We start from the raw sequence: 61800 nt of genomic DNA on the forward strand, positions 1-61800 counted from the left end.
ATGTATGGTGATCCAAAAGACTGTCTTGGCTCCGGAATAATTTTTTTACGGGGAAAAATTTGAGAGAGAGAATGCTATTCTCGGAAATCATCAATCTTTTGCAGATTTTAATGCTTACCTGATTAAGGAAATAATGTCAGACATCATTGCAGGAACAGTGATAAAAGAAGTCACATGGAGGTGCTCTATGGCTGCAATTGCTGATTTAGCTTCAAATTTGGGTATCAAAATATGGCAACCTCCTGCCATTAATATGGCCATAGCTGAAGATATTCCACCTATGTGGCATAATGGAGCAGTATGCAAATAAACCTGCAAGAAACCCACACAACGGATTACTCTTCATAGAGCTATGCACTACCAACGCCCTGGAAGTGATTTTTCATTTTAAGTGCATTCCCAATGTAGTTGTTCCAGGAAAAAAAGACATACATCGTCCTCACCATAACCAACTATGGCAATTTTCGCTAGGGATTGCACGACCAAAGATGAATGGCTTATAGTAGCTCCCTTTGGCCTTCCTGTGGTTCCTGTCACAAAAACATAACCAAATTGAAATACTTATGGACCAGAAAGATACGTGAGTGAACTAAACTATCTTCAGTGGCAAAGTGAATGACAAACAATTAGGAATTTTGTCTCACAAAAACATATTCCCATTTATTATCTTGTTACAGATTTCCTGAATGGTAACTTCATGCTTGTCTTCTCTGAAAGTGATTTCTAGAAGGCACTAATAACTGTTGCAGTTTGCAGAACTTAGACGTGGCAATTCGAACAAAATGAAGGGGAAATATCCAAAGCATCGAAGCTGGAATACCATTTGAATGCTAATCAAATTCAACTATTCCTGTTTCTCAAGCTTCTAGCAAGCAGCACCTACTTTTAGCGCAACACAAAACAGTTTCTGATCAGCAACCATCTGTAGAATACGAGTTTTGGTGACCAGGTTTATGGGCTATCATTACACTCATCTCAGATATGAATGTTGGTGCCTTCATCTATTTATAATCAGCTTCTGTGAGCAACCTCTGCTGTTATTACTTGCAAGTCCTCCTAAACAACATTTGGACAGCAGCAACTGGCTTCAAAACTAATTATGAATAAAACAAGGTAAAAGAAAAGCTTTCCATTTTTGAAACAGGTGCTTCATTTTCATCTTAACACGTGTGGCCTAAATGAAAACATGCAAAATGGTAGAAGTGTTCTGATACACTAGTTTGCAAAATCTCAAAATAGGGAGTGGGATTTCCACACAGTCCTTGATACATTCTTTCAACTATGTTCCATATCCTCTCAAAATCATTGCACTTACCATTAGAACCAACCATCCATTGGATCTTACAAAGTTCAAAACATGCCGAATTTATACCTGAGGTGAAGCATATTATAGCAGCACCGTCAGTCGCCGTGAAGTAGTTCAATGGTTGAGATCTTAAAGCAGGCTTTTTAAGTGTTTCAACATTCAATTCTGCAAGACAAAGAGGAAACAGCCATATCATGACATTTAACCAAGGAACAAGAACGTAGTAATATCCTTTATGTTCGATGCTATATTAATAATATCCAGATGTCAAAGCATTCAGGTACCAAATTGTTTGCTGCTGCAATCTGAAGGGTAGTTCATGTAAACAAGCCATCTCAGATAAGGCATGCCATCTATCTGAAATTTTGAATACCAGTACGTAGAGCACTCGTCCGTTACCAGCATTACAGGCCTAACATCATCCATTGCACACCTTGCATCCTCCAAGCTCTGCAAAGTCGATAAATGTTATCATACAATGTCATGCACTTTTATTTAACACAATACGCCATCTACATGTAAGAAAGTTGCAATTTGGATATGATGGAGTCGAACGGGGTTGTTTAAGAGAGGAAATTGAGACAATGAATTAATTTGCAGAGTAGCTACTCGCTAGGTACTTTTGGCTGGATTTCTTTACTGGCTGTTTTCATGGCATGCAGGAACCAAGTTGGTCAGAATTGGAATTTGAGTAAAATTACCCCCACATCGACAAATTATATTAAGGCAAATTAATAAGCATGTCTAGGTAATAAAATCAGAAATGCCCAAAGAAAAAACACCCATACAGTAAAAAGGCCTGCGGATGTTTTGAAATGACAAACATACCCATCTGTAGTTGAGAGGAGCGGCTATACCTCCAACAAATGCAACAGCCAGCAACCACTCCAGGTACAAATCACTGACCACAAAACCCAACCAACATAAGCACACTCCCAAAACCACTAATAACCCTAAATTCCGCACAATCACTTATATATATGAGTATATACACAATTACGCATGATCCCATAGTTTCCTATATTGATCATCATTATTAGCAGGTCAATTACTAATCAAAATGCCCTCTTTTTTCCTCATTAAGTTCAAAATGCTTTCTAAAGTTTCCAGTGTCAGAGCGGGACATGTTTCATCCCCATTTCAGAAAAATTACAATCCGTGTTCAATGATAACTGACCCAAACAAAAGGATCCAAAAGAGGCTACACACGACAGACCTCAAATGCAGCTGTGTAAAGATGTTAAGGAATCTAATCTCCCATTTCTTGGGTTTGAAATAAAGGATTATGTTGGGACATCTCCATCTTATAACGTTAACATATATGGGTGAAAGTTTCATCAATAGATGAGCAGAGAGGAACCTGTTGAGTGCACAGAGGGCGACAACGTCGCCCTTCTGGAGGCCCAGTTCGAGCAGCCCACCAGCAAGGCCCAAGACTCCCTCAACAAATTGCTCGCCGGTTTTCCGTCGGTCCCCGGCGATCGTGACCGGAGAATTGAGACGGACGGTAGCGAGGCGGCTCAGGCACTGGCAAATGTGGGCGCCTGAGAAGTTGCTCATATCTGCGTATGGCTAACTGGAAAATCGTGTACTCTCTCTCTCTCTCTCTGATTTTGAAACAGAGGGAGGCTCCTCGAAAGGGAGGTCTCGATATCTTATCTTATCTTTATGGATAATAGAGATATTTTTTAGACAGAAGCCGATTGGAAAGTCGTTAATTCCGTTACAGTACATGCGCCCCTGGATTATACAAACTCACAACCAAGGGCGGCTCTACTCTCTTGGTACTTGTTTGTAATTTTTAAATTTAAAAATAATAAGTTTATTGAAATAAAAAATATGTAATATCGATCTAATTTTATAAATTTCGATGAGATCTATCAAATTCTGTTAAAAAATTGAAAAATTATTTTTTAAACCCATTATTTTTTAGCTTGAAAATATGTCCTTATTTTTTAAGTACTTATTTTAAAATGCGGAATGGGGAGCCGGCTCTACTCTCCCCTTTTATATTCTCTCACAACCAAGGTGCCCAAACAGTGGCACCTCCAAGCCAAATCCTGACTCTGCCCGGGATTAATCATTAACAGTCTTGATTCATGAGTACTTTTTACATCTTTACACTCCACACATTTCAAATATCAATTTTATTGTAATGCCCCAAAAATTCGGCTTGTTAAGAAATTGATTTATAATTATAATAAGAAAAAAGCTAATTTCATTAAATATAATAGGTCTCAAACTTTTGCAACAATAACTGAAAGGATAACAAGTTTACTTCAAATTAAAAAGTCAACCATAACATAGTCTGCAAACACAACGACTTAAACATTTCATTTAGAAGAGTCATCTAAAAATAGAAACTACTGGTAACATCACAGCTCTCGCGGCTCATTTCCATTTGCCTGCTCCGTCGCTTTGTAACCCATGGGTGGCTCTTTGTTCTCTTCAGTACCTGGTGTGAAATGTCAAGGACCACGAAAATAGTACCATGATTATGATTTACATTCAGTAGGGCACCCAAAACTAATCTTTTAATTGCAAGGGCATGCTCATACAAGAGATAATAATAGTTGAAATATTAAAGTGCGAGAAACTTTTAAATCGATATATCTCATCATGATGGAACCATTCTGATACAACTCAACATGGTGGATTCAGATTCAAATTTCCAAGGGGTTCACAACCCTCAAAAGACTCAATGGATTCAATAATTTTCACCAATTAACATCTCATCGATCAAATCCAAATCCCCGCCCCGTTCAATATATCAAACTATCATGCGTTAGTTCTCATCCACAAAAATCCTAATTGGCTTTCGTCCACAATGCCTAACTCCTAGGACCATGTCAAGGCTAGTAGCAACCTCTGGGGACATTGCGATTGACTCACGACCCAAGTTGGATAGCAGTGTACCAAAACTCACAATTCACAATTAGATTCCTTGCCCTTATACATTTATTAGGGGTGTTACAAAAACGGACGGACCGAAAAAACCAACCGATCGATTCGGTTTTCGGTCAGGGTGACAGTGGGATTTTTCCGATTCAAGGTGGACCGGACTGAACTGAACCAATTTCGGTTCGGTCTCGATTTTTTGGAATTGTTGACCGGCCGAACCAAACCGGAAATAACCGAATTGAACTGACTATATATTTTATATATATATTTATATAATTCGCATTATTCTTGACCGTTAATTTATTTTGTGTTTAATCTCTACCGTTAATTTATTAGTTGGCTGTTTGCTTTGGAATTTAAAAAAAAAAAAAAACAAGTGGAAAAAACATTCATAGTTGTAGGAAGAAAACAGGTTTGGCCGTTTGGGCCATTTGGCCCACTGTCACGTTGGGAGAGAATGGCATGGGTTTGGGCCATTTCGATGGTATGGATTTTATTTAAATGGTATGGGTTTAGGCGCATTGGCCCACTGTCATGTTTTACAAATGGGCCCAACTAAGGCGCATTTTGGGTGGACCGAAATCCTCGATTGGACCGACCCCACCATGAACCGAACTGAACTCCAACACCGGTCGGGATCGGTCCAGAAAATATTTACCCCGAATTGAATCGGTCTTCGAAAATTCCATCCCGAACCAAACATCCGTACAAAAACGTGACTGGTTGTTTTACCCTGTGTAATCCGATTTTCACCAACTTATACACATTAGCGGGTCGAGTCACAATAAAACAAACAGATTAATAATGTGACTATATTCCACATTCCATTAATTACATCTCTCATTGCTATCTATGGTTACACATACTATTCATGAAGAACAACATGACCAATGTAAAACTAAAATTTTGAAAACCCCTACCTCTCCTCCGATGATTTTAGCACAGTAACAAAAGTCATGAACTCTGGGGGATCGTTGAACAATTAAATCGCTGAGAAAAAAGATAAAGAATCTGTGAGAGAAGCAAAGATATAAACCGTAAGAGAGAGATACAAATTACTGTAATAGAGAGAGAGAGAGAGAGAGAGAGAGGAGGGAGAAAAAGGGTTTGTTTTCTATTTTTACTAGACTAGACTAGATGATCATCTACTAGCAAACACATAAAAGAAAACAATTATATAATTGCACAGTTAAACAAATTTAATTAACCAAGGAAAAATGGGGGTTTTTAGATTTACCCTTTTCATGAGTCCTTTCTTCAATCCATGACAAAATAGTCCCAAACACCATCTCAACACTCTCATTTGGCTCCCCAATAAACTGATGCCACATTTCGGGAAATATCCTCAAGCTCTTGTCCTTACTTGCAGCAGTTTCATAAACCAACTTAGCTGAATTTGGGTCACAAACCCTATCTTCCCCACCGTGCACCACCAGCAGAGGAGTTTCTAGCCCCTGGCAATTCCTCTTTATGTGCTCACAAACCCTAAGAAACTCCAATGCTGTCGCCGCCGTCGGCTTCCCGCATTTCGGCCTGTTTGGACTTTTCCCCGCCAGTTTTCTCTTCCACTCCTCCTTGTACGACTTGCTCGCCGGCGGCTTCGTGATGACTATTTTCCAAGTCGGGGCGAAGAACGCCGCCACCGGAAGTAGCTCCTCCAGTGGCCATACCGGCTTCACCTGTTGGGAATTGATAAAATCCAGTCAATTAATGATATATAGTTCGAGCAATAAAACTTAAAAATATCATTAACATCGTGATTACCGACTAAAATGCAAGGGTCATGTACCAAGAATTTTTCCTACTTATTAGTCAAAAATGATCACTTATCTTTTTTTTTTTAATACCTAAATTGTCCTGACCAAGTTTCGCACATCTACGGATAAGTTTTGAAAAGATTAATCTCACAATCCATTAGCAGGGTTTCTAATTGATGTTAGGACAAAGTCCCGAAGGAATTGATCTCACAATAGCTAAAAACACCTAGAATATTTTGAACTTGAGACTTAAGAGAGAGCAAACCTGTGAATCAATATTGACCACCATGCCACCTTTTTGGAGTTGATTAATGATCGTTTATTTGAGACTAATTTCTTAGGGAGGCTTAAAGGTGAAAATAGAGTCCAAAATACCTAGCTAATGAAGGTGGGTATGAAAATCGATTGTCCATATTATTTAAACGATATGAAGGAAAATAGAGAGAAGATATGTTAAAGATCTAATTAACATACGATGGGTACCAAATTTCATAATTAAAAAGATATCTCATTTAAAACACAACTCTAGTGTTTAGTCTGTTCATAAAGGAAAATGGTGTACAAACTAAAAGGTTTGTTAGGATCGTCACACACACGCACACGATTTACGTGTATAAAATAGTAAAGAATTAACGCAGAGATATACGTGGTTTCCCAAAACCGAGTACGTCCACGGGAGTGAGAGCGGCTGATGTTCTTTATTATCACAGTATGAATTAGGGTTTACAACATAGAGTATTTATAACTACTCTATTCTAACCCTAATTGGATTTGGCATGTATCCCAAAAATACCCTTGTACGATACCGTACCATACCGCGGGGGCCGTAGCCCCCCGCACCTCCCAATTACAGAACACCTGGGCCATCGGCTCAATCTACTTTCACTGGATCATCGGCGATGGGCCAGATGCCATCGCTCCGCTCCACTCGTTCCACTTCGCTACGATTCAGCATCTGACTTCTTTCTAAAACTCTTTAATATCTCTTCATATTTAATAAATGAGCCACAGTTCTAACAAGGTTTTACAAATATATATTTTAAATCTTGGAGCTATAAAAATCATCGAGGTGTCATGCAGAAGTCATACTTTGATTAAGAGTGAGTTCACGCTATTAACTAAATGGTATATTTGGTATTTAGTCTAAAAAAAATGCAATATCCAAGATCACTCATTTCCCTTAACTAAATGAACCAAATGGTACTTTTAGTAGAGATAAGTGGTATTTTGACATTAGTCTAAAGACAAAAAGATATAACGTGAACTCATCCTAATTTTTGAAATGGATACAACAATAAAAATAAAAATAATAGGGCTAACGCCTAACATAAATACATACATATACACACATATATAGTTGAATATTTAATAATTTTTGAAACAGAATTCCAACATTAATTACCTTTGTGGAAACACCACACATGGCTCCACTTACTATCAACCCACTCCATTCCCTCCTCTGTTTCAGACACACAAGTATAGCTATTGCCCCACCCAAAGACTCCCCGAAAAGAAAAGCCGGCAGCTTGGGATGTTCGGCTCGGGCCGAGTCAAAGACCCGGATACAATCCTCAACCACGGGTCGAATACTGGGGACATGACCTGGTAACCCATCGGAGTATCCATGGCCTTGAAGGTCAAGTGCACAAACAACGAACCCGGCTTTGGCTATGGCGACCGCTGTCAGCTCAAAGAGCCAGCTGCTCTCGCAGTTGAAGCCGTGGACAATGGCCACGAGCCCCCTAAGCAGAGAGGCAGCGGTGCCGGCTGGGCACCAGGACTGAGTGAATATTTTAAGGTCTTGTTTGTTTAAAATGAAATTCTCTTGGTGGAGGATTTGGTGCTTTTTGTAGAATTCTTCCCTTGTGAGGTCCCCATAAGGGCTGTTTTCATTGGCCTCTTGAATTGGGTGAACCATTTTGTGTTGAAAGAACAAAAAGGGGGTTGGATCAGGTAATGAGTCTGATAGCTAGCCCTTAATTGGCATATTGCATTGTATAAATAGAGGGAGTGATCAGACAGAGAGATATCCCTGATATGGTAGTATGTTTTTTTATTTATTTGGTAAAGACCTGATATATCTATGCTGTTGCTCATGAGTTGGCAGTTTTTTTCTGCCAAACAATGTTGGAGCTGGACCATAAATGGCACATAGGACTGTTATTTCTACGTGTCCGGATTCTCTTCAATGGAAAATTCTAACTCCACACCCATTTACACATCCACTTACATATTCATACTCATAATAGGGGTGGATCCCACACACACTGGGTGTGTAGTGTGTACGGGCTCCACTCCTATTGTGAAAATGGGTGTGTAAGTGGGTGTAGAGGTAGAATGATTGGAAACCCAATTTTTTGAGATAACTCCTTTAATTAACTATATCCAAAATAGTTACCGGAGATCGAGGCTATATATGTTGGATGAAAGTTGTAGATTAAGCTAATTATATTGGTTGGATATATGTATCAGCTGGGACAACCCCTCTCCTCCATAATGTGGAGGTCGAGGGTCCCAAGACAAATTAATGTATTTAATTAGGGTATAAACTCTTGGTAATTTTCACAAACTTATACTTAACCTTAGCTTTACTTACATATATTATTACAGTGAAGACCGGGAACAATTCTGATGTATTAATTTGAGAATTCTTCTTTATCATAGAAAAATAGTTACATCCATTGAAGGGTTTGTAAACTTGTAGAAGATGTACATGTGCAAGATGACGTGAACATCCGGTAATAAAGAAAAAACTTCGTAACAGTAGAGTTTTTGTCATTAGGTCTAATTAGCCATATATAGTAGTATTCATCGTGACATGCATGTACAGAGGGCTATCCGTCTTAAAATTGGCTCCTTACCTAGAGTGTAGAGTCTTCTTATAAACATAAATAAAAAACATCTCTAACCCTTACGTATACTAATTACTAGCCTCTTAACTGCCAACCACCAAATACTCGTGCATGTTATACAACTGATGACAATGGGTGTTGTGCAGCGGATGCATAGTACCTTGTTGTACACTATCCGATATGCACTCTTTGCACATTATTCGAGCCCATCTGTTCGGCAATCTAATGATCCAAATTTCATCTCGGCAATGAACGACTCGGATCCTACATGGTGGAAATGAGATTTGAGCTGTTAAATTGTCGAACGGACGGCTCGAATTGATGATGTTGTGCACCCCTGCACAACATCATGTCTTGTGGGATGACTAATATTTCTCGAGTGAATATTCATATACTTGTACTTATATTATGTCATGTGGGATGAAATTAAGGTTACAACTGGGTACACAAGAATTGAATTAATATTCCATGCATAACATGAGGGTTTTTTTTTTTTTTTTTTTAACTAGTGGTATATTGTATATAGAAAATTTGAACAAGTAAAATGTAGGGCAAATTCAATCCCTTTTTAATATAAGGATAGCATCTTTTTATTACTAGTTCAATTGATTCTGAAAATTGTCATTAATGGTTTGAAAACAGCATGGAGCTGGTTGAATGCTTTTCGACCACCAATGCATTATGCATGTGTTGTACTCCGGGTTAGAGCATGTACACCAAGGTTAGTTAAAATACCTACTAAAATTTGGATTTTTATCAATTTTACATGTTAACTTTTTGTTTGAGCTTGCACCAACACTCTCTATCACCTTCTCTATCCTATAAAATATTAAATTCAAGGGGGGCGGGGGGAGGCGTGTAAATCAATGGAGAAGCACTGGAGTTCCTTTCTGCGTGTGCACCAAACAATATTACCCAACAGTACATTTTTTTAAAATTGTTTATATATTAAAAAATATAATTAAAAATTAATTACTCCAATTTTTAATATGTTTGAACCGGTCCAAAAATCTTGTTATTGTAATTATATTATTCTAAAGGTTCATAATTTAATTTTGTATTTAAGACTTTTATAATCAAGTATATGCTCTACAAGGTCCCCAATGAGAGCCTTATGGACAAAAATTAATTATGACCCTTTAGGATAAGATGATCAGAAAAATAAAATCTTCCCATTAGTTCAAACGGATTAAAAATTGAAACACTTAATTTTTTTCACCATATTTTTTAATATATAAACAATCTAAAAAATTAAGTACTCTAATTTTCAATTCATTTGAACAAGTACGGAGATTTTATTATTTTAATCATATTATTCTAAAGAGTAATAATTTAATTTTGTCTATAGGACTTTCATAATCAAGTATCTGCTCTACAGGGTTCCCAGTGAAAGCCCAAGAGACAAAAATTAGTTATGACCCTTTAGAATAAAATGATAAAAAAAAATCTTTACAATGGTTCAAAAGGATTAAAAATTGGAGCATTTAATTTTGTAAATATATTTTTAATATATAAACCATCTAAAAAAATATTTATGATAATGAGAGAGAGAAGGAACAATTTAAGAACGAGAGAAAATGAGACGGGTGGGGAGGAGAGAGAAAAAGAAATAATATTTTAATAAATCCCTTGTGAACAGTTGCTCGGTAATTGAAGCAAGCGAGCTACAGTGCACAAACAAAGGGATAATACCTCACTGTATACAGAGGCTGCTACACCCTTGTTTTGTGTCTTAGTTCGGTAAAATATATAGCTACAAAAGTAAGTTGTTTTTAATTAGTACTCTGATGTACATGCTCTTACTACACATTGTATATTTTTATACCATCATCTTATATATTGTGCCGAAATTAAAACAACAGAAATTCCGTTTTTCTGTCAACATGAATGCGTGTTCTTCAATTACAGTAGTATATGACAACTTTTGCGAATGCGTGCGTACGTGTACTTCATGCAATTCTTAGTATTTTCGTTCTAGTAGTAGTAGTAGTAGTAGTAGTAGGCCCTCACCTCATTATAAATTGTAGCCATCCAAATCCAATTGGACGATGGCCCCTTGTATTTCATTTCATTTCATTTCATTAATAATAAATAATAGTAGAGTATTAATTGCGTATCTTTTCGATCTAATGGGGACTCCATGCCAGCAATTCAGCAATGGACTAGTACGTTGATTGACTGACTCGTGTTATGTGGATGGGTCGGGACCGGTGGAGAACAAGCAGATATGTTCTGTTTACAAAAAGTACTCGAGTTTGGCCGCGTAGCGCTCTTTCAGAGTATAAAGGGCTAGAGTTCGATCCTATAAAAATGAAATTAATTATCGTAATAATCTAACATATACTAGTATAACATAATACTAATATTTTATCGTTTGACAAAAAACAAAAATTGAACATGTACAGATGCCTGAAATATTGTTGATATATATATTCCAATTCAAGATCTCCTTCCTACGAGGGTGTCCTCATTTTAAATAAAATTTGGACCTTTTCATTTTCTCTTCTTTTCTGATCAAATTTTGATGATCCGAGCAGCTTAATGTGTTCAGAATGTGATTTTAAGGATACCCGCTAGAAATCAGCAAAAAAAAAGAGACCGAAAATGGCTTTGATTTGAGCAGTTTTTATTTGAACCATTCGATAAAGTACATACAAAACTGCTCGGATCAAGCCCTTTCCGATCTTTTTTTTTTGCTGATTTCTAGTGGGTGCCCTTAAAATCACGTTCTGAACATATTGAGTGGCTCGGATTATCGCAAATTGGTCTGAAAAATGATGTCCTTAACTTATTAAGTTAGGAACGCCCTTATTGGATATTTTGTGTCCAATTCAAATATACATGTATTCCGAATTATAAGGACGTAACCCCACACACACACACAGTGCATAAAAGTTGGAAACCACAGTCCATTAAATGATACATTTTAGTCCAGCCATCTGTCTCCTAAATATTTAATTCCCTTTTACAAATCTTGCTCAATCCATTAAGCCCGTTACTGAACACATTCTTGAAAAATAAGTAATTATTTGATATTTTCAAACTCAAAAATAATGTAAATAAAAAATAATTTTTTAATTTTTTTTGCATCGTATAAAAGATCTCATCAAGGTCTTTCAAACAAAATTCATATTGCATATTTTTAGATTTCATTAGGCCCAGTATTTTTGAACTTGAAATTGTCTTATTAAAAAATAAATACTTAAAACCTGTTCTAGAATGGAGCCTACTACTCGAATTATATTCATTATTTCTGTTTCATTCTTTATTTTTTTAAATGACTTCCAGCTACGGGAGTAATTATTAAAAACTGCGATACTAGTACATTTAATCGCTATAATTAAATACTCATGATTGATTCATTACAGTCAATACTCCGTAAATTAAGCATAATTTACCGAAGAATAGCATCCATGTAAAATACTCCGTAAATTAAGCAGAATAATATACTTCCTTCATTCCTAAATAAGTGTTCGGTATGCAAACTTAGTCCTTTAAAAATATATATATATATATTTTCGTTGAAAAAAAAAATTTTGTTACAAATTAATAGATATCAATGAGTTCTTTTAAGTTGTGAATTTTTTTTTGATTTTTTAAACGAAAATGTATCTTTTCAAAGGTCTAGATTTACAGGCGGGACACTTATTTAAAGACGGAGACAGTAAAGCATTGCTCAATAATAATAATAATAATAATTTTTATTTTTATTTTTTGTGGTTTACAGTTAGCCACTTAGCCTTATCATATATAGGAGTACTACATTTATGATTCGGTGACTTAAAGAAATATATTCACATTGTCGGCCGGTGCTGTGCTGTGCTGTGCTTAATTAATTACTACTCTAGTACAGTATAATCCAAGATCCATTTTTAGACGTCAGATTATATACTAATATCCCTAAATATTGAAACACGTTTCAGAGGGAGAGGAGAGGGCTGTCGTAAATGAGAAATGGACTGGAAAGAAACGGCTTATTCGCATTTTTGGTCCCAATGTATTTGTCAAGTGACATTTTTGTCCTCAAATATTCAATTGGGCGAATTTGGTCCCCAACATTTAAAATGTGCATCAAAGTCCTCTCCGACCCAAGCGCCATTTTTTTTTTTTTTGCTGTCAACATCAGGGGCTTTTTAGTCATTTTACTTACATTTTTAGTTACCTTTTTGGTCCCCAATGTATGGACTGAGTATCATTTTGGTCCTTAATATAGACATTTAAATAAGCCAATAGCGAGAAAAAAAATACTAGACTATCGCATATGGTGACCCCACTCCTCTCTCCACAAGACCGCTAGCAAAACCACAATCATCATTATTCACATGGCCATCCACCATTAAAATACATAACCTGCAGCCACCCCTCTATCCCCCCCCCCCCCCCCCCCCCCCCCCCCCCCCCCCCCTTTTTTTTTTTCCTCTCATCTTCTTTGCCACCCCCCCCCCCCCCCCCCCCCCCCGCGCCCAATTATCCCCCAACCCTCCACAATCGCTATAGTTTTATGGTTGCTATGCGACATTTAAATATCAGTAAAAATCTTAGGGTATCTATAACGCATCCTTCATTTTCTATGCTTAATAAGAATCTTTTTCCTCCAACCCATCCTCTATACCTCTCCTTCATTTTAGAGGAGGTATACTAATCCAAAAAAATATCGAGGAGAGAAAGAGAGATAGATGATCATATACCAGATAGGGCAGATAGAATTTTATTCTTTCCATGATTAAAACTTTTAGTTTGTGCACTTAGGAATTAGTTGGGATCTATTTCTTTTGGGGTATAAATTGCAGTGAAAGTATTTTAGGTAAAATTATTCAGCTAAGAATTTTTTTAATTTTTGATTTAATTCGAGTGGTCAAAATATTTGTCATAAAATTAGTACTATAAGAGTCAAATGGATTTAGGATCACTACGAGTAAAATAGAGTACAATGAGTGTAAATTTCATGATAGTTAAAGTGCTATTGTTGAGAGAGAGACCCTCCAAATTTAAGAATTATCATGAAGTGGGTGTTTTTAGTATTTAGTAATTTTCATCTATGGGCTTATTTCTAATGTCTACAGTGGGGACCAAAATGACAATTGGTCCAATGTACCAAAATGGTAATTAACTTAAATATATAGGTATACTGACAGACGGCAAAACAAACGGCGTCCGACTCGGGGACGACTTTGATGCACATTTGAAATATTGGGGACCAAAGTCGTGCAATTGAAAGTTTGGGGACGAAAATGGCACTTGACAAGTACATTGGAACCAAAAAAAAGTTGATAAGCCTCAAAGCAATATATATACATACCAGACAAGGTATTGTTTGGGGTCACTTAAAAGCTCATACTATTATGTTTTCACCATATCTTACAATTATCGAACATTTTTTCAGATTTTAGCCATAAATTTACTTTCAGCCCTTTGTTTCGATGAGAGAAACCCAAAAACGACCAAATTTAAAATATAAATCATTAAAAGCTTTTTTTCTTTTTGTCTAAACTTTTCTGTGAAAGGTTCATCCTTAATTTTTCTAGTTGGGGAGTACGAAGTGTTTCTATGTGCATAGCTTGACTGTAAATTTCAGCATCTAGCTCCCTCCTTCTAGGCTATTACAGTGATCTCCATGGGCAAGACTGCTTCATGCCCATGCGTTAAGACATATGGGTTTGTGGCTTTGTGCTAGTACTTGTCCTTTTCGAGGTTTGATAAGTCCATAACGCCAAGGATGGAGCAGGGAACTGGTGGCGGTAGCCGTCACGATAATAATTTTAGAAAATATAATTATTATATTATAAAAAAATTATTCCCAACATATATAAACCTGCCATCGCTAGATTTTTTTTCATTATTTTTTGCTATATATGTTTTTTTTGCTCAGCATTGTTTTTTGCTATATACTACTCCTAAATCCTCTAGGGTTTTTTTTCAAGGAAGGGGACCCAAAAAAAGTATTCCAAAACTAAATTCAATGGGCCAAAGTGAAATAATATAAAGGATGAGGTCTAATTAAGGGGAAAAAAAAAACTCCACACTTTGATTTGTTTTCAAAGTCCTCTATAAGATAAGATAAAAAAGAAAGAATACAAAACCTAAAACAACTTAACCCAAACGTGTGCACCGTGCACGACTCCAATGTCAGCAGTAGTTTGTGTGAATTTCTCTAACTTCATTGGAAAAATGTTAGTCTTCTTCAATTTTTCAATAGTTGTTATTATGTTATTTTAATTTTTCCTAGAACCGGTGACTATTCATATTGTAATACATCTTTTATTTGTTTAGTATACATTGCGCCACAATTAAGATACAATCTTGGCTCTATCCTTGCATAACGCGTCACGTAAAAGGTTATGCCAAAACTCAAGATTTCTATGCACAATACTCTGAATCCCCTTTTTGATGATCTTGTTGGTGGATTAAGCATGTCCACTACATCGGACTGAGCATAATTTAGCTTGTGCTTAATTTATGTTACGTTGTGGTATAAAGAGAGTTTTACTTTCACCACGTACTCTGTTGCAGGGGTTGTAATAAGTTAAAACAAATTCCACGTTTCCTTTTTCGGGTTGATTTAATTGTTTTACTAACATTATAAATAAGAAGAGTTTTAATTAAGTGGTGTTGGATCATCTTCCGTCCATCAAATGACCCAACAGTCCAGTTTAATAGTACTAGTAGTACATTTCTAGGAGACCCTATTCTAGACCTACTTTGATGGTATGAATGGTTCACTTTTTATAGTTTTTCGATAACATTAATCTTGAAAACACATTAAAAACATTCGGATAATTTCAGAACACATTAACCTTGGAAAATAAATAGCGTAAACGAGATCAAATCCAATGTTGCAAACTTTTGTCAAGATAAATGGATCAAACTATGTTAAACGATATCCGATCAACAAAATCTTTTACATAATTGATGTTTTCCAAGTAAATAATTTGGATCATCGAAATAAAGTGACCCCAAATGGAATGTACAGAAGCCACTACTTTTCGGTGCTGCCAGTGACGTGTACCACTGCCTTAATGGAGGGAGTCAACGTAAGATTGCTCTTCGGGGTTGCAAATTAGATCACGTGGTCATTTTCAAACTACAACTATAAATAATACTCCCTCAATCCTTTTTTAAGTGTCCAATATTACATTCTGAGTTGTCCCTCAACAAATGTCTATTTCGTAAAATTAGTAGATAAAAATTGATATATTTTTCATTTTGCACATAGAAGTAAATTTTATTTTGAAAAGTTAGTGAACCATAGTGTAATCTCTATAGAGAATAGGCTTAATTTCAAAAACACCCCCTCAACTATCATATTTTTGCAACATCACCCCCTTAACTAACAAACCCAACAACATGACCCCCTCAACTATCAAAATCAAGCAACATCACCCCCACCCTCCAGTCTGTTAATTTTTAGGACGGAAAAGGGGGAAAGGACTAAGATACCCTTATACCCTAGAGAGAGACACACTCCAAACCCGTGTAAAACCCACCACTCCCTCCAAGATGGATGTGTCGGCGGCGGAGTCCGGAGTGTTTTCCCATTGACGACCTTCTGGACTTCTCCAACAACCAAACTTTTTCACCACCACCGACTTGGCCAGCATCCAGTACTACCCTGCGTCCCAACTGATGATGTAACCGAAATGGAGTGGCTCTCGAATTTCGTCGACGACTCCTTCACTGATTTCCCGTCAAACTCCTTCGCCATAAATGTCGATATCCGACCAGACATGTCATCTCACGGCAGATCATGCAGCGCAAACGGTCCAGAGCAGCAACACCTACAATATTCAACGAAACCTGGAGTTCCTCGGAGCAAGCCGGAGACCGCAACTCGCCGTCGCCGTCGGATAACTCGGGGCGTCGGTGAATGCACTGCGCGTTGGAGAAGACGCAGTCCGAAGTCATTCATTGTCGATCTGCTCAGGGATATGTCGTGCGATACTGGTCCGAAATCCTCCCCCGATGCCGGCCGGATATGGTTCAATGATCCTTAGTAAAGCTTCTTGGCTTGGGTATTTTATTGGCCGGAAATTTTTTTTTGATCGGGCTGATTTTTTCCTCGTTTGATACTTGAAACCTTGATTGAAAAACCGATGTATGAAATTGAAAGAATCCCGATCTAATGGTTCTTGAGATTTCTTTTACAATAGTTCTGATTGGGTGGGAATGAGTTGCCCAAAAAAAGAAAAAGAGTTGACTGTGAATCAAGATACCAATTCATCCAAGTTTTCTGTTTTTAATTTTAATTTTAATTTTCCTTGTGCAATTGTGGACAAAATTAGAGTAGTGGTGAGGTTGGTAAATCTTAAAATGGGTTCTCTACTTTGTGTTACAAAATGAATTTCTCGTGATGTGGAGAGGGAGAGAGAAGAAGAAGAAGAAGTCATGGAGGGGTTGGGTAGAGGAGAGAGAAGAAGAATAAAAGTTCTACCAAAAAATAAAACCAAAAAAAAAAGAGAAGAAGAAGAAAAGTCAGCTACCAATTGGAAGGGCATTTTAGGGTTAGACTTTATTTTCCGTTGAAGTTATACTTTTTTCCTTTAAAATGTTAACAGATTTGGACGGAGGGTGTGATGTTGCTCGATTTTGATAGTTGAAGGGGTCATGTTGTTGAGTTTTTTAGTTAAGGGGGTGATGTTGCAAAAACATGATAGTTGAGGGGATGTTTTTGAAATTAAGCCTAGAGAATAAGTAGGAAAAGTTATAACATTTAAAGTGCAATGATGATATCTCCATAAAAAAATGAATTTACGAAGTAACACACTTAAAAAGGGGTAGATGGAGCATACAAAAACTACCTGATGGCCATGAGAGTCTCCAGTGTCTAAAATGTTTTTTTCCCATCTTCAAATTATTTCACATGGGTGAGATTCGATACATATTGCCACTAAAAAAAAGAAGAAAATGAAAGACTCGATACAGATGATAAGGCAAAATTGGTAGCTTCGTGCAAAAGTGGCAAGTTCAACTCACGACCTCAAACCTGAAGAAACCAACCCTGGAAGTGATCTAATTTGTCACAGTTCGACGAGTTCCAACCCCCGTTGAGCATTTACATCCCAGATTTGGTTATCCCAAACTCATGGTCGATAGTACAGAGGATGTAATTGTAAAAATATTGTTGAAGGTACAGGGGGGGTATGTGAAATTCCCCTGAATTCTATCTTCAAAATAGCTGTGATGATATTCCAGCCTGTGCGAATTTACCAGTACGGTCCCCCAGGCCTCCAAGAAAACAGTGAGTCAAAATTTCATTTCACTGCCCTCAGTAACTGTGGAATAAGTGAAAGTGAATGTCAAATCTCCTCTAGATATGCATCCACCCGCCACACCTCACTGCAGTGAAACTACTTTCCTGGTTGTTTCAGGGGGTGTTTGGAAACTTAATTTTTGCATTTTCGGATTCTCATTTTCCCATTTTGGGTGTTTGGCATCCCATTTTGAGAATGGATTGTGGGAGAATGGATTTTCGGTTTTTGGGTTTAGAGGCAAAAACCCAAAAGTAGGTCTAGAGGTGTTTTTCACATTTTTGCATTTTTGGATTCTGTGGTCAATTACCAAAATACCCACTTTCCTCCCTTCATTTTCAACAAAGTAATAAAGACAAAGGGCAATATGGTAAAAATTCAACCCATAATTCATTTTCGACAATCATCTACCAAACACTACTACATTTCAAAATACATTTTGCACAAATCTCCCAAACACTCCTACCATACTAAAAATACATTCTGGCCATAATCTAAAAAGCCAAAAAATCAAAAAGCTGAAAATGAAAAGTCAAAAAGTAGGTTCCCAAACACCCCTAGCCCGGGACCCAATTACTCCACGACAACAGTTCTCTTCTCTAGCAGAGATTCCAAAAATGAGGAACATAATTTGGTAAGAGGAGGAAGGCTATGAGATGGTCCACTGAATATGGTCTCCCAGGGCCTCTCAGATGGTACCAATGGGCCTGGTTGAGTCTGATTTCTCTTCAATTCAAACTCTGATAGCTCACCATAAATTGAAGAATACCCAATTTGTCCTGTATAAAAGATGGAGGCAAAAATTCACCTATCACTTCAGACATTGATAGATCAGGAAAAATTACGAACTCCCTGAAAGATTGCAATCATATTCTTCCATTTCTTTTCTCCCGCGGAAATAGTGTGAAAAAACTGCTCAGTTAAATATGAAGTCCTGAAAGTAATCAATTCTCGATTGCTTGCTAATATGCCCAGCAAAATAGAACTACTTTTTCATATATCTGACATGCAAATCAGATTAGCAAAAGGATACCTTTTCCAATTGTAACAGCCCTATAGCATGTTCAAAAGAAACAAAAACATAAAATGTGCAATCATACAGAATCAGATTTTCCAGGTTAATGATGCATGAATTCAGGGACAATGAAAAATGTCAGTCTTACCAGTCTCTTCCAATCCAACTATACTGCGCCTGTGAGCAACGCCTCCCTCCTGTTCGCCATAGGGGTTGAAGACAACGTATTCATGATCACCATTTAGGTATGCAAGCAAGACAGAGGCTGAATTTTCATCGGAAATCTTATCATCTGAGGAAGCTTGATTTGTGTGAAGAAAAGAAAGGCCCCCTCCCCTAGACTGCAATATGAGAATGTTGGACTATGATACACAGAGTGACTCATATCACTACAATAGATAACAGAATAACTTACAGCAAAAGTAGCATATATAATTTGCAATTCATCAATTACTATTTTAGGTTCAGTCATCCACATCTAGCCTCAGCTTTATTAATAAACAATTGAATCTCTATATTAGCGGTTCACTTTGCACATAACTGGAGATGTTCAACAAATAACTCTAGCACATATAACTGAAATTAATGAATACAATATAACATTATCCTGGAAAGACATATTTGCATCGCAACAACTTATGGTTTTTATGCCTTTGCACATATTATGAAGAAATATAACAGCATATGATGGAAGAATATGCTCAATGAAAATCAAACCCTAACATTCACTTACAACTCAAAATAAGGGGCATGATTAAATCACATTCGCACCCATTGTGTTGATGGGACTGGGTAAAGCCAGTCCAGATTACTAAATGAATATAAGCAGGCTCCTTACCTTCTCTACAAACCAGGTAGCCACAGGAACTGGGTCTCCAACATTGAATAACAATATTGCCCCATCTTTACTTTGTAACGTGGTTTCATTAGACTCTGTAAGTTTAGATGACTCTGGGAGACGTGCAAGAACAGCAAAGGAAGAATCATCCAATGAGCACGTTACAGCTGCATGAAGACGAATGTTATTACTCAAGGTGTCAAAATCAAAGAATGCCAGTGTTGAGAGAATTGCACAAGGAAACTGGGACAGAAATGCTTAGGTGAGATATGGAAAGGAGTAATACTCTATGAGTACTCTCTCCCTCCGATGGTCCGGTGGCTTTTTGTGGCTGTGAATGAGGAGGACATTAAACAACCCAATTTTTCCTCAAATTGTGAAGATTGTCAATCTCAAACACATTGCACGTTGTAGTGTCATAAGATAATTGATTTTAAAAGCCTTGATATTTCTTGTAAAGCTCTCCAAGGAACATAGAGAATAAGCGGGGCAGATAACTTATTAATTATTCCAATACCAAATAAAGGTTTAACCGGTAACATGACTCCAATTCTATAAAAGGTGCCTGGTTGATGTCAAGGAAGCACGAATATGGTCACAATAAGCCGACAAATACTTTAAGCTTATCTTTTTCTCGATTTTCTCATGTATCGAGGCTTGTCGTTTTTGGTTGGGATGTGTGTGGAAAGTTGTTTTGCATGTTCATCAGCTTTCAAATGATATGGTTTTTCTCATAATATGATTACAAAGAGCAGAATTTATCCAAAGATCCAAACCTTCTGCTTGGAGCTTATATGACCAAGAAACAGAAAGCTTTGACATACTCCAAACAGAGACTTGTGGGTTTGAACCTCGACTTGTAGACACAAGATGTTCTGACTTCCCGAGAAATGACAGGCTCTCGATTGGCTGTAAATAGAGAGCAAATTAGATGCGAGCCACATACTTACTCAGTCAGGCACACACACACATACATGGAGAGAGAGAGAGAGAGAGAGAGAGAGAGAGAGAGAGCACTCCATTTTTAACGAGTATCCATGGATGTTCTGAAAACTATGAATACACTGGTGCCAAGCCAGCGAAACAAAGTATGACTGAAGGAGTTCCAATTTACCTCTTTCAGACATATCAAACTTGAAACATGGAGGCTAGCAGTAAAAATTATGAATAATACCAACCTTATTTTCTGATAGGCAAGAATGATTCCAACATTAAGAAACAGAAACAATACTAAGTGATGCAACAAATAAACGAAACACTAAAGCATGTAAAAAGCATTGACCGTGAGCTCTTTCAGAGAATCACCTCTAGGCTATCTCCAATAACAGCCACGAGAACGTTCTTTTCGGGATCCCACAATGTAATAACAGTTTCTGCAGCAACAGCTAGAACAGACCCATCAGCAGAAAACGCAGCCGCTGTCAAGGGCTTTTTCCTGGAAGGAACACAGTTTATTGAATAACAGGATTAATAGTAAGCAAAACATGAACACGAGTTTTAAACAAAATCCATCATAGCCACCATATTTACATCCATATTCGAGAAGTGTTAAAACGAACAAACCAGCGAAATATTTCAAAATTTCGTTGAAGTTATGACAGTAGCCTCAAGATATCAATTAAGTGATGTTTTAGTGCTCTGAAAAGTAATTCTCCTGATTACAGAGATCATCTTGTTAAGCCTATTATGAAATGAATACAACTTCTGGCATCTTCACCACATACACCTTAGCTTCTCACAAAACGTTTCAATTCTCTGTTTACTCTTATTTAGATCAAAGGTTTGTGTGAACAAGTGGCCCTTGACAGAGCTCAATGGACGAAAATGATTCATGTAGCCGACCCCAAGTGATTGGGACATAAGGCTCGGTTTGGTTTGGCAATCTTTGTAAAGATTACAAGTTTTTTGATCCTCTTTGGCAAGGAAAATGAAATCATAGCCTTTGAATAGGACCAAAGCAAGACATACTTGTATGAACCAACAGCATGGCATGTCCACCCAGTTTTCTGCAGCATTTGATCTTTCTGCCTAATCTCATGATTGCGAATCCAAACCTGAAAAACTGGAAGTATCAGCAATAAAAATAGCTTAATGAAAAAGTTCCGATACAATCAACCAAATTACCTTGAAGTCACCACCATAGGAGCTGCTAACAGCCATACGACTGGTAGGATGAAAAGCAATAGCTGAAATGTCAGACTCCCTGCATAGTAAAAAGCGCGTAGCAAATCTTCTGTTCAGCATTGTTACAGTGGCAAGCAAGCTGAACTCATACTTAAGAGTTAAGCTTATTATTGTAACAGTATATTCTGAGAGCATCATAATTTATTAAGACATTCTAAATACTTCTCATCACAATTTCTGAATGCATAAAGCTAATGCCATACCGGTGTGGCTCATATACGACGGTGGACAAGCTGAAGTCTTTGTTCTGCTGTCCACGTGTCCAAAACTTAAGACTGACAAGACCTCCTATGCCTTCTTCTGGTAACCTAGTTTCCACGGTACCCATTACACAGCCATCTAGTGAGAGGGCTACTAAAGTCACCATCACCTGCATCACAAATTGTAAAAAGGATTTTTGTTTTCAGAGTGTAATTGAGGTGGAATGCGTAGTAATATGACTCGTGAAAAAATGTTATTATTGTGTTGTAAGGATCAAAATCCTGGTACTGACCATGTTCTTCCTGGATATATCAAACTAAAGCTATATATGATGAACTCATTGAAACTTTTAAAATATCTTGTACTCCTCGATAAGTTTAACCAGACTAAAACACGAGCCTTGAACAAATTCAAAACCAAATAGGAAAACTAGTTTCCAAAGGGAAAACGATGTGAATGAAAGATGAAGTCAACTTTCAACACAGATAAATTATTGATGCAAAAGCATCCAGATAAATTAGAACGTCCCCAAAGAAACGTCAATATGGATAGCAATATTGACTATGTAAGAATCATGGAACCGAGGATAGCTTTTATACAAAAATAGAAAACAAAGAGAGAGAGGGGCTTAATCCATTTGGATATGATCAAGGGCTTTTTGTTTAGTAGCTTGTATACTTGGGACAAGGAGGAATGTAATCCTTCCCTTGACCAATTCATAAAATTGGTTTGATATTTTTTGTACTTTTGGTCAGTATAGGGCCTTTCTTGTAATCCCCTTTTTTTGCATACGGTCGGCATTCTCTTAATGCCTGGTTTCTAATTCTTGCCTATCAAAAAAAAAAAAGTAATGCACTTGGCTATGAATACAAGAGACACGTTACAAATATAGTGGTTCTTGATTTACATTGAATTGTAGGAAAGTGACTTGAAGAAGAAGAAGAAGAAGATGACGAAGAAGAAGAAGGGGTACGGCTGGTTCTAAGAGGTAAGAATCTCCCTAAGACTCTCCTCTCTCCTAGGTTTTATAATATAGAGTTAGGGTTTCTTTCTTTGACATGATTCAAAGTTGAGGAAGCTATAGGTTGCCCTAATTCTCTCAATTTGTTGATGATATACTGTTTGGTGATTAGTTTTGTTCATGCATTCTTGAAGTTTGATACAAAATAGTATTTTGAGTTCATAATTTCTAGGCAACATGAAAAGCTGCATTTTTAGTCCATTTTCAGTGTTCTCAAATTGGTTATATGGTTATGGCCTATGGGTCCTTATGTGTTTCAAACTACAAGATGTTAGGGTCATTTGGGCTTTGGAATCACTCAAAAATATTGAGAATTCAATTTTTGGCGAATTTCCAATGACCTGAAACTTTTAGGGTTTGTACTTCAAGGTGTTAACTTCATGTGTGTTAAATCTCAGGTTATTTGTATTGTTGATTTGCTTGTGGTGAATTTTTAAAGATATCGGGTACCTTCCGAGATTTTTTGTGCATTGTCTCGACTGGGTTTTCGCCTTGATTAAATTCTGGGAAACATAGAGATGTAAGTTTGAAGTGTCTTGGTATCAGTATAAAATGGAGATCATTTGGACAATGCTTGAACTTTTGGTCAGTGTTTCAAATTCGTGGCATTGCTGAAACTTGAAAGTTACAGCAGATTCAATGAATTGACAAAATCATTTGGAGGTCTTATTTACGTTTAAAAAGCACAAAATTTCGTGAGAATGTTCCTTGGTATGTCTAGTTTAATTGTGATAAGCTTTACTCTAGACTTATTTGGGATTGATTCTAGATAAATTTGACTTCATTAAAGAGTCAAGAGTCAGAATCCATACTATGTTTTAGAACATAAGTACTTCAATAGAGACTCTTGATGCATTGCCCAACTCACTATGATGCTACTCTATATATTTTCACTTGTTCAAAGGGTTAAAGAGTTCGACCATACATATGTGGTGTTCTATATGAGAATTTGATAGAAACATGTATATTTTCATGTATTACGAATAATGGAGATTAACACCTCTTCTAAATAGAAATCGTGTTTTAGGTGTTAACGAGGCCGGAGATTCATCTAGCGTGTTTAAAAGGTGAGGGTGGGAGTTGGCTCACACGGTCGTGTGAAGAGGTGGGTACCCTTGACACAACTTATATCTCAACAAATTTCAATATTTTTATGCACTATAGAATGTACAATGCTTTTGCTAGCGATGGTAGCATGCTTTTGAGGTTGATTCCTATATGAGTGACCACATGTTGCCATGGAAAGTCTTGAAGTTGAAAGTATAGCATGGAGTGTTGCTATAGATTCTTGAAAGCACATGACATGGAAGTATTGTCATGGAAGTTACTTGAAAGCATGAGACGAGAGTGTTGTCTTTGCTAAACAGTACTTGAACTGGTTATGTTTTTCTTTAACAGGCTGGGTTTAAATTGTTTCATTGTTTTTTTCTATTTGCCAACTTAGTAGTTTAAATTGATATATAACGCTAGTGCTTGTGAGCATGTGACAATAGCTCACCCCCAAAAAGTTTGTTGATATTGGTAGGACTTCTGAGATAGTGGTTGATAGAGTCAGTCCACTATGTACATAGCTTGGTGTGGGTTGTTTGGGTTTTGTAGATAGTGTTAGTTTGCAACACTTTTGATTGTAAATAAACTAATAAAGTATGACTTACACGTCTTTGTAATACTTGGCACTTGTAAACATTTTGTATAATTTGAAACTTTTGGTTGGTGTTTATGAAAGATAAAGATGGTATGGTTTGGACTTGATAAATAGAAATGTGTCTTAAGTTTAATTAAGTACTTGGCAAGAATTATCATATTAAGTCATGTATTATCTCGAGGGTGGCCGGGATGGGTTGTGACAAACCACGGACAAGAGCTAGCAAGACCTATTATGCCCTAATCTTGCTGAATGTTGGACCACCATTCCAAATGCAAGGAGGATGCCTTATAGAATGTAAAAAGGGCTAAAAAAATGGTTAGCCTTTTGTTAAATTCTGAATGAAAATAGATTTCCCAGTTGTTGGATCCATTCAATTGAGGATGTAGGGGGGGCGGACTGAAGACACATCAGTTTATGCAGCAGATTCAACTTATAAATGAAATAATCTGCCAAAACAAAACAAAAGGGATGGGGCCCACCTGCTCATCCAAGAAGAGCAAATATTGGAATGGCCAAAAAGTAAAGGAACTTGTCATACCGTTAGTTCATCACCCGGTTGATGGTTTCTTTCACAGATTTGAACCTGCATAAAATAAGTTCAGTAAGACAATACAAATCATGTTGGCACAGGATTTGACCACCATTTCATGTGTTAGCCAGTACATCCACCAAGCCCACTCCACAACATTAATCACGCAGGAGATCCAGTATTCATAAAACGCGCAACATAAAAATCAACTTCCTTTTTCAATTTGTTGTGACATTCATGAGCTTTAGATGGTGTGGTTTGACCACCATTTCGTGTGTTGGATAACCAGGAGAAGCAATAAGCCCAATAACAAAATCAACAAGCAGCTTCTCCTCATAGTTTTTAAGGGCGAGAGCAGTTGGGGTCTAGGAGCCAGTCGCACTTAGGTGAGAAAAATTAGTTAAGTAGCAAACTCCAGTTTTTCAAATAATGAACACTAAGACAATGGAAGTTTAGAATTTGTACCAATCCATAAAATCAACAACCACGTGCCAAATAGTCAACAACTCTTGCATACAGAAGAACTAAAATGTCAAATTCAATAAAAAGACAATCATCCAATAATTGGAAAAGAGACCAAAAGAGATCATTTGGTTTGAGTTGTTAGATTGAGAGATGAGAGATCGACGTGGTGTACTGGTGTGTGAGGGTCATTTAGCCCCTAGGTTAAGACCTTAACTACATTTTTTCCCTTTAGAATCAAATTTGGTGCTAATTGAAAGAGGCTGACCAGGCGCACACCTTGCGCCTTCGTCGCCTGGGCCTCAACTATGTCAAATCGCCTCACCTAGACACCCTCCAATCCCCAAGAGTGAGCCTTATGCGTCTTACAGCTATGCCCGGGGCTAGGCGCACCTTTTACGACTATGTGTTTGTTTGTTATAAGTTTTTCTCAGTTAAAGACAGCTGATAATTTTCACACACACTGACATAATGCAACCCAAAAGAAAAATTAACCCTAGCATTGTAAGTTCTATGCACATAACAAGTAAACCACCGTAAAAAAATGTGGTCATGCTTACAGCAGACATGAGAAATTGAGAACTGTTTCCTCAGAACAACTGTTCTTTGACTGACAAGAAAACAAAACTACAAAAACGGAATTTTCCTCCAATGATCGGAGTTCCCTGTCATTAAACAAAGCATCAACTCGACAAAATAACATGCTCACCTGAGAAATTTCGCGGTCATCAAACAAGCTGTACAATTGAATGCAGTAGTTCTCTGCACATACAGCAACTAATCCAGAAGTGTAATCAAAGGCAAATCCACTGCATGAGCCTTTTATCTCTGGGACTGAACAAGGAAGCTGAAAATAGGGTGTAAGAAACTTCTGAAGAATATAAATATTTATCCTCCAAAAACACAAGAAGCATGAAGCTAAACGCAGTAAGTACAAAACGTCTACAGAATGAAGATGTTGACATACATATCCAGTAATGCATATCAATTTGAATAGAGCCTTACTAATACGTGCAATAAGTTGGGGTAGATGAAAATATGATCAGAATGCACGTAATTGGATACAGTTGGGCACCTCAAGCTGGAAAATAGATCCAAATTCAGATATAGATATGGGGCTATGGCACCTAATTTTCGAGATATTTTTAATATTTACAAATCTAAAAGAAAAACTTGATTTTGATGTGCCAAAAAAACATAATAGTACAACGAATGGTCAGGATTTGAAGACTTCAAGGTGTTTGGGTTATTTGCGAGTTTCTTTGTTGTTCCTCTCCAATCCAAGCACTGCAACTAAAATGGCTCCCAAATTTATTTGAAACTTCAACACTACCATCAACGGATTGCAGATTTTTCCATGAAAATTTTAAGACCGATCAACTCAGCGAGTTATGAAAAAAAAAAACCTCAGTCATGTCATTCCGACACGAAACAGCTGTGTTGGACACGAGGATTCCTTACCCGTACTCGTGTCGTGTTGACACGTGTACTCCACAAGATCTCGGATTCATGTACCTTAGGTTAGTAGGCTATGTATTGAATTCCTATATACATCAGATAGGTTGTTCTGATATGATGTTTTTCCATTTCTTTAACCTCATCAGCATAGCAGGTCATTAAATTCAACCAGATCCATACTTATGTCCATGGGTTTTAGTCACTAAGTCAGGCTAACACAAAAATACAAAGCAACATAACTTCTCTGATTCTCTTTAAAAAATAAAAATCTGAGGCCACGGTAGAAGAGAAACAAAATGATTGGCACCAACCTTGATCCCAGCAATGGACTTCAAAATTTCCATTGAAGGCATCTTCAGGAGATGAATTTGGTTATCTGCACAAGATACCTGTTGAAAAGCAAACAGATAAGGACTAGAATATCTACACAGATATCTATAGAATTGTTTGTTATGTTGAAGTAGAATGAAAAGATCTTACAGAAGAAAGTGAAGGATCAAAAGAAATGGTAAAAAACTGGAGTGCGGATCCAATCCGTGGAAGAAATTTCTTCTTCCCTGTGTCTAATTGCCAGACCACAAGAACTCCTTCCTTTCCACCTATATATGGACAAAGAAGTATTGCTAAATAACACTTGTGGATTAACTTAAAACCACAAAAAAACAAACAATGAGAGAAATGGCGAATGAAATATGTACTCAACCGATGTTCTACATTTCACATATAATACTACACAGTGACCACATAGATACCATCTACAAAATGAAATGAATCAGGTCTGTGCAGTAAAGAGGAACTTCTGCATACCTGAATAAAGATAAGCTCCATCAGAAGAGAAAAGGAGAAGCTTCACTTCGGCAGAATGCCAATGCCATGTGGTGCAGGAATCGGCATCATCATCCCCCCTTACCCCAGGCCTTTCATCATCATTGCTCGTCAATGCCTCCTTTATTAGTTTGTCACTTAACAAGAATGCTCTATTACCAAAACCCCTCCAAATTAAGATCCTACCAGTTACATCACCAGCCGCTACAATTCTCTTCGTTGGATGAAAAGCAAGAGTAGTCAACTTTTTAGTATGATGCAACCTTATCTTCTTAATGTCATGACGTTCAGAATCTTTTGCTGGGACCTTCCATATATGAATCTTGCACTTGTCTTGGATGCCAAAGTAATTTCCAGAGGAACAGATGGATATAAATTCAGGTTTTGGAGTCTGCAAAATAATAAAAACATTTTTTCAGATTTCCTCTACCATGTAGACTAGTCGTTAGGCTTGCAGCATCAGAATAATGCTTCATTAATAAATACCACCATGACGAAATGCCCAACTTAAGTATATGCAAAATTTGTGAAGAGAGTGCACTGTCTAGCCCCATTGACGAGGTTAAAGTTGTTATAATACAGCAAGTAGAAAAATTACAAACAATTGCTAACTGATAAAATCATTCTGTATAGCCATGCTTGTGCATCTATTCAACTCAATGAATTTTATTTAAGTCCTTTTGTTGGATAATTTAAATTTCATTAGGTCACTTATCAATGACCTCAATGATAGGTGTCAGAAAGAGTACAAATTTTTTATTTTCAGGTCAATACGAAGCAGTATCATGCATAATTTAAATGCCTTGACATCCTTACAAAAATTAATTCGGCATCCGAACTCAACGATCACTCTTATCATGATACCAACACTAATACATAGATTTATTTATTTATTTTTGGATCTGGAAATCCATGGATTTAATTACCATTTACCATCAGGTTGTACGAATCCATAGGCAATACCAATTTACACAATCATCTTCACACAACAATATCGGTTCCGTATAACCCTTACTTCTTCCACACCTATATAACTCTACTAGTTTATATTTAGTTGCATTCGAAAAAACGTAGGCATTTAGGACAATATAAAGCAGTAGACAACATATGATTGCATATTCAGAAAGTTGAGATGCAAAGTACGTGTTCATCATAGAAATACCAAGATGTACCTCTGCCAAAGTAACTCCACCAGCTAAACGAGACTTGGTTAAGTTACACTTCCGAATTTTTCCATGTAAAGCATTAGGCTGCTTATCTTGTTGATTTGCCTCTGCGGTAGACACATATGCAAAAAGGTCATGTGTTTTTTCCTGAGTCTCCATTGATTGTATGAATAAACTTGGAATTACCTGAAAAATACCCAATAAAAACTGCACATTTAAGTAGATGAATGATAGAAATTACGCAGCACAAAAAAACAATTAGAAACTAAAAGCATCGTTGGACCCGTGGCAGTTTGAAATTTATATCCAAAAGTTCTTGTTCTTCCTGAAAATACATCAAAAATGGCATGGAAGACAACAAATCACCGCAATTTGCAGCTCTCCCTTGTCCTTCCATGTTCTAGTCAAAGAAAGAGGGAAAACAACCATATTTAAATGATGCAGTACATAAAGGGAGCAAGAAAGAACAAGATTAAGGAAGCATTCGCATATGGAAATTGCGTATTTTCAAGCAAAACGTATACGAGATTAAGGGGATTAATGTATAGGGATGTCTCCTGTTAGAGTCTTGTTTAAGCTTATTATAGATTAAGTATGCTGCTAGTCATGTTTATAGTTGAGGTGCATTTTCTTAATTTCAGGATCTTTGGACATGGACTGTACGGGTCGCCCATGGCTGGTATTTTCGATATGTCTGTAGTCACCGATGGCTGGTATTTTTGATGTCTTATTTGGATTTAAATTGATTTTAGAAGTCAAATATTTAGGAGATTCCTTATTTAAATTAGGACGTCGAGTCTATATATAAGGATGTTATGCCTCACTAATAATAGAGTTGGTTTTATGAGAAATTGCAAGGCTTTTGAAGCTTCTTTTAGGTTGTGTGAGGCAATCTAACCCTGAGTGGGATACCTAAACGCTTTCCTCCCTTTTTCTTCTTACTTTTTCCTTAGTTTTCGGCATATAATCACTGGTACTATACACCGGTAATATTCACAGCCCCAAGAACAGCCTACATTGGTTGTGTTTATCCTATTTTGTTAAGCCCTAATCCTAATCCTTTCATTCAATACAAAAAAAACACTAAACATCCTTTACTGTCCTACATCCATTTGGTATCAGAGCAAAATATCCTATTGTTGAGATCACCTTTTGAAACGTGTCTGTGGGTTTTGGGAGATCTGTTGGTAGAGGCGTACTTCTGAGAACCAACAAGATGAGATTATCTTCAAAACTATAGAGAAGCTTGGTTGGTTTAGTATAAAGCCCAATGCTTTAGAAAGTCAACCAACATAACGCAACATGATGAATCCCCAAATGATTCTTGTAGAAAAGACTCCAATTCATCATCTGGTAAGACCATAAAATAAAAGTACCACAAGTAGCTTCCATATTGTTCTCGAAGAGGATGAAGTTGAAACTAAATTGCCACAAAAGGAGGTTGAAAAGCCTGAACGTAATGTTAATCAGCAAGAGAAACATGTAGAGCATCAACAAGTTCAGCAGTCACAAGTTCAGGAGTCAAAACAATCAGACCAAAAAAAATAACCTTATCAGCAAATCGAAACATCCAAAAGCCTTGTAGATGAGTCAAAAACACTCAAAGAAGTACCAAAGTTGAAGAAAGTAACGATCAACATCCTGTGTGTTCCGAGATAGAACTTATTTATGAAAGGCGGTGTTCCAAGATAGAGCTAGCGCAACGAGATCCAAATCAGACCAACATGAAAGATGGGCAGATATTCAAGAATGAGAGGGCTCTAATTGAGGATTCAAAATAACCCTACAATCAGGTGCTACAGTTACGGAAGAGGCTCAAGTTAAAAACCAAGAAAAAATGATCCAAGTGTAGTGGTGGCCGGAGATAACGCAAACATTGCTGGTCTAGAGGTGTTATCTAAAATTTCCTATATGGCGCCAACAGGATTTCCTAGCAGAACTGCTCCACGTGACATTAGAGAAGGAACCAAAATAGAATCAAAAGGTGATCACACAATGGGAATGGAAGTTGGAACGCAGAATACTGAGATTATTTTTCAACATCAATTCAAGGATATGCTTTCTTTTCACTTTGCTCCTATGATTGATTTCATCATCCCGGAGAAGTTAAAATTTGAAACTGAAAACATCTCATTGTTCTCCTTGTTATCTCCAATGAAGACGAAAGAGCAACATCATCTCGAAGCGTTTCACACGAAGCCATGGATGCAATTCATAACCTCATGCTTTCTCATTCTTCAACACTTTGAAACTTGAGGTCAAGTTTTCTCCAACCACGGGAGACTGATGCAGCCCATAAAGGGGGCAAAAAAGGACAATATTAAGGAAGCATTCGCATATGGAAATTACTTAGGTTTCAAGCCAAACTCATATGGGATTACATGTATCAGTAACCAGGGCTGTCTCTCGTTCTAATAGAAGTCTTGTTTGTTTATCATTATTATACGCTATGTATGTTGCTGGCCATATGCATAGTTCAAGGGTGTTTTTGTAATTTCAAGATCTTTGGGCGTGGGCCATAGGGGTTGTCTTGTGGGTCAAATTATGTATTCGGTCTTTTCATTATGTCTTCTTTGGGTTTAGATTGATTATAGAAGTCAAATGTCTATGAGTTTCCTTACTTAATTTAGGAAGTAGATATATAAGGATGTTAAACTTATGCCTCAATAATGATGGAGGTGATTTTATAAGAAATTACAGGGCTATCATGTTTTAACTCAATAACGATGAGTAGATTTTATAGGTCTCTAGTCTAGATTGATTTTACAATTTATGGGCCCTATTTCAGTCGTGTTTCTTCGATTTTGTTAAGCCCTAACCCTGGTTTCATTCAATACAAAAAACTCTAAACTTCCTTTACTTCCTACATTAAAAGTTTCTAAACATTTTACTTCACTAATTAGTGGAATTACATGTCAATATCCATTCAGATCTAAGTAGTTTACAAACCTATCATTAGTGCTCGTCCAGTAATAATTAGTGCAAGTAGGAACAAAATCAACAAAATTGTGGACCACATAAATTGTCCATATTTAACACAGTACAAAAAAAAAAAAAAACTAAAAGCCTAACCTACCATGGAGTAAATTGGAAAGCGAATGTCAATCTTCTTCATCAATTCTGGAACTGAAAAGTCCCAATGCCTAATGGTGCCATCGAGCGAGCCTGTCCAACAATAGCACAAGATTTTACTAGCAGGGGTGGAAGCTGGAGCGATTACGATCGATGATACGAGCTCTGTGTGACCTTCCAACTCCGTGATCTGAAAAAAAAGAAACACACGGAAAGATGAGAGGATTGGGTAAAAAGACTGTTAGTGAGTTTTACATAATTAAACACAAATAGTAAGAGCACCTGTAAGCCGGTTGACGTGCTGAAGACAGATACGGTATTTCCGGTGCAAATAAGCAACTTCTTTGCGTCATTTGAAAATGCCGGCGGGGAAGAAATAAAGCTCCTTCCACCCTTGAGCATTAATCTCTCCTCTTCCGAGGCCGGTCCTGGGCAGCTTGGCCGGAGCCCGGATTTCATTTCGGAAGCGTCAAACCTTGTGAAAGGGAAAAAATCAGACCCATAATAAACTGTAAAATTCAATAATTGATAATCTAGGTTAAACATAACGGATTTGGTCCATTTGAAATCCTATGAAAGAAGACTCCGTAAGTGTACCGGGCACGGCCGAATCAAGGTTCTGTTGATATGTGTACCTGAATCGATGGTCGTACATTCAAGATGGGTCTGCGAAAACGGTGATTAGACTGGCAGTGATAGATGGAGGTGCTGCTGAATGGAGTCTTGAAAATTCGATCGAGAGACGAATCACCTGTCCTCTTCGAAGATGTTCGTTTCTCTCTCTATCTCTCCCCTACGAATCACCGTTTCCTCTTCTTCTTTCCTTTTGCTTTTGTTTTTGTTTTTGTTTTTGTTTTTGTTTTTGTCAAACGGAAATTCAATCACCGTTCCTCTTCGTGTGTGCGTATCGACGATTCAGACCTGCGGCTAGGGTTTAACTGTTTTTTTTTTTGGTATCATGCACAGAGCCGCTAGGGTTTTAGGGTATTTTGGCCAAAATAATCCATTTGTTTTTTTTTAATTTTATTTTTGGAATATTTATGCTCTCTTAGTCTTACAACTAAAACTTTTATTTTGAACATAAATAAGATAATAAACATATATAACAATAATAATAATATATTAAAATATGAGTTTATAATATACCCTTCAAAAGTGTACAAGTTAGCATTAGCAGTAGAATAAGCAAATGTGAATAATCACAAAAGATGCTACATCAGATTTTGATTATCCATTTAAAGGTTGCTAAAGTTAGTAATGTTAAATCCTACATTGGTTATTTTTTGCCCATAATCAAAACCAATGGGCCTTCCAAACTTTTTCCCTTCATTTCACCCATATTTTTTGAAAAAGCGATTTTTGAAGGGGAAAAAAAACAGTTTATGTTAGAAACAATTAAAAAAAAAGTTTTTCGTAACAAAAAACAGTTTTTCAAAAAACACACTTTTTTCACTTAAAAACTGTAATTACAATTTGGAGAAATTTTGAAAGAATTATATTTACACAAATAGTTTTGAAATTTTAAAAACTATAAATACAACTTTTTAAAAACAAATTTTGTGTAAAAAACAGTTTTCTATAAAAGAGTTCTGAAATTTCAAAAAAAGATCTTTGAAAAATACACTTTATTTACTTATAGTTAATTGTAAAAAAAAAGTTTCTGAAAAAAATAGAAAAAAAAAACCTGAAAGTTACAATTTTTTAAAATTATTTTTTGATAAAAATGTTGAGAGAGAGAGTTTTTGTGTAATGTTGGTGTACTTGATTGAGAGATAAAATTTGGTTATTGATAAAATATTGCTAGCTTTGATTATTGAAGAGCCAAAATTTGATGAGTTGTTAAGAGGTTGCTAGGTTTGGTTATTCCAATGTGAGCACTTTTTTGATCCAACATTGCTAACTTTAACAATTTTTTGTTTTGCTTAGTCCACTGTGGATGCTCCGAATCGTTGGTTAAAAAATTATTCTTGAATATCCCTCTAACCTCTTTAATGCAAAGACAAAAAACAAACAAACAAAGCATCTTCGTTCATTGATCATCAATATTATTTAACAAAAACTCAAAATAGTTCCCGAAGAAACACGAAGAAGAATTGTGTGTATTCTTATAAAAAGGGTTGTTTCCTTTTTGCGTATGAATCCAAAAATGATTGTTTCCATTTTTACTATAGGAAAATCAACCTGAAATGAATCAAATTAAAAGCAAATATGGAATTGAATGCAAGGAAATCAACTTTGGAGAAATCAATTGAAAAAGGAAAGAGTGTATATTTCTCTATCAGGGAAATGTGTAACTTTTTTTTTTTTTTTTTACATTAGTGCAGGTGTATATAATATGAAATATTCGTTCAATTCGACGGCTATAACCCTATCAAAAAATACGATCAAATGGCTATAAATGCTGCTTTATTTGTATGCATAGACATTTTGGTGTAGCTACCTAAAATAAAAGGAATCTAACTTCCTGTCACTTTCTCAAGTTTGGCTCCTCTCCAATCCTCTAATAATTGGACGATTCTCCAATTCAAATCCAAAGGCTGAAAATCAATTCTTACAACATCCTCCTTATCTCGCTAACACCCAATAATCTCTCTCTCTCCTCACAACTCACGACCACCCAACTCACCTCTTCTCCCGCGACCCATCTTCAGCGGTCCTCTCTCTCTTTTCCAATATTCTCTATGTCCCCTCCCCAAAAATATTCTCCACAAAATTGTACATACTCATTTCGAACACTGGCGAAGATCGTATTCGTATTTAGTTAAAATTGGACTTTCAGCAACAGTTTTTTAGATTAAGTTTAACCCACTTGAATTTGAATGGAATACCATGCAATCAGATTGCAAATTACATTATTATTATGAAAAACTTAAGGATCAGATGATAATGGCCATTGCTCCCAACATTCAATGGTGGATTCAAAAATCAATTGTTGTGAACCCACTTTTTTTTAATTAATTCACCTTATACCAGTTATTTTGCTGAACAGTGGTTTCGTTGCACAGTTTTTGCAAAAAAAAAAAAAAAAGAATCAGAGAAAAATAAGAAGGTAAGGATTTTGGTATGGTCATGGAGAGAGATTCGGGATGTGATGAAGAGAGATTGATTTCCAATTATTATTATCAATCTTATTTTGTGACTCTTATGATTCTCTATTTCTCTTTTTGGTATTAATAGAATGACGATGGAGCGGAGAAGCAAGAAGAATCCAACAAATCTTCTTATGAGGTCCACGATGATGTTGAGCAGAAAACAAGCTGTACAACAATTAGGTTTACATTTGTTTAATTTTAAAAAAAGTGAATTTAATTGTTTCTGGTTTTGTAGTATCTATTTTATGGTGATTATCTTGTGTTTCTATGTATGTTGAAGTAACTTTACTCGTATATTTGTGTTTAGTTCTTTGAAGTAAATTCAGTCATAATTGGATTGCTCACAATATGTTTGATGAAATGTGTGAAGTTTTTTTGGTTAAGTTGAACGATGAACTGCCACCATTTTATTTTGGGTTCCTCGAAATTATTTGTGCTTAGTTATTTCTATTTTGAGTTAATAAGTTTATTTATCAATAAAAGTCCGTGGGAGGTTTTTGGGTTCTTTAATTGTTTGCCTAGCACCAGAAAATTACGGGAAAAGACTGAGAAATCCGTCTTGAGATGCAAAAAAAACTGAACTCCATATCTTCCCAATAGGTGGGGTTTAACTGGTGTCCCTTTTGACATCTTTGTTTTTAGTTTCAGCTTCTTACAGTGATTTTTTTTCTTGTAGGGAATGAAGAGAAAAGAAGGAAGTGCGGGTGGTTTCCAATAGCACTGCTAATAGGCTGTTGCAGTTGTCTATTCCTCACAAACATACAAAGAGACATGCTTTCATTTAGCCAATCTTTTTGACTTATTTGCTTAGAAAAATGCAAGCATTGGTAAAATAAAGTTTGATGTTTAAGTATCCTATGGTAGTGTGCTTCAGTTATGGGTTATCTAGCCTTTGATAGATCGGGAACAAGGGATTGGAAAAGAGACTAGATGAATATACTAGAAAGTTCCACTTACCTGTCCATGGAACTAGCTCGAATATACTAGATAGCAAACCACGTTGTTGATTGAAATTTGATAAAATTGTGATGGACAGGAATTTTGTTTGTTTATAATTTGTATATTTGATCATTTTGTATTATAGCTTTAAAGTGTTGTTAATATCAGATCCTTACGATTTGCACGTCATGCAATCCTACTATATTTGATTGGGAAGACCATAGGAGACTCAATGGAAATATTTTAAAGCTATGGTGTTATCCGTCATTCCATCTCAACATCTCCAACTCAACTTTCTTTGTTAGTCTAGAATGGTTAGATGAACATTACGTACTTGGTTTTTGTTTTGATAGGGGACTTATGTGAGTAAGTTCCCTTCAAGTTTACTTTAGGGCGTCCCTTTTAAGCTTCAGTTTATATGCTTGAACACTTCTACTGTTATTTCATTGAGTATTCAAGCTCTAGGTTTTAACAAGCATTTCCATTTCGATTTGATTTTGGTGTTAGGAGTTGATTTGCCGATTGCAATATTAGATGTATCCGTCTAATATCCAAGTACCTGTGTCGGACACTCCGTTCAGGGGTATTTGATCTGTATTCAACATATATAGTTGGACATTCACATAGCACACATACTTGGTAATGCAAATTTATCAAGAAATATGCATTTTCAAGTGTGGGTTTAATGTTGGCCCTTTAATGTTTTGGGGATTAAAAGTAAGTGATCTAAATTCATTACCACAAAGTTTCAAGTGTGTTTAATATTCGGTATAGATTGTTCTATGGTCATTTGGCTAATATACTATGCAGGAATGAACCGAAATTATGGAAAACTAAGAACTGAATGCCTAATGTATTTTCTATCTTCTCTGTGTAATGCTGTATGGACATACTTCGGAAGAAAAGTTTCTTGATTTTGTATATGCAAGCTACCTAGTTGGGAATGATAAGTTTGATTCTTTTTTTTTGGATGCTGTCTTTACTTTTCAAGAGCAAAATCATCAACCCCAGTATACTGACCAAGAAGAAAAGGAGTAAGATGATTACAGTTATGAACAAACATGATTACGTCTTTAGATGTTTAGTCTTATGGGTAGATCTATTTTAACTATTAGTAGGCCATGGCTTCGTATGGCCATGGACAATTCCTTGCTTCATTCATCTCTCTCTTTGCCTTCTGGATACACGAGAGGGCACGACTATTAGTAGGCCATGGTTTCTGAAATCTATGAATTTTAGGTTGGCAAAGTAGGCAGAGAGAACTGGAAGCCTATGTCTAAATCTGTAAGATTTTCTACCTATTCATATCTTCACCTTCAATTAAACGCCAATTCGAACATGTTATACTTGCTTCTCCCGAAGCTAATTAGTGCATTTTCAGTGAAATTATTTGCTAATTTTAGTAAGAGAAAGCAAATGTAGAGTTCGACGGGAACCTCGTAGTAGTTTTATTGTAGTACTATTGTTTTATCAATCTTATTTTGTGGTTCTTATGATTCTCTATTTCTCTTTTTGGTATTAATAATATGACGATGGAGCGGAGAAGCAAGAGGAATCCGACAAATCTTCTTCTGAGGTCCACAATGATGCTAGCAGAAAGCGAGTTGTACAACAATTAGGTCTGCTACCAGTTTTGTTTTGATTCATGTTCATCTCACTCTCTGTGTGTGTGTAGACTTCCAAAAGAGCAAGAATTCCCCATAAGTGATGAACGATATTGGCTTTGCTCAGGTTGATTTTAGACAAAATCCAAGCTAAGATGATGAATTCGACGATAGGCCATAACCCATTGTTTATACGTATATTAGCTTGTCTCTTTTTCCGTCGTTTTGGAATTATCCTTTGTAGTTCATGTTTTCTTAGGGTTCTTTTGTGGGATGAAATCAACTTTTTCCCTCTTTCAACTTTATTAATAGTATCAAACTGAAAGGACGTGATTACCTTTGAAGAAATGATGTGATGACCTCAAACTTAATTGATTGGTTTGTTAGCATAAGAATTAGTAGCTCATTTTGCTAGAATTTGTACCATCGAGTGACAAAAAAATTTCTAGCTTAGGAAATAGTACACCCTGAAACTGCAGACATTCAATTTGAATACTCTGTAGGAAGTATTATAATCTTCAAATGCAAAGATTGAAAACTCAGCATACATTGAAGCACGTGAGGGCACTTTAGCGAAGAGTAGTCAATGACGAACGGAAAAGGTAAAACGAGAGACAAAATTGGTCTATCTTATCTTTCATACTGGATCTTCATTGTGGGGTCTCTAAACCCTGTACACACTTCGGTCTACCTGATCTTTGCAAAGCAAAGTCCACAGGGCGAAACACCACCATATGGCATCAGGTATGGTTGTTGAGCTTCTCCGTCAAAACCATTCATTTCTGAACTGATGTTTTGTGTAGATTTGGTACTTGGCGGGCCTGGAATTATGTTCTGTTGGTAGAGGGAAGCTTGAACATAGTAGAAGCTCTACCTTCTATCATGTTAAATTGTCATAAATACTCTCTAAGGGTTGGTGGGATTATTTTAAATTAAGCGAGGCGCCTTTTTGCTCGTCTTTCTTGAATGTTGTTAAAATCAAGTCAATTTTTTTGAATTAATTATTCATCTTAGATATAAAATTGTGACCAAAAGCTAAAAAAAGTTTCATTAAAGCTGAAAATATTCAAAGAATAATCGACTTTATTTGTCTTATTTGATAATGTGTCTTCAATGAACTGATGTGAGGGTGCTTGCTATTTCTATGTCTGTTGTTTTCCTTTTTTTAGAGTTTCTTGGGGTTTTTCTGTTCCTGGGGTCCCTCTTTGGGGTGGGGTTTGAGTCTTCTTTTGGCTTGAGAGTGTCTGGTGGTGGGATGGCTTGAAAGTGTGATGGTGGGATTGGTTTGCCTTTCAGTAGTTTTGTAGAATGTTGGGTTTGTGTCTGTCTTGGTATTTTTCTGTATAGTCATGCCTATGCTTATGTGGTGATCGTGTCTATGCATTATAATTTGGGATAGGGTATCTGTTGCTGCTGGTTTTTTGTTGCAAATGTGATGCTGCATTTAATGGGGTGATCTTCTGCTCTTGTTACCTTTTGTCTCAATTTCATATCCAAGTTCTGTGCATTTCCAGTTTGCCAAGTTCCATGGGATTTATTTCTGTTGTCCCAAGTTTGTTCCAAAACTTTTAAGTCCTTGCAGCACATGATGGGGAGTTTTTCTTCTTTGATGTTGCAGATGATGGGTTCTAGAGGATGCTTATAGTGATGTAAGGGGATTATTGCTGCTCTTGCAAGAACGATTTTTCCTGTTTGCTCCTGTTAATGCTGATTGTTGCTATCTATTAGTGCTGTACTACTTTATCTATTTTGGTATTGTAATATAACTAGGTAGGAAGGTTAGAAACAAAAGCAAGCCAGCAACGTTAGCATGGCAAACTTTTGGCCATGTCTAATCAGTTTGTAAATACTTTAAAACTATGTTACTTTTGGCTGAATGACCAATGTATGAATACAACAAAAGGATCATGGTTCAGTAGACTTTAAAAAGTGCATTTTGTCTCTTTTTATGAAATACTACGGGCATGTCATTTATATCTTTCTATGCACAAATGGTGTTTTATCTCTTTTATGCACAAATGGGATTATGATGGATTCAATTGCTTCTTCCTTTTTAAACATATACAAGTATGCTATATAAACTTAATGGATCATCTCTTATCATTTTTTGGAACTGTATTTTTTTTAAGGATGCGAACGAGAATGAGGACAACCCTATAAATAAAGCATATATTACAAGCAACAAAATTACCGAAAATGAAATCAACAGGCACGACTTTTTCGTGCAGAGTACGTTGCCTTATCCCTAGTAATCTTAATAAGAACTTGACTGAAGCTTTGCATGTCATCAAATTGTTACTAAGATGAACGTCTTACCATGAAAAAGACTCTAAATTGATAGTAGATTGATGTCGGAATATTTTTTACGCTAATTCAAGTAAATTTTAGACTTAACTTAAAATCCCTTTTTACAAGATTGTAAGGAAAAAGGATATGAAGAGAGCATTGAAAATTTTACTAAGACTAATTCTTTCCCTTACTATTTTAAATTCATAATCAAAATCTGAGTAAAATCTAGTTTAAGGATATGATACTGCCAAATGTTTGTTTCCTTTAGTCTATGCAACAATTTCAAAGATTAATAAAATTTTCTATTGTCGTTAAAAAAAGAGAGAGTAAAATCTCGTAAATCTCACTCCAGCCCTTGAATAATAAGTCATATTCATATCAAATAAGTTTTACTCAAATTTTTAACCCAATCAAAAGAGACTCAAATAATTGCTCAAATTTTGAAGGCCATCCTCTTAAGTTTACAACTATGCCATCAAGCATCAATAAATCTTTTACTTAGTTTATACTTAGATTTAAACTTGCTCATTGGAGTGCTTCATATCAAACAAAAGGCCAGAGCATTTATTCGATGAAGAATCGAACATGCATTCACAACCACCATGGAGTTCCTGAATTGTAATATTTGGAACTACTTATTATTCGGTGGAATGATTATGGGAAACTTTGGTGGGAGTTATGTAGGATATTGCATGGATTTTATTTATGAAATTTATTATTTATGTTAAAAAAATATAGGGCGTGACATGAACCATGGACGCATGGCAAGGACAGGACATTCTCGTACCAATCATCTGACAAAGCACGTGCCAAACGTCCTTCTGCCGAACTGTCGTACAGTCACAAGGCAACAAATGGCGCCTAGAACTGGGGCTATTCTTCTGGGGTTTACCAAGGGATACGAGGCTTGACACATCTCTCCGGGGCTTGGTTTCCATTAAAATATTCGGCCATACTTGTTGTCAACTCCTTCCAAACCAATAAGACGTCAGGAAAAATTGAGAGACTATTGTAGTGACCTGAATAAATGGGTTCGATCACCAACCGAGCCACTATGTCGAGGGGGTCTGGATAACTCAACCAAGACACTCAGCTAAAGGATGGATATTAACAGTAACATGATCATTCAGTGACAGATCTGCTCAGACACAACAAAGTGGATCATTCGCCAGTGCAACAGGGCTGCCTTGCTAGAAATCGTTTGGTTCAAGCATGCCCAACTTGTTGCCGATCGTTCGGTGATAAATCTGCTCGAACACATAACTAAATGAAAGAACCGCATGCAAGACTGACCGCTCGGTCACAAATTTGCTCAAACATGACATTCAGGTCATTCGGCGGTGCAACCGGGTTGCCTTGCTCGAAACCGTTCGGAGACAGATCCACTTAGACATGACGTTCAAGTTATTTGTCGGTTCAACCGGATCGCCTTGCTCTAAACCGTTAGTTTCGAGACTCCTTTCACAGCTCGAGATTCATACGAAGTCGCTCGGGAATACCTGACTTCAATCCAACAGTTGCAACTCGTGTGATGGAAAGTTTGTTCTCGTGCATCTAACCGTTTGACCATGTAGGTCCTCATGACGTAAGCTGATGCAGTTACAGTCATTGTGACCAGCTCAAGCTATATGCTCTGTAACAACCTTATTCGGTGCGTCATATATGACATCACCCGAGGCAGTTACCCAAGTATACCCTCCACGTGCTACTTGGTGAACAAGTCAAGCGAGGCCTATATAAGGAAAGGAAAGCAATCCTATTGAGGTACACCGCACCTAGTGAACAATACTTTCCTATCCTTCTTCCTAGACTGACTAGATCGTTGGAGGGTCGTAGGGCTGGACTCAACCCTAACGACTTCTTGCAAGTCGCTTGGAGGAAGGCGAACGAAGCATCTGAGAGCGAACTAGAGGATCACCCTAGTCCCTACTAATCAAATCCAAACACCACAATGCCTTTTGGGCTCGCTCCACCCGTATGCCGCTTAGCGATACCCATTCCTTAGTAGTAGACTAGACATCTATTGAGTGAAACCCACCCCCCCCCCCCTCTCTAAGGGCTTGATCAGTTCATTCAATTTTATCTTATAAAATTTGTCAAGAACCAACTGAATAAACCGATTAAGTACTTACCAATATCTAAATGAGTTAATTGTTTACAAGAACCCTTAAAAAAATACATTTTAAACAAATTGAACGGCTCCGATCATTTGGATGGAACTCCAAAAATGGGTCTCACAAAAAACTTGTGTCAAAATTTGTGTGAGGGGAACCGGCCCCCATATATATACTCCCTTTGTCTCAATTTGTTTTTCCAATTTTGACATATGTGCCATTTAAAAAAATGTCTATATCTCACAATCTATAATATTTTATATAATCTCAAAAAATTCATATTTTAGAACTAACTGAGATATTAAACAAGATTCATATTGCATATAAAAAACATTCAATATTGAGGCACTAGCGCATACCCGTGCCCGAAGTCACAACTCAAACACTAGATATTCAATTTTATTTGGGTTTAGTAGAATGTGGGAGCACAAAACAAAATGGAAACTTATTTTAACATTTAATAGGATACTACAACTGTTTTATAGTAGTTCCTTCATAGCAATGAAAGCTAGTAATGAAAGTACTAATAAACAAAGCTCGAGACTTTTTTCCAACCACTTTGGCAAGCATATTGGGTTTTCTAAATAACCAATGGACATGCCAATCAATCTCGCATCACCCAATGAATCAAGCAACATTACCTTTTTTCCCAAAACAATATAAATAGGAAAAAAACCCACCACCTAATCGACTGGTTCTGCAAAAGTCATTGTTATTTTTGGCACACAAAGATAAGCATCACCAGAAGTATGTACCACTGCACTAAAAGTCAAGGTGCAATAGCAATAGTAGAATTGATGCCCCCATTAGATGTATACATGACATTAATGATTAAACCAACCAAACCAAAATACTATTTTGAACTTATTCCCAACATATCCCTACCAAGATAAAAAGCAAACACAGATTGAGTTTATTAACAGTAAGAGGGACTTCACGATAAATTAAAGAATTAGCAAGGTGAAACTTTAAAGCCACCTCTCCAGCTTTAGGCTTCAAAACTGTGCATAGAGAAACTACAACAATGTTTCAATTTGTATCCATAGCAGCATCATTACTGTTGATGAATATAGATGATTTCACGGTTGATCCCAAGCTACCAAACCCAACTAAGTTGCATCCTAAGACTGTAAATTCGAAAATACCCATGTTCGAGGCAATATGAGCCATGAACCTTCCACGCCGATCTAGAAGACCTCAGCAATATAGATAACAATTGCAGAGTAAGTTTTCTAAAAAAAAAAAATTGCAGAGAAAAGTCGCCAAGGCAATACTCAAAATCTCATTTTGAAGGTAGAAACCACTGGGTCTCTCTTGCACTGTCTTCATGTTTAACTCCTCTCCCATGAATTGTTCACATTGGAGTAGTTTGTGGGTTATCAAACCAAGAACCCAACTCACACGAAGACATGAATGAGGAGAAGAAGATTATGATCAAAGAATTCAAATGAGAAGAAATTTCTATAAAGATAACATGTGAATGGAAGCATAAGGCTTATTGAGGGTCATAGAACTTACTGAGGACACGTAACTTATGCAATAAAGAACCCAAGTCAATTTTTGAAATGTTTTTAGCACCCAAAAACAAAATATATTCTATGTCAGGTTCTGTGTCCGCGTCGATTCAAAGTTAAGTCATGAAACTACTTACTATGTTTTTTTTTTGGTAAGTTAAACTACTTACCTAAAGTTGCTCATAGAACTAATTAAATAGAAAAACCAAAACAGAACATTGCATTCCCAACTTGCCAATAATCACCCAAAGATCCTAATACAAATATGTTGTTTAGGTCACCCTTGTAATCAAAATTGAAGTTTGAGTCTTGTTTTGAAAAAAAACCCACCTAGTTGAGGCATTTTATCAAAAAATTTGAAGGCAGCCGACCAACGATGCAAGTGGAAGATGATGGTGAACACTCGACAGGGCAGTGAAGTCAAGATTACCTGTAGCGTTTTTTGATTTTTGTCCCGCAATAAACTTCAGCACTTGTTAGATGATGGAATTCAATGGTCGTAAACTTTAGCGCCTATTGGAAGATGAAATTCAATGGTTGTTATGGTTTTTATGTGGTTCCACGAGGCGGTGGTTGTCCTAGCAAATTTGAGACTGAGAGAGGGAGGAGTGAAGAAGGAGCAATAGGATTACCAATGGGTTACCGAGGGGGAAAACTTGGCTGATATAGAACAATCTTGGCCATTCATTTAAGTTCATCTCAATCTGAGCCCTTGATAGAAAAATTAGAGCTAATCCTAAACATCAATTAAGCACCAAATAGATGTAGGCCGTTGGATTTATGTTAGGATTCAAATACTTCCCTTCCATATTATATAGATATAGATAACTTTGTAGGAGGTCTAAAATAGTGAAAAGGGACAAACAATACGGGACAAAGGGAGTAGTATATATATAGCCATATAGGTGTTAAATCCAAGAACGGAGGAAGTAGTATATGTACGAGGTCCAAAATAGGTGAAAAGGGACAACAATTCATAAACTTGAATTCTCATTTGACGTTCAGAAGGGTAAATAAGCCATTTGAAGCCATTATTTGTGGCTCTAACAAATTGACTCGCGTGTGGGTGTCCACACACACACACACACAGATCCCATAAGGTATTCCGCATTTTAATAAAATGTGGACCTCCATTTTCTGATCAAATTTCGAGGATCCGAACCGTTCAATATGTTCAAATTATGATTTAAAGGTTCTTGCGATAAATCAGCAAAAAAAAAGACCAAAAAATGCTTCATCAGAGCAATTTTCATTGAACGATTCAATGAAAAACTGGTCGAATGATGCACTTCCCAGTCTTTCTTTCTTTTTTTTGTTGATTTTTCGTGAGGATCCTTAAAATTACGTTCTGAGCACATTGAACTGTTCGGATACTAGGTGGTTGCCCTTGTGCTAGCACGAGCATCGTGCCCATTGTTTTTGCGATAATACAAGCATACGTATGCACAAACACAATTCCTATTTACAATAGACTATAGATTGGTAGAATATAATTTATAATAACAGTAAATCATACAAATCATTCACCCCAAAAAATTTGCAAAGCTATCTACTTTGTTAAGGTCTTTCATATCACATATGTATTCTTTCTTATGTTTCTGTTTCAGAGGTTGGGTGTCTATGAACATGAAGAGATGATCAGAGGGAATTCAGTCTATTCAAGGATACAAAAAGTGCACACTGCTGAGCACAATTTCACTTGCCCACATCAGAGATCAAATTTAGACAAAGAAAAATTATGATTGGAATGCCTAAAAAAAAAAAACACATTTAAATTGCAAAGTCCTTTCATATTCCACCATAGAATTTGTATGCTATTGTCTCATATAGAACGTTACTACACATTCCCAATGATCAATGCCATTATAGCAAACCCCTAGGAAAAAACATGCCATGATGTGAGAAAGTTATTCTACATTCGAGTTAGCTTCAGACAAAGTGAGATAAAAAGTCTATTATATCTTTCAAAGTCGCTCCATTCAATGGTGTTTTACTTTGTTAAAATTCCTGGGGCTAGCCCAGTGGGTAAAACTTGGGCCTCCATTAGAGTGGTTTCGACTCTCGCCAACAGTGGGAGATTTGTGGAGGCTCCATTTTAGGGTTGCCCCACTATTGGGGTGGCTTCCCCCATCCCTACCGACAACCTACCTATTAACTCCACTCATGTATATCCTCTAGAAAAAAAAAAAAAAAACTTTCTTTTTTCTTAATGGGTTGGCGCCTATTTAAGTTCCAAAAAAATCCAACAATATTGCAGTTTCACTCTTACATTAACTAAGCTTTTCTTAGAATAAACTCCTACAACATTTTCAATGGCAATAAACACCTACTAACAACCAAAAAGTTGAATCAAGATAGATATGTAACATCTCGTCCAATACTGGGTACAGTTCTCTGAAACTTGAAAGGGGATTTTAGGCGCACTACCAAAAAATTTTCTTTCGAAGGGGAGAAAAGTAGACACACTTACATGTACTTGTTCTACAAGTGTGAACTCTATAGCAAAACTCTTTCTGTTGCACTAACTTGTGCAAGTTGCGGGTGACCAAGCGTGCCTTGGTTCAAATTCATTGCATTACTTGGTTGCTGAAAAATAGAAAAGAAAGATAGGGGTATGAAATGCGAAATTTATACCAATGCAAAGCTTAATAGACAATAAACAACCAAACAATAGTGATATTGGGTCCTCCACCTTTAAAATCCAATAGAGTAAACGGAGCATAAGTCGCATAAGTACATGTAGAAAGGACAATAAGCTTAATCACCGCTTAAAAAAAATGAATCAACTAAAAAATTGAAGGTTAGCAAAAAGGGAACTCAGGAAACTAACCTCACGTTGCAAATATTGTTTCAACCAATGAAAATTACACCAAAATTCCACACACATCCAGATAATAACTGGGGTGAGAGCTAGAGCTGCAATGTTGAATAAATAAATAAATATGAAAGCCAAATAGAAGGACCACGAATGGTAAAAGCAAAGAGGGGAAAAGAATTAACAAAATACCCTTTCTTTTAAAAGTAAATTCTAGATTAACCATTATCTCCAAAAGAATATAGAACCAGTCATTGGATACGAAACAACCCAACAATTAGTATTTGTCCAATTGCCAATTGTTTCAGATCAATTTAGGTTTATTGTAATACTAGTTAGTAAATGAAAAATATCAGAATATGTGTCCCAATTTGAACAAAAAAAAGGCTCAAAATGAAGCAGAATAACATAAATTAGTGAAATCATACCATGCTGCCAATCATATCGATCGATGTGACACATTGCTCTCAAACCTACAGCTGTGATAGAAGAGGACAGAGCCGTGGTTAGCTCCATCGGAGGAGAGGAAAACATGGTAAAGAAACTTGCAAAATTACCCCACTGATTCTATAGTTGGAAGTCTCATATAGAAGCAAACAAAAAAAATAGCATAGATACATGATCCCTCATTAGATATCAGTCGAAGTTTCATTGTAGTACAAATAGCAATGACAATCCATGTAGTCAGCTACCTATTAAAGAATCCAACATATTTCATATTTATGAGGTTTCAACCCCACCAACTCACCCATTTCTCCCTTCAAACTGATGTTTGTACTTCATACCATGTCCCAATTTATTTCTTTGAGATAATTTTCATATCCACTCAGGTGTTTAAGAAATTTAGAACAACTCCAAATACTTATTTAGAAGTTAATCTAACAAAGCAAATGTCCATTACAACATATCAACAAAGCCAAATGCACTCGAACATTCCAAAGTTCAACAAACTCAAAAAATTCTCAGTGGAAAGCAATACAATTATTACCATCTTTAAGGAGCAAAGGGAGAGAAGACAATGACACTCTTCATCATCTTATTCCACAAGTCAACCGAAAAGCAAATTATCAAGGAAAAGGAATAAGATGATGAGGAATTTGTAGCTAAGACCAAGGGAAATAATCACACATATTATGACCTATTTTACCACAATTATATGGCCCCATTTTTGGTTAGTATTCAGACATGATAAAAAAGAGTGTCAAAAGATCGGAAAATCTAAGCTATTGGAGAAGCTTGTGATCCAGAGAATCAAAAGACAGAGCACAAAATATGTAACATAGAGAAGCAAAAATTACATAGCTGCACTCATAAAAGAAAGAAACTGTTCACAAATGCAACAAGGAAAGCATAAATCCCAGGATAAAAAAAACTCACAAAACTTAATCACAGGCTTTTCTCTCTTTTTCCCTTTTGCTTTCGTATTATCAAATCACCAGTAAAATAAATAGAACAACGTGCCCTCAGAAACACAAAGACCACCAGACCCAAAAACCTGTTAGTACTTGTGGCCAGGGCTGTTACGAACCCGACCAGACCGAAAAAAATTAAAAAAATCGACCGATCGGTTCGGTCTTCGGTCGGTTCAGGGGCATTTTTTGGAGGTTTGGGGTGGACCAAACCGACCGAACCTAGGTTCGGTTCGGTCTCGGTTTTCTGGAAATCTATTCGTCCCGAACCGACCGAATCGAATTAGGACCGAACTGACCGAACCGATATAGGACCGAACCGACCGAACCATATATATTATATACATTTATATAAATCATTTTAATCTTGACCGTCAATCCAGTTGGTGTTTTAATCTTGAGCGTTCACTCCCAAACCCTACCCTATCTATCCTTTACTCTCCCCAATCCCCACTCCAGAGTTCAGACGCGCAGCCATTCCCTCAGACTTCAGCTCTCTTCCTTCTCTCTAACCTCCGGTCTTCCACGATCTATAGTCTGCACCGACTTTCTCCACCAGCAGTCCAGCGCCACCCTCGCCTCCATCTTCATCTTTTGTTAAGGAAAAAAGAAGCTCCGGCCTCCATCTTCTCTTCATCAAGATCTGGGAGTTGTTGGCCGAAATTGAGAGAGCCAATTTGGTAATTGCAAGCCGAATGTTATTGCGAGTGAGGTCCTCTTTTCTCTAATCAGGTTCGTTTCTTTCGTTCTCCTGTGTTTTCAGCTCAATTCGTGATGGTAGTCCTTTACTCCTTTTTACTTTTTTGGGTTCATTTGTGCTTCTATGGCTTCTGTGTGTTGAAACCCCTTGGATTTGTTGATATGAAAGTTGTAGCTTTGTATTTGTATTATTTGCTTGTATTGTTTTTATGAAAACCATTGCTATTTTTTTTTTTGGCATTTCTTCCATTAGTTGAATTGATTGAACAAATTGTCAAACCAAATAAGAAAAGAAAACATACCAGTTTAGAAAATTTCATACAGGCATTTTTATCGCCTTTTGAGGTCCTCCGTGATTAAATAAATGGTTGTAAAAATTGGTTGACTATATGGTAAAAAGTGGCTATTTTGTGTGAAGAAAGGAAGTTGAAAACAAAGATGACTGTTCTACCATTAGGCAAATTGGAGGTTTGAATTTTGAATTTTTTTCGAGAGGAATGGAATGGGAACTAGTGGGTGTGCGTCGTGCGAGATTCGAGGGTGAAAATTTGAATGGAAATTTTTGGGCATGTGTGCGCTCCTGATTTATTTTACCACATTTACAGTGTTTCGCATTTTTTTTTGGAATGTGAGGATTGAGAATTAGATCGAACTGGTTGAGTAGTTGACTGGTGACTCGGTTTGAGTGTACTACATTTTCGTGGTTGGAGCTATGTTTATGTGTGTGCTCCTCCATTCCTTGTGTTCTGCATTGTTTGTTTTGAATTTAAAGGATAATATGATCAAATTAGGCATGTAAGAGATTGGTGCTGTCGCATTGTGCATAATATGTCTTTGTTATTGATTTCCAGTATAGGCGTTGTGTGTGCACACGTAATCTGTTTTCTATAATTCATGTAGATTGGTTCACACCAGTTTAAGGTCAGCAATGGGAATTCCATTTTCACCGAGAGATTGAAGTTTTGTGAAGTGAACGAGAAGGTAAGCTCTTCCTATTTGCTTTTAATGATGTTAAGTGTATGTATTTGAATTTGTTTACAATATTACTTTCTATGGCTTACTGACTAATGGGCAAATGGGGAGGATGGCATAGGGAACATGAGCTGTTCTCATGTAATGCTATAAGGAAGGATTTGTATCATAGACTCATAATAGAACCTATTTCAAGTTATTAGCAATCTACACCAGCAACAATTACATAATCAAACAAAATTTTGAATTGTTAACTTCTGGTTCTTGCTGTTATTTTTTTATTTTAGAATTTCATTGCTTAATTAGAGTGTGTAAGTGAATGTGGTTTATCTCTGTCTCGTTTATGTGTATGTAGAGAGGCTAGCGTGAGGAAGGGGAGAAATCGCTATCAAAATCGTGTCACAGATATTTCGAGATATTTTGACAACGCCGGCGAAATGTCTGACCATGAGCATGAGGTATTCAATCTCAAAATCCTAATTGGCTTGAAAATTAGGTTTTTGTTGAATATAGTTCACGAGTTTAATGGGTTTAGTGTTTACAATTTACATACTGCTTAATTTTCGCATGAATATGAGGTGATGAACTGAAAATCAGATTAGTGCACGAACAATATGAAAATCAGATTGTGATTATGTTGGTTTTAATTTTCTGCTGTGTTAGATGGATGATATGGATGATGACATTATGGATGAAGGTGCTGAGTTTGATATCCCTCAAAATGCTGAAGTAAAAGATGATCTCATGCCTGAAATTAATAACGAGCCAGAAAAAAAGAAGGTTGTTGGTATGAAAAAAATGGCTCCATGTTGGAAGCATTTTACACTTATTACACCGGAAGGTCATCCAAAACCTAGGGCTGCATGCAATTGGTGTGGGACAGATTATGCTTGTCACTTGAAGTTAAATGGTACTAAATCACTAACTCATCATCTAGCGTATCAGTGTACCAAATATCCACCAAGTAAGAAATTTACAGGATCTAGGCAAAAACTCCTTAGTTTTCAAAGGAAAGAAAACAATGGTGAAACAAGTGCTAACCTTGTGCCTGTGGCTTTTAGTGTTGACGCTTGTAAAAGGGCACTAGCGAGGATGATAATAATTGATGAGTTGCCTTTTTCATTTGTTGAGGGTGAAGGATTTAGAGATTTTACAAGTGTTGTTCAACCAATGTGGAATCCTCCTCGTAGGCTTGCGATGGCAAAACAAATTATGGTCATGTATGAGGACGAGAAAAAAACATTAAAACACACACTCTAGAATCAAAGGGTTTGTCTTACAACGGACACTTGGACTTCAGTCCAAAATCTGAATTATATGTGTCTTACGGGTCATTTTATTGATGAGAATTGGAGGTACCAAAAGAAAATTCTGAATTTTTGTGTTATTCCTAATCACAAAGGTGATACTCTTGGTAGAATGGTTGAAGAATGCTTATTGGATTAGGGAATTGACAAGTTTCTAACCGTTACGGTTGATAATGCATCCTCAAACAATCTTTTGATTAGATACTTGGAGAGAAAGACTAAAGATAGAAAGACCACCATTTTAAATCACGAGTTCTTGCATGTGAGATGTTCGGCACACATCTTAAATCTAATCGTACGTGAGGGATTGCAAGAGATTGATGTCCCGATTGCAAGGGTGCGCAATATGGTGAGATATGTGAGGTCTTCCCCATGTAGAATGGCGGAGTTTTGGTCATGTGTTGAGAAGGAGAAAATTGTGTGTAGGCTTAAACTTTGTTTGGATGTGTCTACTCAGTGGAACTATACATATTTCATGTTGGAGAGAGCTTTAATTTATCAAAAGGCCTTTGATCGATTGTGTGATGATCCAAACTTTAAATTAAATGTAAGAGAGGAGGAGATGGACGAGGATTTTGATGATGTTGATAGTTTTGAGAGTATAAATAGGGTAATTGAAATTGAAAAGAGAAAGAGGGGGGGGGGGGAAGGGGGGAAAGAGTACGTTGGGCCTCCAAGTTCAAGTGATTGGGAAAAGATTAAGTAGTACGTAAAGTTTCTTCGAGTGTTTTACGTTGCATCTTTGAAATTTTCGGGTTCTTTGTACGTCACTTGCAATGTTTTTTTTGATGAAATTGTGTTGATTCAACAAGACATTATGAAGTTGTGTGAAAACGAGGATAGTGATTTGTATGATTTGGCAATGAGTATGCGTATCAAGTTGACAAGTATTGGGGTGATTTTGATAATAATCAAATGATGATGTTTGCGGTTGTTCTTGATCCTCGATGCAAAGTTGCATTTTTTGAGTATTGCTTGCAAAATACCTTGGGCTATGATAAGGCAATAGTTGGTCAGTTTATGGATAAGTTAAAAAGTGAAATTACTCGTTTATTTGGATGGTATGTGAAGCATAATGGGTATACAAATGTGCGCAACAAAGAGATTGGGAGATCATTGGACACCGTAGATTTGGATGGACTTGAAACAGACAATTGGTAATCATAAATCTTTGAAATCTCAATTTAAGATGCACAAACAAAAGGAGGGCAACATGGCAAGCAAAACGGAATTGGAAAAGTATCTTGCGGAAATTAGTGAGGATGATTGTGACAACTTTGATGTACTTCGTTGGTGGAAGTTAAACTCTTCGAAGTATCCAATTGTCTCTCAAATGGCACAAGATGTGCTAGCAATTCCCGTGTCCACGGTTGCCTCCGAATTCGCTTTTAGCACGGGCGGACGTGTCATTGATCCTTATCGAAGTTCTCTCTCTCCAAAGACCGTGGAAGCACTAATTTGCACACAACAATGGATTAGAAAACCAACCAAGATCAATATAAGAGAACAACTTGATGAATTGGAGGCATTAGATTCGGGTACTACTTTTACTTTTAGTTTTTATTGACAAGTATTTTATGGTCCTTAAATATGTTTTATGTTGAATGTCTTACTTGTATGTTTTCTTTGTTTTTTTTTTTTTATGTTTTTAGTTGTCTTGGAATCAAGTGATAAGGACTAAGGGGTTAGTGCTTGGATTGAGGAGTTCTATCATGGGTACACAAATGTGTAATGTAACTAATGTTAACATTTTTTTGGAATTTGTATGTCATTGACTAGTTTTTAATGGCTTAATTTTGTTGCTTTGTGACAATGTAGGGCTGTGGATAACTTTTTGGAAGGGTTGAAGGCTTTAAGTTGCTGTATGGAAGGGTGACTCTATCTCAGCTTTTTGGGAACTCTCTGCAGTCTGAACTTTGTTTTTTTTTTTCCCTGAACTGTTAGTATTTGGGCATTTGGATGAATGTATTATCTGTTTTACTGAGGGGCTGCTAAGTGTAAAAGGGGCATTTGGTATTAACTGTTTTATTGAGGATTATTGTTGTTGTAGGTTTAACTGGTAGTTTGGTACTAAGTTGTTGGTTCTGGACCTCTGGTTGAAGGCTTTAAGCTCCTGTGAGTGTAAGGGTGACTGGAACTCTCTGAACTTTGTTTTTTTTGTCTTTCCTGGACTGTTAGAAGGTGGACCACTGGACTATTTGATTTGGAAAGGTTCCGTATTTTTTTTTTCTTTCACAAAGAGATTGGTTTTTCTCTCATGTATGTCAATAGATGGACAGTTTGGTTTTGAAAAAATGGCCCATATACAAATGGCCCAAAATTAGGTGGAACAAAAGGCCCAAAAAAGGCCCATATAAAAATAGGTGGAAATGGCTGGAAATGGCCCAAATAAGAGTGGGAAAAGGCCCAACAGTCGTTGGAAATGGGCCCAAACGGCCCATTAATCGGGTGGACCGAATGCCCCAAACCGAACCGAACCGACATTAATACCGGTCAGGATCGGTCCCGGCCTTACATACCCCGAACTCGATCGGTCTCCGGCAAATCCACCCCAAACCGAACCGAACCGACCGACTAACACCCCTACTTGTGGCTCATATGTTAATATGAAGAGTTACTAAGAAGTTCTAGAAAGAAGCCAGATGTCAGAGCAGAGCGGAACAAAGCGCAACAAGTGGAGCAAAGCGTAAAGAGGGGAGCGGATTAGGGTTAGAATAGAGTAGGTATAAATACTCTCCGTTGTAAACCCTGTTTCGATTGATTGAATAAGAAATGACTGCCGCTCTCGCTCCCATGGACGTACTCGGTATTGGGGAACCACGTTATTCTGTATGTTGATTTCTTTACTGTTTTCTATTCACATATCGTTTGTGTGTGATTCGGTCCTACAAAACCAAACAAAAACAAATGACTACAGCAAAAACCACCAATCCATAAAGGCCACACACCAAAGCCACCCCAATCACAACTTATTCCAGACAAAATCATGGCAAAATAACTAAAAAATTACCTTCGGTGTTCTTGAATCACGGCAAGTAAATTAAGCATCGTGAAAGGAAATTGAGGTTTCAACTCAGCAGAATTTTAATATTTGGACCACAAATCGGAGATAATTGCATACCCGGTTTAGATCGATAACGTCAACATTGACAAGAAACTTTTTCCTACAACCAAAAGAAACCACCATCATATCCACAAACTGGCTGTATGTATCTATAAAATAATATAAATATAGACGAGAAGTGAAACTTGCGCTTAAACCTCACCATTTTCGGCGATCAGTTCTCCGGATAGGAAGAATGCATGTGAATGAAGCAGTAATAAATTAGGGTTGGCAAAACGGCAGCAAATAGAGAGTGTGAGAGGAGTGAGATACATATTTTGACGTTGCTGGAGCTTATAACCCTTCTTCGATTTTGGTGGTGGTGGCCATCGCATGGTGGAGATGAGTACTTGTTTTTGTTTTTTAGGAACAAAGCTGAAGATTTCTGGTTTTGTTCTTCCTCCCTTGGGAGAGAGAAATCTGGAGAGTAAAATTAAAGTAAGGGTATGTGGATTGTGGGCTGTATTGCAGGTTGTCATACAAATTCAAGAGGACACCCATGGAACACGTAGCCTTCTCCAAACGGCAAGATCTCCGGCGGACCACTCTTAAACATCTCATCAGAAACTGCGGTAAAAATATCAGTGAGAAAATATACATGGTGATCTGAAAAATATAAATTGCTTCTGCGGTGAGACAACCCTAAAAACTGAGCCCAACCTTTTGTAGGAAGAGCAACGGTTACCGATTTAAGCGCCGGACAGAGAACCAATATTAGGCAACCCGAAACCCTAAACGCTCTCTCATCTGCTCGAAAACAACTGCACTCCAACTCTTGTTCGCTTCTGTGGTGAGGAGAGGTGCTCGGTCTTAAGGCCATGGGGAACAGCACCAAGCATCACAATTACACCATTAGAGCCCTTAACATAGAAAGACAAAATTGCCCATCCTTTATAAGTTTGTTACAACATTGGGGTAAGCGTTGTCTGGGTTGGAGATGATCTAATGATAGCAGGGATGTGGGGAAATAGTATCTATGATCAGCCCAAAACTATCAAACCTTGGACGTTGGCAGTGCATAAATAACATCAGTGTTATAGAAGCTAAGAAATATAGAAAGTCTTAGCGCGAGGCAGCATTTGGTGACTTTGGCCCTTTATTGGTTAGGATGTTTCCTTTACTAAGTTGGCTAATGTGTGAAATATTTTTTCTCTAAGTAATTTAAATCTATATCAAAGCCAAAATTTACAGAAAGACAACGCAGGGGCATACCCCTTGGCAACTACAAGAAACAACCACAATCAAAACATCAATCCAAGTAGAACCAAAAACAAAAATCAAGACCGATCACCAAACAATATCCCTACTACATCTTAAAACATTAGGCAAAATATTCCAAATGTACCTATTAGAATATGGATTAGATTGTTCCAGGAGATGGCTTTATTCCTTGGATCCTTTTCAATAGCATGAAAAGTCCGGTATACAAAGTGAGAACGGGGTCCACATTTCTTGAAGTTGTGTATGCCTTTTACACGCCAAAAATATACCTATGTAAAGCTCTGCATTGCATACTTCTCCTTTTTATCAAAATCAAACGTAGGAACACTGTAGGAAAGAGATGTTTTGCCATCTAGTAGTAGCCTCAATTTCCAATCTAATATGAGACTAGCAATTTCTATCTTCACGTCCATTCACGAAACCAATGCGACGGCAATTTCACAGTCTCTTCAAACCCCAAGGACTCTACATTCAAAACTATACAAATGTAAAAAAAATTAATTAATTAAGACAACAAAATCACCATCAAAAGCAAAAGACTATTTAACAGGAATATTTACTAAGTTCACATAACTAAAAGTGTCTTTGGGGGGGCTATTATTTAGCAACAAAATCTCACATGTTTGTTCTCTCTTTGAGCCAAAGGTTCAGATCCAAAGCCTCTTTTTTAAGCTTTGTTTCTTATTGAAAAGCCAAAAATATACACACACACAGACACTACTGACTACAATTGAAAAAAAACTTAATTATAAGTGCTCAATTGAAGAATAAAACTCTCTCTAGAATTCAATCATGGTCAAATAAATAACTATCTTAAGGTGGTCGAGCTCATATGGTCAAATCTGTGCTTTTTAACATTTTGGTCGATTGGGCTTCTATTTTCCCTCAGAAAGTGATCCAAGGGATTGAGCATCTCCTTAGGGCCTTAGGTTTGGTTTAGATCTGAAAAGTGCAGGGGCTAAGGTTTCATGGAAGGATATCTGTGTTCCTAAAGATAAGGGTGGCCTTGGCTTTAGACTCAAGAAGGACTAGAATAAAACCTCAATTGCTAGACACCAGTGGGTTAATACTTACATAATCAAAGACAAGTGTTTGGGGTTTGAGTATTCCTCCTAATGCTTCTCGGATAGTCAGCAAAATCCTAAACCTGAGACAGAAAGTGCAGCCTTGGATAACATATAGGGTTGGGGATGGGGTCAACACTTTCTTCTATGTTGCTCGGACTCGGGTACGGGAATCGGGTGCGAGTACATATCCAAGGGTCGGACACCTCAAAGCTGAAAATAGAGGATTCGGGGATATGTATCCGAATTTGGACACGGGTGCGGGGATTCGCTGAATAGTTATATTTAAATAAAAATATTTATATTATTCATATAAATATATGAAAATTATCTCATAAAAATATTATTTTCTTTGCACAAAATTAATTATTAAAATTATAGTAAATATTTTTATGTTTTTTATATAATTGTTTCGTTAATAATTTGAGGGGGTTAACTGTTATGTTAATAAACAATAAGGGTCTTAGTGTAGTTTATATATATAAACATATATACTGTACATAAGTACATGTCGGTCAAAATCTCCAAAAGCAGATCAGATTCAAAACACTCTCTCTCTCTCTCTCTCTCTCTCTCTCTCCTACGCAGCAGGAGGAGGTTCGATGACGATCTGCTTCTCCTCCTCCGACGGCGGCTTTCACACATCGATCTCCGCCGACGATGATTCTTCCTCCGAAGGCGACTATCTACTCGACGACGACAACGGTGAAACGATCTGCTCCGACGACGACGATGATGTTCGTCCACGTCTCTTTCAATGATCTTCGACGACGAAACAAGCTAGTAAGCTGCGCCTCTTACTTCTTCTCCTCCTCCCTTGTCTTCTTGTTCTTCTTCTTCTCTGGAACGTATCCGATTGTTTTCCAATGAATCCCATACGGATCCCACACCCGCACCCGCACCGTGTCATGTCGACACGGGTCCTTTGCCCAAAGTGGCAAGTCCGCGTAACATAGACTTTCTTCAGTTTCTTGTGACTTAATAATTGGCACCCTTTACCAGAAATTTGGGGAGCATGCGGTGCATAACTTGGGAAGATCTTTATTTGCCAAGCTCAGTTCTATTATCCAATTGGGCAGATGGTGTCGGCCAAGGCAGAGGAATCCTATTTTTATGGAGATTATGAATGAGACCCCAAGGAATTTGCTCCATGTTCCCCATTTTTCTGGTTCTATTAATTTGGATGGAGGGGAGTGTGAATGGAATGTATCTTGGTATATCATATTGTAATAAAATCGTAGCTATTTATGGCAAAGATTAGCCGTAATCATATCGTACTATTTAAGGCAATAGGGCAAAGATTAGGCTTGATTAGACTTACCATTTGTGTATCATTTCAAGGGTTATATACCCAGCCTTGTAATATTCTAATTATAAATAATACAGACCAATTTTCTCCTCTCTGTTTTCACGTTTGTCTGGTTTCATGGTATCAGAGTAGGTTCCGAAACCCTAACTTTGCTTTTCGATCAGTCTTTTATCCTCAAACCTCTATCTCCCTTTGTCAACTACCGTCATTCCCTCTCTCTCTGTCGTTCTTTCTTCTATGCTCAGAGTTGACACCCATCCCTCTACAACCTCCGGCGACCTACCCATACTCTGATGACCTCTGGCAGCACTCGTCAGCACTGTAGCAGCTCCGGCGACCTCTGTAACAGCTCTGACAAACCAGTCTCACATAGATCGGTACTCTGTTTGGCGCACCCAGTCTTCACCGAACCTCGCCGGAGTTCCGTCAGCCTTCAGCGACCCTCGCTAGCACCCCTTTCACACTCACCGACCACTGGCGAGCCCTTCCAACCACCGGCGCTTCTCTATTCTGCTTGAGGAACCATTGTTCTGCATTTTCTCACACAGATCTGTCTATGTGCTTGTCCGTTTGGTTCTGACAACCTTTTTCATGAACCTCTGATTGTTTTTCCGACGTTATACAGCCTCGCCGGACATCTCCAGGCCTCTTCTTCCTCTTAGGTGCTCTCAGCTCTGCTTATCTGGTACTCTAGTATTCTGTTTTTTCTCTGTTAGCATCATGTCGGAGAATAAAATGCAGGGTAGCTATTATGAAATTTTTTATAACCGATCAAAGTATGGGGGGAAATATAACTGATTCTACTGTGAAACCCGTTGATCCGAAAGCCGAAGATTATGCAACTACCCTGGCCAAATGGGAGAGGGAAAATGCACGTATTCTGACTTGGTTTCATAATTCTTCGGAACCAAGTAGAGGTATGAATTTTTTGAAATATGATGCATCAAAGAAAGTTAGGGATTATTTGCAAGGGATGTATCTTGAGTCCAATTTTAAAGAGTATGAGCTTGATTGTCAATCCGTCATGCCAGTCAAGGTGACAAATCTATTCAAGAGTTTATAATGAGAAGACTAGCTATTGGGATCAGCTAGCTCTTATGGAACCATCAGACTTGCAAGCTCTCGATAGTTATGCGCAGTATCGGGAGAAAAAGAGGCTAGTTCAGTTCCTCATGGCTCTTCGAGCTGAGTTTGAGCCTCTTCGTGGTGGGATTCTGTATCGCCCTCCTTAACCTTTTGTGGATGGTGCCGTTCATGAACTTATTGATGAAGAAACAAGGTCCAAAGTGGCTAGTATAACATCTCCCTCACAGTCTGTCTTTATTGCTCAACCATCTCCGGCTATTCAGTGCCTGTTTGGGCCCCTATTTTTCACCTTTTCAACTTCTCCTTTTTTAGTTGTGCGTGTTTAGTTGGTGGGGAAGAAAATGAGTTTTGGCAAAATGATTTTTCCAATTTTGAAGATCCAGAACAAAAGTCAAAAAGAAGGCCGAAGGTCCTTTTCCACTTCTGATGAGCTAAGAGGAGAAAAGACCAAATTATCCTCTATATTTGGTCCTAGGACTCTCTTAGGGTGCTCATTGAAAGGCTTACGAGCCAAAAATTTATTATGACCATTTAGGATAAAATGATCAGAAAAATAAAATCTTCACATCGGTTAAAACGGATTGAAAATTTGAGCAATTAATTTTTTAATCATATTTTTTAATATATATAGGTGTAAAAGGTGTTTTTTTTTTTAGGAGAAAGGTGTAAAGAGTTGTGTGTGCTGATACAATTAAAAACGAAAAAAATTGATTAAACCATTATTTGTACACAATATATCCCATAATAAAGAAACAAGGGCAATATGGTAAAAAATTAGGTCATAATTCATTTTCATCGCATATCTCCCAAACACTATCAAGTTGCAAAATGCATTCTGCACATATCATCCAAACACTACCAAATTGAAACTACATTATAACCAAAAAGCCAAAAAGTTGAAAATGAAAAGCCAGAAGTAGGCTCCCAAACACCCCCTCAGTACTCGGCATCTCCCTCACAATCTGCCTTTGTTGCTCAACCTGCTCCACCTATTTAGTACTGGGCATGGAAAAACTGGAAAAGATTGAAGATCGATTAACATACCTGCAGTTTGTGGAGGATTTCGCTGCGCAACGCCTTCCAAATCGATCGAATGAAGCTCTAGAAAGAGAGTTTTAGAAAGAGAGTCTGGGCTTGAAGACGAAGAAGCAAATTGTTTTCTCTCTCCTCACCTACCTTTATATAGTGGCAATTCAAAAGGGTAAGTGCGCAGGAAACAAAGCAACGCCATTCGGACCGTTGGATGAGAAACACGTGGCATAAATCTGGGACTTCGTACTAACAGATTGCGCGGGAGACGGAGCATCGTTTCACCGAGCCATTAGATGGCTGACGCGTGGTTACGATGTGATGATTCCTATCAATCAACTGGCGCGGCATGTGCCGAGGCGTCTGTCACCCTACGATCTCCCTAAAGACGGTTGACGCATGGTGCCTAGGGCTGGGGTTATTTTTTGGCGGTTACCGAGGGAATCTTTGGTGGCGTCTGTCACCCTACGATCTCCCTAAAGACGGTTGACGCGTGGTGCCTAGGGCTGGGTTTATTTTTTGGCGGTTACTGAGGGAATATTTGGTTAAAGAGCAGTGTCTCAGAACCTACGCGATGGTGCCTAGGCCACGATCATTGTCAACTCCTCCCAAACTTGTCAAATGTTCGGAGAAGTCGAGGGGCTATTGTAATGGCCCTAGAATCAGGGTTCGAGTCATCCCCGAGCCAGGAACCACCAAGCCTATTCACATGAGCTCACCTGGGACAGCGTGGAGCACAGTTCTGACTAGTGTACTCATGGTTCGGTGTCCTATTGTCAAGTCACTCGGTTGCTCCAAGTAGGATCTATTCATGTATCCCGAAGTGATTCAGAAGTTCTGTTCTGTTCTCGTGTATACCTGAGCTGCTCGGCCATGTATGTCATCATGACGTAGGCCAAGGCGGTTATAGCGCATGAATCATCATTGCGGCCAGCTCAGGCCATGTGCTCCATAACTGCCTTATCCGGTGTGTCATATGTGATATCATCCGAGGCGGTTACCCAAGCGTGCCCTCCACTCGCTTACTTGGTAGCCAAGTAAGGCGAGGTCTATAAAATAAAAGGGAAGATAGCCTAATGAGGTTCGTCATTCCACCATAGCCCGAGACCTACACTCTTCTTCTCAGATCTCACTTGATCATCAAAAGGTCACTGGGCTGCCACCAGCCCTAATGACTTGTTGCAGGTCAAGCGAGGTGAGCTGCGCTGCACAAATGGAACCATGAGCTGAACCAAACTTGCTGATCCTCAAACCGACCCCCACAAGTAAACATATTTGAAAATAATGAACGCTTGCACCCGAAGACATCTTTTTACTAAACTCGAAATTCTATTTGCTCTACACAATTCATGATGAATATAATCAAGTCTGAAAAGATAAAACCAAAAATTTTCAAACATAAACCAAAGTCCTATGTTACATGGACTCGAGTGCGAGTATTGGGTGCGGGTGCAAGTCCAAGCGTCGGACCTTCCTAAACTTAAAGCATAGGATACGTGGATATGTGTCCCCAACTTGGGTACGGGTACGGGGACACGTCCTGATCGAACTCTTATTTGTATTATATATTACATAATTTTCTCAGATTATGTACTGTAAACTATGTTTACAAATGTATTTAAACAAGATTGCTATTTCCATATTTCCCGTCTATGTGTGTTAAGTTATGGGTTTATATGTAATTAGTTGTAGTTTACATTTAATCTCTTATGTAAGTAGATTAGGAGATAAGGGTCATATGTATAATTACTGAT

At 37.3% G+C, this 61800-nt stretch overlaps 3 protein-coding genes across 7 annotated transcripts in view; all 3 read right to left on the minus strand.

Annotated features, from left to right (window-relative positions):
* LOC131312936 (2-succinylbenzoate--CoA ligase, chloroplastic/peroxisomal) overlaps positions 1-2976 on the minus strand; it is a 5437-nt gene extending 2461 nt beyond the window's left edge. Inside the window, exons 1-6 of one of the 2 annotated variants that reach the window (XM_058340968.1) lie at positions 2667-2976; positions 2135-2207; positions 1591-1756; positions 1373-1471; positions 433-521; positions 119-312 (exon numbers count right to left, since the gene is read on the minus strand). In XM_058340968.1, the coding sequence (XP_058196951.1) occupies positions 119-312; positions 433-521; positions 1373-1471; positions 1591-1756; positions 2135-2207; positions 2667-2866 (821 nt within the window). In that variant the 5' untranslated portion in view covers positions 2867-2976. Of the gene's footprint in view, positions 1-118; positions 313-432; positions 531-1372; positions 1472-1590; positions 1757-2134; positions 2208-2666 lie in introns of both variants that reach the window. The other variant, XM_058340967.1, reaches the window with a different exon arrangement.
* A 640-nt stretch (positions 2977-3616) lies between these two features.
* Positions 3617-8005, minus strand: LOC131312938 (caffeoylshikimate esterase-like). 2 transcript variants are annotated; one of them, XM_058340971.1, is made up of 3 exons: positions 7367-8005; positions 5445-5886; positions 3617-3761 (listed from the first exon to the last, which is right to left on the minus strand). In XM_058340971.1, exons 1-3 carry the CDS (start codon positions 7880-7882, stop codon positions 3682-3684), a joined length of 1038 nt encoding a protein of 345 aa, XP_058196954.1. In that variant the 5' UTR covers positions 7883-8005; the 3' UTR covers positions 3617-3681. The 2 variants fall into 2 exon arrangements, with proteins under 2 accessions (XP_058196954.1, XP_058196955.1); XM_058340972.1 differs by lacking the exon at positions 3617-3761 and adding an exon at positions 5004-5218 and having other exon boundaries at positions 7367-8003.
* A 10424-nt stretch (positions 8006-18429) lies between these two features.
* Positions 18430-33366, minus strand: LOC131312935 (uncharacterized). Of its 3 annotated transcripts, XM_058340965.1 has the most exons (18): positions 33232-33274; positions 33116-33146; positions 32763-32955; positions 32485-32670; positions 29415-29594; positions 28225-28633; positions 27898-28016; positions 27729-27806; positions 26669-26806; positions 25507-25551; positions 22302-22468; positions 22039-22117; positions 21883-21968; positions 21220-21349; positions 20691-20823; positions 19915-20081; positions 19225-19417; positions 18430-18840 (listed from the first exon to the last, which is right to left on the minus strand). In XM_058340965.1, exons 2-18 carry the CDS (start codon positions 33133-33135, stop codon positions 18635-18637), a joined length of 2529 nt encoding a protein of 842 aa, XP_058196948.1. In that variant the 5' UTR covers positions 33136-33146; positions 33232-33274; the 3' UTR covers positions 18430-18634. The 3 variants fall into 3 exon arrangements, with proteins under 3 accessions (XP_058196948.1, XP_058196947.1, XP_058196949.1); XM_058340964.1 differs by having other exon boundaries at positions 33116-33366; XM_058340966.1 differs by lacking the exons at positions 18430-18840; positions 19225-19417 and adding an exon at positions 19574-19639 and having other exon boundaries at positions 33116-33302.
* Between the last annotated feature and the right edge of the window lie 28434 nt (positions 33367-61800).

Source organism: Rhododendron vialii, chromosome 13a, assembly GCF_030253575.1.
Source record: "Rhododendron vialii isolate Sample 1 chromosome 13a, ASM3025357v1".
Lineage (NCBI taxonomy): Eukaryota > Viridiplantae > Streptophyta > Magnoliopsida > Ericales > Ericaceae > Rhododendron > Rhododendron vialii.

What these genes read in the sequence shown, in the direction of transcription:
- LOC131312938 (XM_058340971.1), bottom strand. Translation starts at nt 7,882, where the DNA reads ATGGTTCACCCAATTCAAGAGGCCAATGAAAACAGCCCTTATGGGGAC. An exon ending in TGTGTGGTGTTTCCACAAAG is followed by an intron (nt 5,887 to 7,366) that starts GTAATTAATGTT and finishes AATTCCCAACAG; the next exon opens with GTGAAGCCGGTATGGCCACT. An exon ending in AGAAAGGACTCATGAAAAGG is followed by an intron (nt 3,762 to 5,444) that starts GTAAATCTAAAA and finishes ATTTCACACCAG; the next exon opens with GTACTGAAGAGAACAAAGAG.
- LOC131312935 (XM_058340964.1), bottom strand. Translation starts at nt 33,135, where the DNA reads ATGTACGACCATCGATTCAG. An exon ending in TGGAGCTTATCTTTATTCAG is followed by an intron (nt 28,017 to 28,224) that starts GTATGCAGAAGT and finishes GTCCATATATAG; the next exon opens with GTGGAAAGGAAGGAGTTCTT. An exon ending in AGTCCATTGCTGGGATCAAG is followed by an intron (nt 26,807 to 27,728) that starts GTTGGTGCCAAT and finishes CCCTATTTTCAG; the next exon opens with CTTCCTTGTTCAGTCCCAGA.